At 43.5% G+C, this 72,089-nt stretch overlaps 1 protein-coding gene across 1 annotated transcript; it reads right to left on the minus strand.

The window, feature by feature from the left end:
- Positions 1-39,549: 39,549 nt before the first annotated feature.
- LOC119275097 lies at positions 39,550-54,399 on the minus strand. The gene is made up of 22 exons (XM_037555881.1): positions 53,329-54,399; positions 52,178-52,293; positions 51,463-51,671; positions 49,509-49,628; positions 49,300-49,428; positions 49,089-49,214; positions 48,502-48,557; positions 48,306-48,405; positions 48,102-48,219; positions 45,359-45,568; positions 44,964-45,273; positions 43,897-43,990; positions 43,482-43,590; positions 42,853-43,124; positions 42,603-42,730; positions 42,193-42,427; positions 41,500-41,688; positions 41,132-41,418; positions 40,862-41,042; positions 40,529-40,771; positions 40,316-40,398; positions 39,550-40,179 (listed from the first exon to the last, which is right to left on the minus strand). The coding sequence occupies exons 1-22, from the start codon at positions 54,171-54,173 to the stop codon at positions 40,032-40,034; spliced, it is 4,308 nt and encodes a 1,435-aa protein (XP_037411778.1). The 5' UTR covers positions 54,174-54,399; the 3' UTR covers positions 39,550-40,031.
- Positions 54,400-72,089: the final 17,690 nt, after the last annotated feature.

Genomic DNA, 72,089 nt, shown 5'->3' on the forward strand with positions numbered 1-72,089 from the left:
GTGGGAGATATTTGGTGGCGTGGAGATCATCACCACGGGCCATGTGGATATGAAGGAGATAGTCCTCGATCCAAACCGCGGGGTCTGTTGTACCATCATAAGATTCAATGTTCACGGGTTTAAACCCTTCGGGGATTTGATGATCCATTACTTCATCTGTGAAGCATACTGGGTGTGCGGCGCCTCTGTATTGGGCGATATCACAACGGAGTTCAAAAGAGCTTTGTATATTTTGTTCGGCCCGGCCGGACTTACTGTGTCCGGCGCGACGGTTGTCGTCGCGTATCATGGGGCGCCCACGCGATCCATAGATCGATCTTGATTGTCTTGCCTTATCCTCCAATATATCTTGCAAGTCCGGAGCATTCCCATGTGGCCTTGTGCTTTTAGAGCGGTGCCGGGGTACGGTTCTGGTGGAGGGCCTAGAGGCCTCTCTGTCGCGGCCACGGGGTGGTCGGTCAGCCGTATTGTTTGCTGGTGATGCAGGTTCATATGTCTCCTCCTCTAATCGGGGGAGCAGCTTGCGTTTAGGGTAGCTTTTGGAGGGGCAGTCGAGCTCATGCTCTTTGGCCGCAAGGACTTCAGTCCATCTGTCGGCTAGCAGATCTTGATCAGCTCTAAGCTGCTGCTGCTTTTTCTTGAGGCTGTTTGCCGTGGCCATAAGCCTGCGTTTAAAATGCTCTTGTTCAACGGGATCCTCAGGCACGACGAATTCGTCGTCGTCGAGGCTTGCCTCGTCTCCGGAGGGAGGCATGTAATCCTCTACTTCTTCGTTTGCTGCTTTCTCATGAGGGCTGGCGTCTCCGTCCTCCTGCGCTGAATCTTGCTGGAGGGGGTTGTCTTCGGCACTTTCTGGGGTGTTATTATCTCCGGTGTCGGAATCTCCATTCTTGCTGTGGCGGGTTTTAGAGCGGCGCCGCTGACGCTGGCGCTTGGGCTGTTTCTTGGAGGGGTCATCCTCTGCTCTTCCTTCGCCATTCCCATCCTTTGGGATATCCACCATGTATATGTCAAATGATGAGGTGGCTTTCCAGTGCCCAGTAGGTGCTGGTTCTTGGTCGTCTCCGGCATCGTCGTCCATACCGTCGATGTCTTCGGAGTCGAAGTCTAGCATGTCGGTTAGATCGTCGATAGTGGCTACTAAGTGGGTGGTGGGTGGGCTTTGAATTTCTTCGTCGTCCGCATCCCAACCGTCCTGACCGCAGTCCGGCCAGGGCTCTCCTGATAACGAGAGATACTTTAGCGAACTCAAGATGTCGCCAAAAGGTGAGTGTTGAAAGATGTCCGCAGCGGTGAACTCCATGACCGGCGCCCAATCGGATTCGATTGGAGGGGGCGCGGGAGGTTCGGAGTTCGGTGAGGAGTCCGGCACCTCGGAGTCACAAGCTTCATGAGGGACAAGGTCAGTGTTCGGCTCTATCATCGTAGGGGTTGCAGCCCCCGAGGCGGTGTCTAACCACCCGTCCTCGATCTGCGCAGCCAGCTCCGAATTGAAGATCGGAGAGGACTCGTGTGCGGCCTCCAGGTTACTGTCCGGCTGCAGAGCTAAGTCATGCCCATCGTGACAGTGCGGCGCGCTCGGCTGTGGCTCGAATCCATCGAAGATCAAGTCCCCGCGGATGTCAGCCGTGAAGTTCGAACTTCCAAATTTGACCTGATGGCCAGGGGCGTAGCTTTCGATCTGCTCCAGATGGCCAAGCGAATTGGCCCGCAGTGCAAAGCCACCGAATACGAAGATCTGTCCGGGGAGGAAAGTCTCACCCTGGACTGCATCGTTGTTGATGATCGAAGAAGCCATCAAGCCTATCGGTGACGACAGAGAGGAACTCTCAATGAAAGCACCAATGTCGGTGTCAAAACCGGCGGATCTCGGGTAGGGGGTCCCGAACTGTGCGTCTAGGCGGATGGTAACAGGAGACAAGGGACATGATGTTTTTCCCAGGTCTGGGCCCTCTTGATGGAGGTAAAACCCTACGTCCTGCTTGATTGATATTGATGATGTGGGTATTACAAGAGTAGATCTACCACGAGATCAAGGAGGCTAAACCCTAGAAGCTAGCCTATGGTATGATTGTTGTTCGTCCTACGGACTAAAGCCATCCGGTTTATATAGACACCGGAGAGGGCTAGGGTTACACGGAGTCGGTTACAATGGTAGGAGATCTACATATCCGTATCGCCAAGCTTGCCTTCCACGCCAAGGAAAGTCCCATCTGGACACGGGACGAAGTCTTCAATCTTGTATCTTCATAGTCTTGGAGTCCGGCCGATGATGATAGTTCGGCTATCCAGACACCCCCTAGTCCAGGACTCCCTCAATCACATATTCATACTACTTCTAGGTGCATTAAATCAACACATGCAAGTATCAAAAGGAGAGTCACGGAATGCATGCACGCATTGTAATTAATGCATCGGTAAATGCAAATTATTGAAATATATCGAGTGCAGTGCTTTGATGTGTCGCGTCAGCTCGTACAACAACGAGGAGTTTGATTATCCTCTCCCTCGCGGACTGAGTATCGGTGCCTAAACTGCACTTGCCTTTCGTTGTGTGACAGGTGGGCCACACACCTATTGGTCCCACCTGTCATACACGCAAAGGCAGGAGCACTAAGTCAATGAAGTTGCGTCCCTCCCTCGCCCATGAGCGTGGTAGCTGGCAGGACTAGGAGAAGTTTCGCTACACGCTCCCCCTCCTACACGTGGTGGACATGCAGCAGTTCAATCGGTGTCAGATGGCCAGAAGCATACTGTAGTACTCCTCCACTAAAGTAGTACTCCATCATTGTTTGACTTCCCGAAGAGGTGAAGAGCCAAGCGTAGCCCGGACGCTCGTGTGGCAGTTTCATGGGTAGAGTAGTCTAGCATAGCGGGTACCATGCTTGTAAGCTTAAATCGTTGGGGTTAGCTCCATGCTATGTGGTCATCTCAAAGTTTTTTTTTGATTAAAATAATCTTCTGGCCCTACCTGTCATCCTAGTGATTGTAGTTTGCACGCTCATCTGGTCAAGATAGGAATATATACTTTAATTTGTGGTGGGTAAATGTTAGAGGTTGCAGCAAATATATTGTACACTGCGGGTCTTTGAGCCAAGTTTAGAGGCAAGCATGTGGGGTGAGTACTATGATGTGTTAAGTCAACTCGTACAACGAGGAGAAGCTTGATTTTACTACTGCATGCCTTCTCCCTCGCCCATGCGCGCGGTGGCTCGCAGACAAGGACGGGCTTTTGCTTATAGTACTACAACAAGCTATCCCTCCCGCTCGCGGTGGACGCACATGCAGCAATGGATTCGATACTGTAGAAACAGTAGTAGTAACATCATTCTTCGTCTTCTCGAAGAGGCGAAGAGCCAAGCACAACCCGAACGTGGCAGTTGCGAACCATGGAGCATGCATATAGCCAGGCTCTTGCATGAGACAAAATTTCTATGTGAGCCCACTATTGTAGTACGTAATTGCTGGTATAGCCCTATAAACCAGAAAGGGTTATGCCTTTCTAGAGATTTCAACAAGTGACTAGACTACACCAAGACGGAGTACATATGGAGCAAAATGAGTGAATCTGCACCGTACATAAATACGTAGTTCTCTCGTTTTCCTCTCCGCCTTGGTCGTGGTGTACAATAATACTGACTAGTCTCTTTTTGACACGCATTTACGTTTTTTTTAACACAGTACAGACGCAAGCGCTCATATACACATGCATACACTCACCCCTATGAACGCACACATGCACACCCTACCCCTATGAGCACCTCCGAAAGACTGATCCGGCACTATCATCTTGAAATTTATGAAGTCACCACAGGCACCTCGTCGTCGACGGGAACGTCTCCTGACACGTGATAGACGCGAGCGGCAGTCGCCTCCATAGGTGCTTGAATGCCAAGGAGGGAGAGGGTAGCAGTTCCCGAGATGTTGAACGGTCAATGATGCATCCTCAATTACATGCAGAGGGAATTAATTGGAGAAGTAGAATAGAGCCAGCACAATGTGAATGCAACAGAGTTTGGACTCTCATATAAAGGCGCCCCACCACTCCAATCCATCTACCTGCGCAACACTGCTCACTCCAATCCAAGACCAAGTGACCATAAGCCACAAGCACCTATGGAGGTGATGGACGCGAGCGGCAGTCGGTTGCGCCAAATTATCCAAGGTGCCCGCCTGCGGCCCTGCACCGCGTAGCGTTTCCAGACGGTGTTGACGACCGCCGGCATCGTAGCCCTCACCGATGCCGGCTTCGCCTCTCGCATGGACGACATGTTGGTCAACTCCATCCGCAAGTTCACCATCGTCAAGAAGCATGCGGACGACCTTGTCGTACTGCTCTAGCCCGCGCACCCAGGCTCCTCATTACCTGCCACCCTCATCAGCCTCCATGGTGACGAACTCTTTCAAGCCCTGGTGGCCCTGCATGTGCCGGAGGTCGCGGCGAAGAATGTGCACCTCAAGGCCGCGCTCGCCGTGCAGCGCCTCGTTATGCAAGAAACCTTCGACATGCACATCCACGTCTATGAGGAAATCGTCTACATAGGCCACTACAAGGCAAGCGAGGACAGAAATACGTTGGCCTTCTTCCAGCGGCTGGAAACTTTGGACACCATTGTTCAGAAGCACGTCGACCTGGCCACGAAAGCCGCTCCTATTTAGCCGCCATTTGGTGCACCGGCGCCCTGAGTCGAGGAGGTGGACGTCATCCATGGATGCATCTCTTCTTCTTGCCTCCTGTAACCAGCACTGCATCGCCTCGTGGCCTTAATACTTTATTAGTATAGTACTCCCTCCATTCCCAAATATAAGTCTTTCTAGAGATTCCAACAAGTGACTACATACGGAGCAAAATGAGTGAATCTACACTCTAAAATATGTCTACATACATCCGTAAGTTGTATTCCATTTGAAATAGTATCTAAAAAGGCTTATATTTAGGAACGGAGGGAGTATATGGCATTTTTATTCCAGTCGTAACGTTTTCACTGTGAGGTGGGGCCGCAGTTGAGCAAACCCACCCCACCCACCGGGCGTCGGCCGAGTTTAGAATTAGATTAGAAGAGAGAAACGAGGGATAAGAGCTAGCTGTAGCATGAACGCAAATACCAGATGGGACTCGTGTTGATAGAATAGGAGTACTGAGCACCCGTACCTCTTTTTTTAGGGGAAAAATAGTCGTATGTCTAGTACCACTAGTTGGGTGCGTGCGACCTATAGCTGTCATCACTTTAGGTCTCCTTTTCGAACCGCAGCTATGCTTCACAATACATATTTTTTCATGCATTTATCCTCCTATATGTACTCCTAGGCTATTTCCACATGCTCCCTTCCGTAGACATGTGGGACATAGAGCATCTAGGTTGTAGTGCATGCACGACTCAAAGCATATGCCGGGGTACTTTATACATTTTAGACCTCACGAATTACATGCAAACCCCCCGCAGAAGAATAAATAAACAAATGAATTACTACATGAAACCAGATTATTTCATAGAAACCGGAGCACGTTCATTAAATTTTGGACATAACACATTTATAAAAAATGACCGGACCTAAACTAGTCTAAGGGTCCCTTTGATTTTTCCCGCAAAAAAGGGCCTCTTTGATTCGCTAAAACACAGAAATAGGGAAAGTATGATGGCGATGAACCGAGACGAGGAGAACTCTAACTCAGTTAGAGGTTAGAGTTAGATTCTAACCCTGAACTAACTCTGAACCAAAGAGGTGTATGGATGGCAGGGTTAGATTGACAATAAATGCTCTTTCTCAATGATTTGACTACTTGGACCCTATTTCCTGCCGGATTTGGTGTGGTCGGCTCTTGTGTGGCCTCCTCCCGCTCACAATTGACATAAACGAACCATCTTTACAAATCAAGCATGCAAAATATGATAAATTTTACTTTGTCCATACAAATGAGATATCCCACTTAAACATACAAGTCGTCAATCAAGCTTCACAAAAAATACACTCCATGAAACAAAGCATGAGCTAACTCATCACGGAAGTCATTCACGATAGGGAGGGAGCCGGGGCCCCTCACGCACCCAGGGAGGAGCTCGTCATCGTCGCTCTGGAGGAAGGCTCTGTAGAGCCCAAGCCCCGGGAACCCCTCCGACGTTGGCACTTGCGTGTTTAGGTCGACACCGGCATGGGTAGCAGGGCCGCTTGCCGATGACTGCGAACTTAATCTTTGGGCCTCTAGAAATAATGCAAGCGTGAAATAGAATTACCTAGAAAGGTGAACTGAATCCTCTAGAAATAATGCAAGCATGAAACTAGAATACCTAGAAAGGTGAACTGAATATTTGGGCCTCTAGAAATAATGCAAGCTTGAAACAGAATTACCTAGAAAGGTGAACTGAATCTTTGGGCCTCTAGAAATAATGCAAGCCTGAAACTAAAATACCTAGAAAGGTAACTGAATCTTTGGGCCTCTAGAAATAATGCAAGCCTGAAACTGAAATACCTAGAAAGGTGAACTGAATCTTTGGGCCTCTATAAAGATTTATTACCTCCTCAAGCAGCATCAAACAATTCCATGTGTGCACCACAAATTTATACCAAGTTTGACCATGATCTACTTTTCCAACTCATAATTAGTGCTAGAGCAAGCAAGATCAATGATATGGTTGTGAGACAGAGAAGGAACGAACAAACTCACCCTCTCGCAACCTCCTTGATAGATGCACCGCCGCCGCGCATGACAAAGGGAGAAAAATGACCGGTGAAGGGGGAGCGGGGCAACCTTCAAAGGCCGGAGGGAGAGGGCGGCCAGAGTAGGGCGCGGAGGCTGGAGGGAGAGGGCGGCCAAAGGAGAGAGAGGGAGAGCGGCAGAGCGGTGCTTGGGCGGGCGGCTGGATGGGGAACAGAGAGGAGTCGTGTGAGGGGGCGGAGGGAGCGATCTGGTGCGGGCAGGGGAGATTTTTTAAGTTCTCTTTTAGTGGGCCCGAGGATAACTAACCCAATTAGAACCTCTCCACTGGGATAGTTTTTTTAGCTGGATTAGAGCAAACTAGCTCAAACTAACCCCTCTTGTTTCAATAATTTGAGGCTATTTCAACCCAGAACTAGCTCTAACTCAGGGATCCAAACGAAGAGGAGTAGTACTATACATGCTACAGTCTGGACCGTAGCACATTGTTTTTTATGGCCATATCACCACATTGTTTTCTACTGTTGGTTCACAGGGCTGCCGTGGTTCGCACTCCTCCAACGTGAGTAATAGTAGTATATACCGCATCATTCTTTGCTCCTTCTTACTACGTACTTCGCCGACATGTGGGAGAGCCAGCATCTGGGTCGACGTGTAATGCACCAAATTAGAGTGTGGAACGGAAGGGGGGCATCACCCCGGTCATAGCGCCAGTAATTCATGACTATAGTGAGTAGTCATATCACAAGTCTTTCCAGCAGTAACGCACTGTCAAATCGCACAGCCCGACCTTTCCAGCAGTAAGTTTGAATCCGCCACTCCCTCACCCTCCTCGCCTCTCTGTCAAACCGCCTACCCGAAAACTACCGCGTGTACTGCCCGGGAAAAGCCCCACCCTCAACTTTTAACTACGCGAAAATAGTTCGAGCTTGTTTGTTCTATATAAATACTAGTATTGTATGTTTATTCACCCGGGGGTTGTTCAATGAATGGAGGGCCGGGGAGCACAAGTGAACAATAATATTACTACTAGTAGTAGTAAGTAGGAGTCGTACAATTAGTCACCATAAAGAGAGAGTTTCTTTTATTTAATGCCACGTACACAAATTGAAAGGCTTGTTGTGGAGAGAAAAAGATAATCACTCCACTATATATGTACGCAGGGGCCTGAGCGCTTGCTTTACTAGGGTTGCTCCCTTTATTCTCTCATCCTCTCCACATCTAAACAAGACAGCGGTAGCGACATTTTCTCTCTGCTCACCACTGGTCACAGATCCGGCCAGATCCCTTCGGTCGGTGTGTGTAGAGGACTAAAAGGTGCATCATTTACGCGGTCATCACCGCCGAGGGAGGAAACCCACAGCTGCCTACGGGGCCCGATTCTCTGCCCGTGTCGTTCTCTCCGACACAACGCCGGATCGGGAGGTCCTCCGACCCTTCTTCCTCCCTGCCATATTGTGTGCAGATCGGACCTGGCACCGCCGACATCCCGACGAACCTCAGGTACAAGTTCTTCGAAAGCGGCCTTGCTCTACTGCCTCAGCTCACCATGTGTCTGCATGTGCATCTTTTCCTACTTCCATTAGCTCTTCCAAATCCACCTAAATTTTTAGTATATTAGAGGTAAAGCTACTCCATGCATTCAAATCTAGGACTTGGTTCAAACAACGAAGAAATGGGGGAAATCATAGCATGAATCTAGGACTTGATTCAAAGAGAAATAACAGGGGGGAAGTAGTAGAGACCGGATACCCAACCGGTCTCTTGGTTGAAAAGGGAAATAATAGGAAAACTCAGTACAAACTGGATAAGGAACAGATCTATTATTGGTTGAAAAAAGGATAGAAAGTGGCAGCTGGTGGACAAGTCAACAGAGTATGTCCAGGATTAGATTTGATGCCCTCACATAGTAAAAGGTCACCAGGATTAGATTTGCTTCCCTCACATAGTAAAAGGTCTCTAGGATTAGATTTGCTTCCCTCACATAGTAAAAGTTCTCCAGGATTAGATCTGCTGCCCTCACAGAGCATGAACAAACTCAGCATCACCACTTTATGCCTCCTTGAAGGTATATTGTGTTGATGCATCCACTGTCGCGTGTCCTTATACCAACCTATTGTTGTTGTTAATGTAAGGGCGCATGTAAAATAAAGCGATCACACTATTTTTTTAGGGTTGGGACAGTAGGAAAGGCTCCTACTGCATATATATTAAGTATAAAGAAACTTGGTTACATGGTGATAATTACAAAGTGGGGGAGTAAGACATGACTAAGCTACAATCCCTCTAAGTTAATGAGAGTCCTGGGTTAGGGTTTGCAAAATGGAAGAGACAACATGCCTCTTGTGTTCTGGTAATCTATATTGAAGGTTATCAAAGTCAATCTTGAACCTAGTCCACCATGAGTCAACGGAAGGTACCACACGCCTAAAATAATTGTTGTTACGCTCTTTCCAGAGACTCCAAGCGGCAATCAGAAAGATTTCCATGATCATCTTGCGGGGGCGCTGAGTCTTCATTTGTTCAATAAGATCCAGCCAGTGGCCAACCGTTCCCCACACGATATTTAGGCGTTGCCAACAAACTTTGCTAAAGGTGCAATGGAAGAAAAGGTGCTCCACCGTTTCTTCAATGTGATGACCACACAGCAGGCAATCGAGGTTGGATCCAATGTTATAATGTCGTCGTTTCAGCATGTTGCGTGTGTTGAGACGATCAGAGAGCAAAAACCAACCGAAGACTTTGATCTTCGGGGTGCACTTTGTCCGCCAAAGCCACTGGTATGCCACATGAGCCACCATGTCCCGAAAGAAAAATTTGTAATATGCGGCAGTTTTGAAGACAGTGGCCCCCCAGCAGTAGGCCCAAACATCCTGACGGTCGTCAAGGGAAATTGCCGCTACATCAAGCTGCAGAAGCTTTAGCTCATCATGGGCTTGTGGGAGCTGAAAAGTTTCATGTAGGGTGGCCGTCGTCAGGAAATCCCGGACCGAAATATCTTCATGATGGACGTACGAGAATGCCCTAGGGTACTTGTCAACATAAACATCATTATTCCAGCTGTCTTTCCAAAACAGCGCAGATTTACCATTGTTGACTTGAACATGGGAGATACCACGGTACATTGGCATGAGATGAACGAGATCTCGCCACCAAAAGGAGCCACATACCTCAGCTGCATGCGGGATTGAGTCCATGTAGTACGTATCCCAAATCAACTATACCCAAGGAATGTCTAGTTTGTTGCAGAATTTATGGAGGAATTTCAGAAGCAAGCCATCATTTTGAACCCTCAAGTCAAGAATACCGAGGCCACCACGAGATTTGGGACGGCAGACCATGGGCCAAGCAGCAAGAGAGTTGTGTTTATCACCATCAGCTGTCTTTTTTAACAAGAGGCAATGCCTGCGAATTTTGTCTAGCTGGGCAATAATTTTCTGTGGTAGGCGCAAAGTGCCCATCGGATATATGGCCAGAGTGGTAATGAGTGAATTGATCAATGCTAACCTGCCAGCATGAGACATGAGAGACATGGCAGTAGTGATTTTTCTTTCTGCTTTGCACACAAAGGGCGTCAAATCTAGGACTGTTGGACTTGTGGTCCCTAGGGGCAGGCCCAGGTAAGTGAACGGCATAGATGCTTGGGTGCACCAAAGAGATTTGCCAGGGCATTGCATTTGTCGGCAGGGGTGTTGATAGGGACGATCGTGGATTTATGAAAATTGATTTTGAGCCCAATAGATGTGGCGTAGTCTTCAAGGATTTGTTTTAACTTGGCCGCTTGGAGAAGACATGTCTAACTAGTGTTATTGTTAATCTAATGCCTCCAATGATATGATGCAATTAAACTGTGTTAACAAATGGTACTCCTGCTATTTTCCCCAGCATGATAAGTAAGTTGCTTCTTTACGCTGCTGAGTGACCTGGTGTCCCCACGGTCCCATGCCCTTAAACCAACTCTTTAGCTGTTGTTGATTTACTGTATCTGGTAAACAAGCAATGCCACCATTAAAGTAATCCCATATTTGACGAATGTCATAGTTGATCATAATGCTTCCGGTAACATGAAGCATTGCTAACGTTTTAAAATTTCTACTGTCCTTGCGTGATTGCCATGAATGTAATTAAGATGCTTCTTTTCATTTCGTGTATGTTTTGTATATTCTTATTGACCAGCAACTGTTTACTTTCTATCTTTTTGCAGATAGGGATATCCATTTCACCTTGTTGCTATTGTGACCTTTTGGTGAACTGCACAAAACACTTTTTTGGAATGAGTGTCTTGTGCAATTCAACTAAAATGTCACGTGGGCAACATCTCTCAATTTTGGTGGAACTGCACAAAATGGTGACTGTAGTTCCCAAAATCTCCGTTAAATTATGTTGGTAATCTCGTGCAACATTTTATTAGCCTTTGCAAGATGAGTCATCACTGTCACCACAATGGTACTTTATTTCAGTGGAACTGCACAAAAGGATAAGCAAATTATAGTTGCACCTTACATGAGCAGGACAGCCAACCTTAACGTTGCTCAATTTTAGTGCAACTACTAAAGAAGAACCTGCTAGCTCGTGAGAGCAAGTACTTCTTGCTAGGTGAATGATGCAATCTTTGCTTCATTTCAGGTGAACTGCAGAAAAAGGAGCATGAATTGAATCATGGATCTGCAGGTTGACCTCATCCGAGTGGAGTTGCAGGTTCACCAGATCGAGTCGTGGCATCATAGGGCCCCTCACACCGGTCAGTACTGTCCTTTATCAACATGATTGTGCTTTGTCATGCTGTGCCAATGTTGTATTTTTTAAATAAAGCTATTTTATCACAATCTTTTCTCATTTTGGAAATAAAGTTTGCTTCAACTAGTGCCACTATTATAGTAATTTCAAGGGATGTGTCAAAGATTGACGCATCAGGAACATAGATAGTATTGGTGGCCAAAAGAAAAGGCCAATGTTTGTACAACCATCTCTATGGCTACTAGAGTCCTAAATCCATGCTCTTTCTTATCTGTGCAAACAGGAATACTCTACTACAAATGTTCTGATGGTCAAGAGCATTCGCCAAGTTCTTGGGTTGTATGACACGGCTAGCCAAGATGGACTTAATCCCGGTATTCACTTTATCAAAAAGTTCTAATGGGTTGGTTCTGAATCTTGCAAGCTGGGAATCAATGAGATGTGTAGGCATCTTTGTTGTACTTATTATTTGAATCTTATTTGTTGGTTCTGAATCTTGGAAGCTGGGAATCAATGAGATGTGTAGGCATCTTTGTTGTACTTATTATTTGAATCTTATTTGTTGGTTCTGAATCTTGCAAGCTGGGAAACACGGCATGATGATGCAGAGGACAGCAACCATAACAAACTATTCAAACTTGGTAGTATTATCTATGTGAAAGTGCGGCAAATGTGTTTATCATGTGCGTCCTGAGAATAATAATTCTAATTGTTGTGCCTGTTGATCCTGTGGCACTGATAGAATGAGCCAATGCATTGCTTGTTTTAAGAATACATTTTAATTAAAGCTAATTAAATTTAAGTAAAGTGACCACTAACACTTGTTATTACAGTACCAATATAGACCCGCTCGTGAACCGACGTGTGTGGCCGGAATAGGTTTCTTAATGAGGCATTTGAATGCGCCGAGGGTGCATATTCTGCCGGGCGTGCAGCGGGCGATGGAGGGGTAGTAACTGTTGTCGCCTATACACACTCAATTTACTGTTGAATCCAGTTCCCCAAGAGCTGAAAAACGAACTGCTGCTGTCGCCTACTCACTCGTTCACTTGAAGAGACTCCAATGGCGATCCGAGGGGTGAGCCTGCTGGATATGGACTTCAGCATGGAGTTCACCTTTGAGTTCTCCGTTCAGTCCCATGGCGGCACCAGGTTGAATGTGATGTACACCAACGATCCAGACTCGGTGAAGCTCTGCCTCGCCAAGTTCAAGCGGTACCTACAGGATGAGAAAGCACAAGGTCGTAGGACTAGACCTTGTGCCCATCCATCCGTCTCCTGACAGGGACCAGCGGATCATGGTCGCCCAGGTATGCGTGCGGGACGAGGTTCTCGTCTACCACTGTTGTAGGGCCATCAGAAGTTCTAGAGCATTCGCCTGTTTCATCGGCAGCGCCGACTACACCTTCGCTATGGTGGAGAGAAGGAAGAATGCAACGATTCGGCCATCTGGTGCAACAAGCTTGTCGACAGCCAGAAGCAATACAAGATCATCGGCAACGGGCAGGAGAAGGACTCCATGGTTGACCTCGCCGAGACCATCATCAACCCCTGCTACGCCAAGACAACGATATCAAGGAGCTCCACCGGCCACCCTGCACCCGAACAAGTTAACCCTCATACTCCCCTCCGCCTGCGTCTTCCCCCGCTCCGGTTCATTTGGTCTGCGGTCTCGACATCGTCCTCCACCTTGGTGATCTCACCACGGCGCCGCCGTCTGTCACTCCCAACATGGTCAGGAAAACAAGAGGAATCGGGAGACAATGTTCATCGAGAGGCTGTCCCGGGCCCATCGGGTCCATGGCCTAGGTTTTGTTGTTTAACATGGGCAGCCCACGACATGTTTCAACGTTTTTTGGATCAAGCAGCCTCTGGACCTCCCAACCTAGCTTGTCTATAACATCAGCAGCCCAAGTTATGTTTGTTTTTTCAAGACGACGCACAACTCAGTTCTATTTTTCTATAAGAATGCAAAACTGAACCTATGTTTTCCCTTCTATAATAGTGTGTGTGTGTAATAAAATAAGATATATATATATATATATATATTATATATATATCTTATTTTATTACACACACACACACATATATATATATATATAATAGAAACAACATAAGGTTCCGTTAAACCTGTCGTTCGTCCAACCATTTTATAGACCTCCCCACTTCCTTTATTTTTTGTTTTCATTAATTCTATATCTGAATTTATTCCACTTTCTTTTTCGATGTAAACTGAGTTTTCTCCCAGTACTTTTCCCTAGAATCAACTCAACTGCCCCATGTCTAGCCTAAAAATTAATAATACCCCACGTCCTATTAACTCACCAAATTAAAATGATATTTTATTTTGTAAATTGAAAGTTCTTACAGAATAATAATAACAATTGTTTATATATAACTTGGCAGGTTAACTCCTAGAGATTGCGTACATAAGCTTGCAAAGATTTTATTGACCAATGCAGTAATAGACGTGCAATCATGTGTTTATGTTTTTATAACATTTCTCCATCCAGCCCAACAGGATATTTTCACCCAGCCCAGCAAGTCTGCAGATTTCGAGAAAAATGCAAATGGCTTTAAATTCTACCATATATATAAACGGGCTACATAGATGCTACATCATTGTTTCACCCAGCCCACCAAATGGACTAAAAAACAAATGGACTTGCTGACATGTGGGCTAGTAGGTCGAAGCCTAAGCAAGGCGTTGGATTTACAACCAACGGCCGGCATTCTTCTTCCATCTCTCGTCTTCTTCCCCTAGCGTTGCCGGGACTGCCTGCTCCAGCCTCCGGCGTCCAGCGGTGTTGTTTTGCGCGCCTCGCAGCGAAACGCTACCCCGCCAACGGCCAGGCCATCCCTTCACTCCGCACCTCCTGTTATTCTCTGCCGAGTGTAGGCCCACCTTGCACCCGAACGAGTCAAGTTTCCCACTCCTCTCCGTCTGCGACTCCACTGCCGTGTCTTCCCCATCTCCGGGTCGTTCCAGTCTAAGGCCTCGCCGTCGTCCACCGCCTCGCTGCGCTTGGCGCGGCATGGTTAACAAACGAGATTCATCGGAAGAGGCCTGTACGTGAGAGCCTGACGGCTGGGACCCATGAGGTCCATAGTCGCACGCAAGGAAAGTTCCTCCTTATTAAGATGTTTCCTCCCACTGACAGCTGGGACCCATTGGCTGTATCTTCGCACGGAAGGAAGTGCCTCCTTATTATGCAAAAAAAACTATTCCTCCCGATGACAGCTGGGACCCGGCAGATTTGTTGGCTAACTTGTGGGCCTACTAAGCAGACGTGCACGCAGGGCATTGTCAACTTAATCAACAAATGATTCTAGCAGCTGGACCATTGGATGTTAATACAATAGTCGTGCTCCTTTTTCAACCTCTGTTCTTGCTCCTGTCTCCCATGGCGGCAGTGCTGCCGCGCACCCGAACTAGTCAAGTTTCCCACTCCTCTCCATCTGCGACTCCATTGCCGCGTCTTCCCCATCTCCGGGTCATTCCAGTCTGGGGCCTCACCTCATCCACTGGCCTTGGTGCACTCGGCACGGTGTGGTCAACATGGTCAACAAACTAGAGTCATCGGAAGATGACTGTATGTGAGAGGCTGACAGTGGGGACGCACCACGCCCATGGACGCATGCATGCAACTGCATCCTTTTTACCCTGAAAAATAATGTTTTCTCCCCCTGACTGGTGGGACCCACCAGTTACATCTTCACATGCAAGGAAGTGCATCCATATTACGGGCAAAAAAATAATTCTCCCCTGACTGCTGGGACCCACCAGCTACATCTTCGCACGCAAGGAAGTGTCTGACAGTCGGGACCCACCTGGTCGAAGCATACGTAGCGTTATCATTCTGGTCGCGAACGTGTACATACATACTGGTCGATGTAGAGGCGCGCCCGTGTCATAGTAGAGGCGCGCACGTAGCATGTACACGTACGTACAGCGACCGGGGTGCAAGAAATAAAATACGGCCACGTACGTATATACGGGCGAGGTCTTGAATGCCTACTCGCGCATATGTATGTGATGTCTACTACACAACCTTCTTCTTGTAGACGTTGTTGGGCCTTCAAGTGTAGAGGTTTGTAGGACAGTAGCAAATTTCCCTCAAGTGGATGACCTAAGGTTTATCAATCCGTGGGAGGCGTAGGATGAAGATGGTCTCTCTCAAACAACCCTGCAACCAAATAACAAAGAGTCTCTTGTGTCCCCAACACACCCAATACAATGGTGAATTGTATAGGTGCACTAGTTCGGCGAAGAGATGGTGATACAAGTGCAATATGGATGGTAGATATAGTTTTTTTAATCTGAAATTATAAAAACGGCAAGGTAACTAATGATAAAAGTGAGCAAAAACGGTATTGCAATGCTTCAAAACAAGGCCTAGGGTTCATACTTTCACTAGTGCAAGTTCTCTCAACAATAATAACATAATTGGATCATATAACTATCCCTCAACATGCAACAAAGAGTCACTCCAAAGTCACTAATAGCGGAGAACAAACAAAGGGATTATTGTAGGGTACGAAACCACCTCAAAGTTATCCTTTCTGATCAATCTATTCAAGAGTCCGTAGTAAAATAACACGAAGCTATTCTTTCCGTTCAATCTATCCTAGAGTTCGTACTAGAATAACACCTTAAGATACAAATCAACCAAAATCCTAATGTCACCTAGATACTCCAATGTCACCTCAAGTATCCGCGGGTATGATTATACGATATGCATCACACAATCTCAGATTCATCTATTCAACCAACACAAAGAACTTCAAAGAGTGCCCCAAAGATTCTACAGGAGAGTCAAGACGAAAATGTGTGCCAACCCCTATGCATAAGTTCACAAGGTCACTGAACCCGCAAGTTGATCACTAAAACATACATCAAGTAGATCAATAGAATACCCCATTATCACCACGGGTATCCCACGCAAGACATACATCAAGTGTTCTCAAATCCTTAAAGACTCAATCCGATAAGATAACTCTGAAAGGAAAACTCAATCCATTACAAGAGAGTAGAGGGGGAGAAACATCATAAGATCCAATTATAATAGCAAAGCTTGCGATACATCAAGATCATGCTGAATCAAGAACACGAGAGAAAGAGAGAGAGAGAGAGAGAGAGAGAGAGAGAGAGAGAGATCAAACACATAGCTACTGGTACATACCCTCAGCCCCAAGGGTGAACTACTCCCTCCTCGTCATGGAGAGCATCGGGATGATGAAGATGGCCACCGGTGATGGATCCCCCCTCTGGCAGGGTGGTGGGACAGGGTCCTGATTGGTTTTTGGTGGCTACAGAGGCTTGCGGTGGTGCAACTCCCGATCTATGGTGCTCCTAGATGTTTTCGGGGTATATGGGTATATATAGGAGGAAGAAGTAGGTCGGTGGAGCTACGAAGGGCCCACGAGGGTGGGGGCACGCCCAGGGGGGCAGGCGCCCTTCCCTGGCTTGTGGCCTCCTTGCTTCTTTCTTGACGTCCACTCCAAGTCCTATGGATCACGTTTGTTCCAAAACTCCCTCTCCTGAAGGTTTCATTCCGTTTCAATTCCGTTTGATATTCCTTTTCTGTGAAACACTAAAATAGGCAAAAAACAGCAATTTGTACTGGGCCTACGGTTAATAGGTTAGTCCCAAAAATAATATAAAAGTGCATAGTTGATGTCTACTACACAACCTTCTTCTTGTAGACGTTGTTGGGCCTGCAAGTGCATAGGTTTGTAGGACAGTAGCAAATTTCCCTCAAGTGGATGACCTAAGGTTTATCAATCCATAGGAGGCATAGGATGAAGATGGTCTCTCTCAAACAACCCTGCAACCAAATAACAAAGAGTCTCTTGTGTCCCTAACACACCCAATACAATAGTAAATTGTATAGGTGCACTAGTTCGGCGAAGAGATGGTGATACAAGTGCAATATGGATAGTAGATAAAGGTATTTCTAATCTGAAATTATAAAAACAGCAAAGTAACAAGTGGTAAAAGTGAGCGTAAATGGTATTGCAATGGTAGGAAACAAGGCCTAAGGTTCATACTTTCACTAGTGCAAGTTCTCTCAACAATAATAACATAATTGGATCATATAACAATCCCTCAACATGCAACAAAGAGTCACTCCAAAGCCACTAATAGCGGAGAACAAATGAAGAGATTATGGTAGGGTACGAAACCACCTCAAAGTTATTCTTTCGGATCAATCTATTCAGGAGTTCGTACTAGAATAACACCTTAAGACACAAATCAACCAAAACCCTAATGTCACCTAGATACTCCATTGTCACCTCAAGTATCTGTGGGCATGATTATATGATATGCATCACACAATCTCAGATTCATCTATTCAACCAACACAAAGTACTTCAAAGAGTGCCCCCAAAGTTTCTATCGGAGAGTAGTCAAGACGAAAACGTGTGCCAACCCCTACGCATAGATTCCCAAGGTCAGGGAACCCGCAAGTTGATCACCAAAACATACATCAAGTGGATCACGTGAATATCCCATTGTCACCACAGATAAGCATGGCAAGACATACATCAAGTGTTCTCAAATCCTTAAAGACTCAATCTGACAAGATAACTTCAAAGGGAAAACTCAATTCATCACAAGAGAGTAGAGGGGGAGAAACATCATAAGATCCAACTATAATAGCAAAGCTCGCGATACATCAAGATCATGCCATAGAGAGAACACGAGAGAGATAGATCAAAAACATAGCTACTGGTACATACCCTCAGCCTCGAGGGTGAACTACTCCCTCCTTGTCGTGGAGAGCATCGGGATGATGAAGATGGCCACCGGTGAGGGATCCCCCCTCTGGCAGGGTGCCGGAACGGGCTCCCGAGAGGTTTTTGGTGGCTACAAAGGCTTGCGGTGGCAGAACTCCCAATCTATATTCTCCTTCGATGTTTTTAGGGTACGTGGACTTATATAGGCAAAAGAAGTCGGTCGGGGAGCCTCGAGGGGCCCAGGAGACAGGGGGCTCCCAGGGGGGTGGGCGCGCCCTCCTATCTCCTGGCTTCCTCGAACCTTCCCTGGCTTCAACTCCAAGTCTCCCGGATCATATCCTTTCCAAAAATCACGCTCCCGAAGGTTTCATTCTGTTTGGACTCTGTTTTATATTCCTTTTCTTCGAAATACTGAAACAGGCAATAAAACAGCAATATGGGTTGGGCCTCCGGTTAGTAGGTTAGTCCCAAAAGTAATATAAAAGTGTATAATAAAGCTTGTAACCATTCAAAACAGATAATAAAATAGCATGAATGCTTCATAAATTATAGATACGTTGGAGACGTATCAGCATCCCCAAGCTTAATTCCTACTCGTCCTCGAGTAGGTAAATGATAAAAGAAAGAATTTATGAAGTGTGAATGCTAGAAGGTGCACAAGTTTGATCAATGATAATTTCAATCACCTTTTCTAGCATGATTATATGTCATAACAATAGTTCATCTCATAAAACTTCTCACGATCAAGTAACAAGCTATTCACATGTTAAAGCATAAACCAGAAACTAGCAAACTTCATTCTCAGTCATCAAACAATTACACTTCATCCTATTTTCAGGAAGGGTCTATGTCAGAGCTTTGATTTAGCAAACTCCACATACTCAACTATCATATAGTCTTCTACAATTGCTAACACTCACGCAATACTAATGGTTATGGAGTTTCAGTCAGACACTAAGAAAGGTAGGGGCTTATAGTGTTGCCTCCCAACGTATTCACCTTTGGGTGATGTCAACAATAATAGTTCATGCTAACTTACATCCAATTGGATATATATATCAGGATCTTTCCAACACGAGGTGCTTGCCAAAGGATAAAATGAAAAAGGGAAAGGTGAAGATCACCTTGACTCTTGCATAAAGTAAAAGACATAAAGTAAAAGCTAGGCCCTTCGCGGAGGGAAGCAGGGATTTGCAGAGGTGCTAGAGCTCAGTTTTGAAATAGAGATAAATAATTTTGAGAGGTATGATCTCATTGTCAACATAACAACCAAGAGTTCCCAATATCTTCCATACTACATACATTATAGGCGGTTCCCAAACAGAATGGTAAAAGTTTTTACTCCCCCTCCACCAACAATCATCAATCCATGGCTTGCCCGAAACAACGGGTGCCTCTAACTAACATCAAACCTGGGGGAGTTTTGTTTGCAATTATTTTTTATTTGATTTTGATTTTTTGATCATGGGACTGGGCATCCCGGTTACCAGCCATTTTTCTCGTGCATGATGAGCGGAGTCCACTCATCTTGAGAATAACCCGCCTAGCATGGAAGATACTGACAGCCCCTAGTCGCTACATGAGCGATTCGGGCATACAAAACAGATTATTATTTGATGGTTTAGAGTTTGGCACATGCAAATTTACTTGGAACGGTAGGTAAATACCGCATAAAGGTACGTATGGTGGACACTCATGGCAAAAATTGGGTTTAAGGATATTTGGAAGCACAAGTAGTATCTCTACTTGGTGCAAGAAATTTTGGCTAGCATGAGGGGGAAAGGCAAGCTCAACATGTTTGAATGATCCATGACAATATACTTTAACTGAGATGTGAGAAAACATAACCCATTATGTTGTCTTCCTTGTCCAACATCAACTCTTTAGCATATCATACTTAATGAGTTCTCACAATTATAAAAGATGTCTAGGATAGTATATTTATATGTGAAATCTCTCTTCCTTCAACATTGTTTCATGAATTGTTCAAATGACCAATACAATGCTTGCTAACCTTAAATAAACTTACTACCTCTACTTCTTAGATGTGAAGTCATTACTCCCCATGGGATAAGCAAATGAGACATATATAATTTCAGATTTATGACATTCAACTCATTCAACCTTTTACTCATAGGATATAAGTGAAGCACACGAGTAAATGACAAACTACTCCAAAAAGATATAAGTGAAGATCAATGAGTAGCTAAATAATTATGTAACTATGTGAAGACTCTCTCTCATTAAAGAATTTCAGATCTTGGTATTGTATTCAAACAGCAAGTAAAACAAAATAAAATGACATTGCAAGGATAGCACAACTCATGTGAAGAAGCAAAAAACTTAGGCTCAACCGATACTAACCGATAGTTGTTGAAGAAGAAAGGCGGGATGCCTACCGGGGCATCCCCAAGCTTAGATGCTTGAGACTTCTTGAAATATTATCTTGGGGTGCCTTGGGAATCCCCAAGCTTGAGTTTTTATGTCTCCTTAATTCCTCTCATATCATGGTTTCTCTTCTTTTTATCAAAAGCTTCATCCACAACAAACTCAACAAGAACTCGTGAGATAGGTTAGTATAAACCAATGCAAAACCTTATCATTTTCTACTATAAAAAATCACTAAAATTATTATTCAACATTGCATACTAAATTCCTCTGCATATTTAATACTCCTATTCTCAAATAGAATCATTAAACAAGCAAACATATGCAAACAATGCAAACATAACAGCAATCTGCCGAAACAGTACAGTCTGTAAATAATGCAAGATTCATCATATTTCCCTAACTTAAAAAATTATGAGAAAAGTCCTACGTTGTAGAAGATTTATCAGATCTCAATATGCAAAAATATTCAACCTTATATCCTTCTCTGACTTTTGTAGGGAATTTTTGCAACAGCGGTAAACTTTCTGTTTTCAAACAGCAACATGTATACTAGCAAAATAAGCATGGTAAAGGCTATCCTTGACATTTTTATTGAAAATAAAGATGCAAAACATTATTCTAAATAAAAGCAGGCAAATACTAACAAAAGAAAATGACACTCCAAGCAAAACACATATCATGTGGCGAATAAAAATATAGCTCCAAGTAAAGTTACCGATGAACGAAGACGAAAGAGGGGATGCCTTCCGGGGCATCCCCAAGCTTAGGCTCTTGGTTGTCCTTTAATATTACCTTGGGGTGCCTTGGGAATCCCCAAGCTTAGGCTCTTTCCACTCCTTATTCCATAGTCCATCGAATCCTTACCCAAAACTTGAAAACTTCAACCACACAAAACTCAACACAAAACTCGTAAGCTCCGTTAGTATAAGGAAATAAATCCACCACTTAGGTACTGTTATGAACTCATTCTAAATTCATATTGTTGTAATATCTACTGTATTCTAACTTCTCTATGGTTCATACCCTCCGATACTACTCATAGATTCATCAAAATAAGCAAACAACACAATGAAAACAGAATCTGTCAAAAACAGAACAGTCTGTAGTAATCTGTATCAAACGTATACTTGTGGAACTCAAAAAATTCTGAAATACATTTATGGACCTGAGGAATTTTTCCATTAATCATCTGCAAAAAGAATCAACCTAAAATCACTCTCCAGTAAAAAATGGTAGCTAATCTCGTGAGCACAAAAGTTTCTGTTTTTTACAGCAAGATCACATAAACTTCACCCAAGTCTTCTCAAAGGTTCTACTTGGCACAAACACTAATTAAAACATAAAACCACATCTAACCAGAGGCTATATGAATTATTTATTACTAAACAGGAACAAAAAGCAAGAAACAAAAATAAACTTGGGTTGCCTCCCAACAAGCGCTATCGTTTAACGCCCCTAGCTAGGCATGATGATGACAATGATGCTCACATAAAAGATAAGGATTGAAACATAATGGGAGCATCATGAAGAATATGACTAGCACATTTAAGTCTAACCCACTTCCTATGCATAGGGATTTTCTGAGCAAACAACTTGTGGGAACAATAATCAACTAGCATAGGAAGGCAAAACAAGCATAACTTCAAGATTTTAAGCACATAGAGAGGAAACTTGATATTATTGCCATTCCTACAAGCATATGTTACTCCCTCATAATGATTTTCAGTAGCATAATGAATGAATTCAACAATATAACCAGCACCTAAAGCATTATTTTCATGATCTACAAGCATAGAAAATTTACTACTCTCCACATAAGCAAATTTCTTCTCATGAATAGTAGTGGGAGCAAACTCAACAAAATAATTATCATGTGAGGCATAATCCAATTGAAAACTAAAATCGTGGTGACAAGTTTTATGGTTATCATTATTCTTAATAGCATACAAGTCATCACGATAATCATCATAGATAGCAACTTTGTTCTCATAATCAATTGGAACCTCTTCCGAAATAGTGGATTCATCACTAAATAAAGTCATGACCTCTCCAAATCCACTTTCATCAATATAATCATCATAAATAGGAGGCATGCTTTCAACATAATAAATTTTATCATCAAAACTTGGGGGACAAAAAATATCATCTTCATCAAACATAGCTTCCCCAAGCTTGTGGCTATGCATATCATTAGCATCATGGATATTCAAGGAATTCATACTAACAACATCGCAATCATGCTCATCATTCAAAGATTTAGTATCAAACATTCTATAGATTTCTTCTTCTAGCACTTGAGCACAATTTTCCTTTTCATCATACTCACGAAAGATATTAAAAAGGTGAAGCGTATGAGACAAACTCAAATCCATTTTTTTGTAGTTTTCTTTTATAGACTAAACTAGTGATAAAACAAGAAACAAAAAGATTAGATTGCAAGATCTAAAGATATACCTTCAAGCACTCACCTCCCCGGCAATGGCGCCAGAAAGGAGCTTGATGTCTACTATAGAACCTTCTTCTTGTAGAAGTTGTTGGGCCTACAAGCGCACAGGTTTGTAGGACAGTAGCAAATTTCCCTCAAGTGGATTACCTAAGGTTTATCAATCTGTAGGAGGCGTAGGATGAAGATGGTCTCTCTCAAACAACCCTGCAACCAAATAACAAAGAGTCTCTTGTGTCCCCAACACACCCAATACAATAGTAAATTGTATAGGTGCACTAGTTCGGCGAAGAGATGGTGATACAAGTGCAATATAGATAGTAGATAAAGGTATTTGTAATCTGAAATTATAAAAACAGCAAGGTAACAAGTGGTAAAAGTGAACGTAAACGGTATTGCAGTGGTAGGAAACAAGGCCTAAGGTTCATACTTTCACTAGTGCAAGTTCTCTCAACAACAATAACATAATTGGATCATATAACAATCCCTCAACATGCAACAAAGAGTCACTCCAAAGCCACTAATAGCGGAGAACAAACGAAGAGATTATGGTAGGGTACGAAACCACCTCAAAGTTATTCTTTCGGATCAATCTATTCAAGAGTTCATACTAGAATAACACCTTAAGACACAAATCAACCAAAACCCTAATGTCACCTAGATACTCCATTATCACCTCAAGTATCCGTGGGCATGATTATACGATATGCATCACACAATCTCAGATTCATCTATTCAACCAACACGAAGTACTTCAAAGAGTGCCCCAAAGTTTCTACCGGAGAGTCAAGACGAAAACGTGTGCCAACCCCTACGCATAGATTCCCAAGGTCACGGAACCCGCAAGTTGATCACCAAAACATACATCAAGTGGATCACGTGAATATGCCATTGTCACCATAGATAAGCATGGAAGACATACATCAAGTGTTCTCAAATCCTTAAAGACTCAATCCGACAAGATAACTTCAAAGGGAAAACTCAATTCATCACAAGAGAGTAGAGGGGTAGAAACATCATAAGATCCAACTATAATAGGAAAGCTCGCGATACATCAAGATCGTGCCATAGAGAGAACACAAGAGAGAGAACAGGAGAGAGAGAGAGAGATCAAACACATAGCTACTGGTACATACCCTCAGCCTCGAGGTGAACTACTCCCTCCTTGTCATGGAGAGCATCGGGATGATGAAGATGGCCACCGGTGAGGGATCCCCCCTCTGGCAGGGTGCCGGAACGGGCTCCCGAGAGGTTTTTGGTGGCTACAGAGACTTGCGGCGGCGGAACTCCCAATCTATCTTCTCCTTCGATGTTTTTAGGGTACGTGGACTTATATAGGTGAAAGAACTCGATCGGGGAGCCTCGAGGGGTCCAGGAGACAGGGGCGCGCCCAGGGGGGTGGGCGCGCCCTCCTATCTCCTTGCTTCCTCGAACCTTCCCTGGCTTGAACTCCAAGTCTCCCGGATCATATACTTTCCAAAAATCACGCTCCCGAAGGTTTCATTCCATTTGGACTCCGTTTAATATTCCTTTTCTTCGAAATACTGAAACAGGCAATAAAACAGCAATATGGGTTGGGCCTCCGGTTAGTAGGTTAGTCCCAAAAGTAATATAAAAGTGTATAATAAAGCATGTAATCATTCAAAATAGATAATAAAATAGCATGAATGCTTCATAAATTATAGATACGTTGGAGACGTATCAATAGTAAAGCCCATTAAACATCCAAAACAGATAATATAATAGCATGGAATAATCAAAAAGTATAGATACGTTGGAGACATATCAAGCATCCCCAAGCTTAATTCATGCTCGTCCTCGAGTAGGTAAATGATAAAAATAGAATTTTTGATGTGGAATGCTACCTAACATAATTTCCAATGTAATTCTCTTTATTGTGGCATGAATGTTCAGATCCAAAATATTCAAGATAAAAGTTTAATATTGACATAAAAATAGTAATACTTCAAGCATGCTAACCAAGCAGTTTATGTCTTATCAAAATAACATAGCCAAAGAAAGCTTATCCCTACAAAATCATATAGTTTGGCCATGCTTCATTTTCGTCACACAAAATGCTCCCATCATGCACAACCCTGGTTTCAGCCAAGCAATTGGTTCATACTTTTTGATGTGCTTCAGCCTTTTCAACCCTCATGCAATACATGAGCGTAAGCCATGGACATAGCACTATGGGTGGAGTAGAGTATGATGATAGGGATTATGTGAGAAAACAAAAAAGGAGAAAGTCTCATATTGGCGCGGCTAATCAATGGGTATGGAGATGCCCATCAATTGATGTCAATATGAGGAGTAGGCATTGCCATGCAACGGATGCACTAGAGCTATAAATGTATGAAAGCTCATCAAAAAGAAACTAAGTGGGTGTGCATCCAACTTGCCTGCTCACGAAGACCTAGGGCATTTTGAGGAAGCCCATCATTGGAATATACAAGCCAAGTTTTATAATGAAAAATTCCCACTAGTATATGAAAGTGACAACATAGGAGACTCTCTATCATGAAGATCGTGGTGCTACTTTGAAGCACAAGTGTGGTAAAAGGATAGTAGCATTGCCCCTTCTCTCTTTTTCTCTCTTTTTTTGTTTTTTTATTTGGGCCTTTCTCATTTTATTTTATTTTCGCCTCTTTTTTTCTTTTCTTTTTTTTCGTCCGGAGTCTCATCCCGACTTGTGGGGGAATCATAGTCTCCATCATCCTTTCCTCACTGGGACAATGCTCTAGTAATGAAGATCATCACACTTTTATTTACTTACAACTCAAGAATTACAACTCGATACTTAGAATAAAATATGACTCTGTATGAATGCCTCTGGCGGTGTACCGGGATGTGCAATGATACATGAGTGACATGTATGAAAGAATTATAAACGGTGGCTTTGCCAAAAATACAATGTCAACTACATGATCATGCAAAGCAATGTGACAATGATGGAGCGTGTCATAATAAACAGAACGGTGGAAAGTTTCATGGCAATATATCTCGGAATGGCTATGGAAATGCCATAATAGGTAGGTATGGTGGCTGTTTTGAGGAAGGTGTATGGTGGGTGTATGGTACCGGCGAAAGTTGTGCGGTACTAGAGAGGCTAGCAATGGTGGAAGGGTGCGAGTGCATATAATCCATGGACTCAACATTAGTCATAAAGAACTCGCATACTTATTGCAAAAATCTACAAGTCATCAAAACCAAGCACTACGCGCATGCTCCTAGGGGAAGGGTTGATAGGAGTTAACCATCGTGCGATCCCGACCTCCACACATAAGGAAGACAATCAAAAAATAAATCATGCTCCGACTTCATCACATGACCGTTCACCATACGTGCATGCTATGGGAATCACAAACTTTAACACAAGTATCTCTTAAATTCACAACTACTCCACTAGCACGACTCTAATATCACCATCTTCATATCTCAAAACAATCGTCAAGTATCAAACTTCTCATAGTATTTAATGCACTCTATATGAACGTTTTTATTATACCCATCTTGGATGCCCATCATATTAGGACTAATTTTATAACCAAAGAAAATTAGCATGCTGTTCTAAAAGACTCTCAAAATAATATAAGTGAAGCATGAGTGATAAACAATTTCTATAAAATATAACCACCACCGTGCTCTTAAAAAGATATAAGTGAAGCACTAGAGCAACTTGCAAACTACTCCAAAAGATATAAGTGAAGATCAATAAGTACTCCAATAATAATGTAACTATGTGAAGACTCTCTAACATTTAAGAATTTCAGATCTTGGGATATCATTCAAACATCAAGCAAAACAAAAGAAAATAAAATGACGGTCCAAGCAAAACACATATCATGTGGTGAATAAAAATATAGCTCCAAGTAACGTTACCGATGAATGAAGACGAAAGAGGGGATGCCTCCGGGGGCATCCCCAAGCTTAGGCTCTTGGTTGTCCTTGAATATTACCTTGGGGTGCCTTGGGCATCCCCAAGCTTAGGCACTTTCCACTCCTTATTCCATAGTTCATCGAATCTTTACCCAAAACTTGAAAACTTCACAACACAAAACTCGTAAGCTCCGTTAGTATAAGAAAATAAATCACCACTTAGGTACTGTTGTGAACTCATTCTAAATTCATACTAGTGTAATATCTACTGTATTCCAACTTCTCTATGGTTCATATCCTTCGATACTACTCATAGATTCATCAAGATAAGCAAACAACACATAGAAAACAGAATCTGTCAAAAACAGAACAGTCTGTAGTAATCTGTATCATTCGAATATTTCTGTAACTCCAAAAATTATGAAATAAATTGGTGTACTTGAGGAATTTTCCTATTAATAATATTAAAAAAGAATCAACCTAAAATCACTCTCCAGTAAAAAAATGGCAGCTAATCTCGTGAGCACAAAAGTTTCTGTTTTTTACAGCAAGATCGCATAGACTTCACCCAAGTCTTCCCAAAGGTTCTATTTGGCACAAACACTAATTAAAACATAAAAACACATATAAACATAGGCTATATGAATTATTTATTACTAAACAGGAGCAAAAAGCAAAGAATAAAAATAAAATTGGGTTGCCTCCCAACAAGCGCTAACGTTTAATGCCCCTAGCTAGGCATGATGATTTCAATGCTGCTCACATAAAAGATAAGAATTAAAACATAAAGAGAGCATCATGAAGAATATGACTAGCACATTTAAGTCTAACCCACTTCCTATGCATAGGGATTTTGTGAGCAAACCATTTATGGGAACAAGAATCAATTAGCATAGGAAAGCAAAACAAGCATAACTTCAAGATTTTCAACACATAGAGAGGAAACTTAATATTATTGCAATTCCTACAAACATATATTCCTCCCTCATAAACAAATTCAGTAGCATTATGAATGAATTCAACAATATAACCATCACATAAAGCATTATTTTCATGATCTACAAGCATAGAAAATTTACTACTGTCCACATATGCAAAATTCTTCATTCGGAATAGTGGGAGTATCATAAGAAACTCGAATACTATAAATTGTTTCCACATTAAAAGAGTAATGTTCAGAAAAAGGGTAATCATAATCATGACAAGTTTTATAAATATAATCATCACTACTTTTTATAGCATAAGTGTCATCACAATAATCATCATAAGTAGCAACTTTGTTCTCATCATAATCAATTGAAACCTCTTCCAAGATAGTGGAATCATCACTAAATAAAGTCATGACCTCTCCAAATACACTTTCATAATTGTCACAATAAGATTAAACACCCTCCAAAATAGTGGGATCATTACTTCCTAAAGTTGACACTCTTCCAAACCCACTTTCATCAATATAATCATCATAGGTAGGAGGCATGCTATCATCATAATAAATTTGCTCATCCAAACTTGGGGGACTAAAAATATCATCTTCATCAAACATAGCATACCCAAGCTTGTGGCTTTGCATAACATTAGCATCATGGATATTCAAGGAATTCATACTGACAACACTGCAATCATGCTCATCATTCAAAGATTTAGTGCCAAACATTTTAATGCATTCTTCTTCTAGCACTTGAGCACAATTATCGGAATCCTTACTTTCGCGAAAGACATTAAAGAGATGAATCATATGAGGCACCCTCAATTCCCTTTTTTGTAGTTTTTTTATATAAACTAAACTAGTGATAAAACAAGAAACAAAAAGATTCGATTGCAAGATCTAAAGATATACCTTCAAGCACTCACCTCCTCGGCAACGGCACCAGAAAAGAGCTTGATGTCTATTACACAACCTTCTTCTTGTAGACGTTGTTGGGCCTCCAAGTGCAGAGGTTTGTAGGACAGTAGCAAATTTCCCTCAAGTGGATGACATAAGGTTTATCAATCCGTGGGAGGCGTAGGATGAAGATGGTCTCTCTCAAACAACCCTGCAACCAAATAATAAAGAGTCTCTTGTGTCCCCAACACACCCAATACAATGGTGAATTATATAGGTGCACTAGTTCGGCGAAGAGATGGTGATACAAGTGCAATATGGATGCTACATATAGGTTTTTGTAATCTGAAATTATAAAAACAGCAAGGTAATTAATGATAAAAGTGAGCGAAAACGGTATTGCAATTCTTCAAAACAAGGCCTAGGGTTCATACTTTCACTAGTGCAAGTTCTCTCGACAATAATAACATAATTGGATCATATAACTATCCCTCAACATGCAACAAAGAGTCACTCTAAAGTCACTAATAGCAGAGAACAAACGAAGAGATTATTGTAGGGTATGAAACCACCTCAAAGTTATCCTTTCTGATCAATCTATTCAAGAGTCTGTAGTAAAATAACATGAAGCTATACTTTCTGTTCAATCTATCCTAGAGTTCGTACTAGAATAACACCTTAAGATACAAATCAACCAAAACCCTAATGTCACCTAGATACTCCAATGTCACCTCAAGTATCCGCGGGTATGATTATACGATATGCATCACACAATCTCAGATTCATCTATTCAACCAACACAAAGAACTTCAAAGAGTGCCCCAAAGATTCTACTGGAGAGTTAAGACGAAAATGTGTGCCAACCCCTATGCATAAGTTCACAAGGTCACTGAACCCGCAAGTTGATCACCAAAACATACATCAAGTAGATCATTAGAATACCCCATTATCACCATGGGTATCCCATGCAAGACATACATCAAGTGTTCTCTAATCCTTAAAGACTCAATCCGATAAGATAACTTCGAAGGAAAAACTCAATCCATTACAAGAGAGTAGAGGGGAAGAAACATCATAAGATCCAACTATAATAGCAAAGCTCGCGATACATCAAGATCGTGCCGAATCAAGAACACGAGAGAGAGAGAGAGAGATCAAACAGATAGCTACTAGTACATACCCTCAGTCCCGTGGGTGAACTACTCCCTCCTTGTCATGGAGAGCGCCGGGATGATGAAGATGCCACCGGTGATGGATCCCCCCTCCGGCAGGGTGCCGGGACAGGGTCCCGATTTGTTTTTGGTGGCTACAGAGGCTTGCGGCGGCGGAACTCCAGATCTTTGGTGCTCCTGGATGTTTTCGGGGTATATGGGTATATATAGGAGGAAGAAGTAGGTCGGTGGAGCTGCGAGGGGCCCACGAGGGTGGCGGCGCGCCCAGGGGGTCAAGCGCGCCTCCCTACCTCGTGGCCTCCTCGCTTCTTTCTTGACGTCCACTCCAAGTCCTATGGATCACGTTTGTTCCAAAAATCACTCTCCCGACGGTTTCATTCCGTTTGGATTCCGTTTGATATTCCTTTTCTGCGAAACACTGAAATAGGCAAAAAAACAGCAATTTGCACTGGGCCTCCGGTTAATAGGTTAGTCCCAAAAATAATATGAAAGTGCATAGTAAAGCCCATTAAACATCCAAAACAGATAATATAATAGCATGGAAAAATCAAAAATTATAGATTCGTTGGAGACGTATCAGTATGGCCAGGGCTCGTGTACATGGTTGGGTCGGAATGGAGAAATTGTGTCGTCGTCGTGTTCATAGGGAGCCAACCGGCTGGGTCAGAATGGAATGCATCGTCATGTTCATTGGGAGGGCTTGCACGGAATAGCCAATGGAAACGAGGCCTGGCATACCGCAGAACGGAGGAAACGGCCTTGTGTTCGGCCGGCCAAGGTCGAAATGGGATCCTGTTCATCAGGAGGGGTCTAACATATCGCAAAACGGAGGAAACGTACTTCTGTTGGACCTCCTATGGTCGAAACGGGGTACTATTGATCGGGAGGGGTGTGGTGTACCGCAAAACGGAGGAAACGGACTTGTGTTGGAGCGCTACGATCGAAACGGGGGTCATGTTCATCGGGAGGGGTGTGGCGTCCGCAAAACGGGACTCCACGAGATATTGTTCATCTCCACCGTCGACCTCCTTCAGCCTCCACGGGCTACTGTTCATCCACCGTCGACCTCCTCCAGCCTCCACCTGCGACTGTTCATCCACGGGGTCATGTTCATCCAGCCTCCACCGCGCGCTCCTCCACCGGCTACTGTTCAACCAGCCCTCTCCACAGGGTCCAGTTCAACCACCCCTCCACGGGCTACTGTTCATCCAGTCCTCCACCAGCTACTGTTAAACCAACCCTCCACCGGCTACTGTTCAACCTTCCCACCACAGGGTCCTGTTCATCCAGCCGTCCACGGGGTCCTGTTCATCCACGCCCAACCGGCTCGATCGATCGGGGTCCTGTTCATCCAGCGGCAACACCACAAGGTCCTGTTCATTCAACCTCCACCAGGAACTATTCATCCAACCCCCCCCCCCAACAACGCTCACTGTTCATCCAGAGGCAGCATCGATCGGCTTCAGTTAGCAGCAGTAGCGAAGGAATCGCTCGATCGCTCAGGCTCAGTAACGCGTAGCCTGCAGTGCAATCACTTGGGTTCAGTAGGCGAACACCTCGCTCGGGTTCAGTTAGAGCCCAACGCCTCGCACCCACGTGCGTACGTGTACGAGAGAAACGCGCATCGCTCAGCCTCCGACCACCCACCATAACCGGGAACTCCCCGAAATTTTCCTCGCCCTCGCTTCTACCACGGTTTTTTCCGTCATGGACGACCCAAAGAATGTCATGCAGTTGCGTCTCCGGCCCGCCCAGGACGAAAAGCCCATTTTCTGTCATGATTTTTTGTCATAGAAGTAGGAGCCCACCACATCTATGATGATACCGGGTTTTTTCACAATTATCGTGATAGAAGTGTCATAAGTATGTCAGAAAAAAATTCGTTCGGCCCAAAATGTCACGTATGTGTCTTTTTTTGTAGTGAATTCATTCACATTAAAATGAAACTTGTCTTTAAAACATCATTCACCTCGGCATACCGAGGGGGTCTACTCTAAAATAGTGTCCTTGTGACACTTGGCCTCAGATATTCGGGCACCCAGCATCACATCTTCAAAGTACTGCTCGGGCACCAAATTCTTGCCTAATGGTCCGCTCTTCGCCATGTCCTCTGGTTTTATCCTAGGATAATGCGTCTTCACATACACATATGCTTGCCGAGCACCCTCCAAACAAGTCGAACGCTTCCATTCTTGGACATGGGGGCTCGCGCTTTGACGCCTCTAGACTAAACCAAAGTAGTTGCTGGGCAGTGGTTCGGTAGGCCACATGGCAATGCAGAGGTCCTGGCAAGCCTGGCGACGCAGTGTAGCTCCATCAACTATTTCATCTGGTTCCCGAGGAGTGGCGGATGTGACAGCACTTGAAACTATGCCCGGAACGCCTTCTGATCGGTCGCGTCCTCGCGCCCGTTGAAGTGTTGGCATGCATCTACTACACTCCTCGGCAGGTCCACGAATGTACTTGATGCATGCCAGATTTGCGTCGGCTCGGTGAAGCGGCCACCACCGAAGACACACTGCATTAAAATGGCTTACCAGTGGCTATCTCCGATACTTGTCGGAGTTCTTTCCAGTCCACCCTCACCTCGACCTGGGCCTCTTTTTGCGCCAGCTCGGGCCTTTAAGCTCAGCAGCGTTCTTCTCTTTGTTAGCCTTGTGGGTGTCGTGCTCAGCGTACATACCCTTTAGGTCCTGCTCCATGTCTAATATCCGAGGTTGATCCTTCCTCCTAGCATTTTGCTCTTTGGCAAGCTCGATGCGGAGGGCCTCCATCTCGGTCGCGGCAGCTAACACAGCAAATTCATGTTAGCACTAGAGTTGTTTTAACAATAAATGAAGCCATGGTGTTGAGTTTGTTCTTTACATTGCACTTGGTCCATCTGCTTCTTCGGCAGATTGATGTCCTCTTCCAACCGCGCAAGCTTGTGGTTCAGCTCTTCCAACTCTTTTGAGTTGAACACCAAAGATGAGGGGGAAGCCTGCAAAAACCTTTGTTAGAGTCCGAAAATCAAAATCGATCCTCTCATCAGACATACTTGTCCGGCGAGGATCTCGTGGGCTACTGCATATTCACTTTGGATATAGCTTTTAAAACCAAAAAATCAACCCCCGAGTTAGCTTATTAAACTAACTCAGGGCTCAGGGACTACTGTATATGCGCTCTTAAAAGCACAAGATGAATCTTGTTAAGTAAGTCTTCGGGCAAGTTTCTTTGCAGAACCTGTCCTTAAAGGGATATTTGGTGTATAAAACACTAAACTTAAGCACAACACTTATACAAACTAACATACCTCAAAACCTTTTGAGAGTCTTATGAAGGCCTCCGCAATTTTGGCCTCTACGGACTAGAACTGGTTGTAGGTCATGCCCAAAAGGGCATGGTGCTCGGGAAGAATTAAGGAGTGCTTTAAAGTGTTCCTTGTCTCCTTATGCCACCCCAAAATGGGCAGCCTGCTATCCTCGGCCCCATCCCTCGCTAGAGGTGACAGCCGCCTTTGTACGGCTCGACGGCGCTGGAGCCATCGAGGCCAAGGGACTCTGGGAGGTCAAGCTCCGGTTCTTCTAGAGCCAAGTGAGTCCCCTCTCCTTGTTCCCCAGCACCCGAGGTATGGACCTCGGCCATGGACGCATCGGTACCACTCTCTGTGTTTAACACGGGAGGGTCCGGATGCGATGAAACCTCCCCAAGCTCTGCACGAACAAGGGAGGGAGGCATGTGCACACCCGACAAACTCTCTGCTAGCTTGAGAAAAGGGATGGTGTTATATGACCCCTCTTTAGGAAGGTGGCATTGCGGGCTGTAAAAGCAAATAGTGTGTCACAATCAGGAGCACGCCCGTTGAAACATATTATGGGCAAATGTGTCCAACATGGTACCTTCTTGGCTGCAGCTTCTCCCTTCGTGGTGGGGGGAGCACGTTCTTGAAGGATCCGGAGTGTGCGGCCTCAGCAGGGGCCAAGGACTAGCTTGGTTGGGCGGCGGAGGATTTTCGAAGCCTTTTATGAAACCAACAAGGGTCGTCCTCCTCTGCGTCTTCGGACACCGCCCTCCTCCTCTTAGGGGACGATTCCTCGTCCTCCTACTCCTTCTACTCCTCGTGGATGGAGGAGCCCTGGGTGTTTTTGGACATGGCTTCTGAAGGAGCTCCACAGATGTGCAGGCCCTCCTTCTTCGTCCCCCCCCCCTTCTCCTTGGCCGCAACCACATATGGCTCCTCGGCTAGGAGCACTGTGAGCTGGGGGGTCCTAGCCCCTTCGGGCAGCGGCACCGGAGACTTTATCTTCCGGGCCTTGTTGCACCAGTAATAGTAGTAGATGTGTTGGATTAATGGTCTACTTGTCATGAACATAATTCCTATGTAATAATTATGTCATGAATGATCACAATTATAAGTATGCTCAATTCTATCAACTGCCAAACAATAATTTGTTTACCCACCATTGCTATGCTTTCGAGAGAGATACCACTAGGCACTAGTGTACCTATGGCCCCGGGTACATCTTCTATCAATACTTAAGTATCCACAATTGCTATCCTATTTGTTCTTTTATTTTGTTTTGCTTTGCATATCACTGTTTGCTTTTAACCTTGTGGCTAGCAAGAACAAGGGGAGTGACGAACCCCTTGCCTTTGTTGGGTGCGAGCAATTATTTTGTTTGTGTGCAGGTGCTGCTAAAGTTGTTCGTGTGTTGCCTCCTACTGGTTTGATGAACCTTGGTTCTTAAGTGAGGGAAGTACTATTTGCTACGTTACTGCTTCACCCTTCCTCTTCGAGGAAATCCAACAACTCCATCACGAGTAGCACGCACATGCCATCATCTAATATGTTAGCATATAATGCATCCTCTACGCAATCGCAGAATTTCAGGAACACTCCCAAATCATTGCCAAAAGAATCTAAAAATATTATAGAGCAATGCTTTCCAAAAGCGGTTGTAGCTGCGTTAAAAAAGAGGTTAGCACAAAATGAGAGGATTAGTGCTCTTTGCATTGAACAACATGAAAATGGGTTGTTTTCTAATTATGATGCAATAAAAGCTAGAGTTTTGCAAGAAGATGAATCTTTGCCAACTTATAGACTTGGTGAGAAAAAATATGGCTCTACAACAATGGATATGCCTTCACCAAATACACAACATACTATACACCCCCTACACACTTGCAAAGTTTCAGCAAAACTCATGCTTCATTGTGGAAAGAGTCTACAAGCATTGGGGGGCAATCGTATCTGGAGTGGGCTGAAATTGAAAAAAGCTTAAAACCCACTTTGATGGTCGCCGCGAGGAACAAAGAAAAAAAGAGTTGGCTCAAATAAAAGAAGCATTGTCAATTGGTAGAATCAATAAAAACAAGGTTGATTCGGAGAGTGAAAGTGCTTTCGTTGAAAAATCCGAATCAAACACTATACATTCTGAATCCGTCAAATCCAAAGAGGCAAGCTTCATTAAGAAAGGGCATGACAATCATAGTAAAACAGATATGCTTGATTTTTCTGAAGTTAATGGAACCTACTTCCTGCCCTATGAGTTGCATGATGTAGAAATTGATAATCCTCAAGGATAAGAACAAATAGTCGAACAAAGTTATGTTGACAAAGGTCTACAAAGCAATGATGCATGGAATCAAGAAAAGGATGAGGACAAGGCATTGAGGAGTCATCCAAAAGTGGACAAAGATATTATTCAGGTCATCCAACCGTCATGCTCTCCCAACGTATTTGAAGAGGTATGTTTAGCCAATAATTTATCGATATTTCGATTTGGTCATAAGTTTGTTGTTGATGCATCTATAGAAAATCCTTATAAGCAATCTTGAGAGACCAATGAAGAAGTAAGCAACAAAAAAATTACAAAGCATATCTGTCAACACATTGTATCATTCAAACAGGCCGATAGTGACAACTTTTTGTAGCCAAAGCTTTCCCCATTGTTTTCTTTAAATTTTATATCTAATTGGATAGCTTTGCTTGTTTCATACTTGGCTTACGTTTGGTCTCACATGAGACATATATATGTTCTAATATTTTCGTTTCAGAAACATAAAGCCAAGTTTGGATTCTTTGGAGAAAACCGATGATAGTATATTATCTTAACCAATGACATCGGAAAAAGAATGTAAAAGAAAATTCATGGCTAAATGAGGAGATGTCAAATCTGAACCATTCGTTTGCTTCATTCCAAAGCCGTTCTCACAACAAGATTAGCTAGAGAATGAAAAATATACATTCAATCCAAACATGTGTGATCAAATCTTTGATTTCTTGTTGAGGAATGATTATGTTAGAATTCTTGATCACCGTGATGAGCCATCAATTTGAGGACGAATGTATTGCAATTGCATGATTCGTTCGATCATAATTTTGAAGATTGCAACATGTTTCATCAAATAGTACAATCGTCCATTGATAAAGGATGATTAAAATTTGTTGAAACACCAATGAATGACCAATCTACTCTAATTCATCAAGATGGCAAAAAACTATTGCATCGGCTACCTCAAGCTGATTCATTTAAAGATGAGGAGGTAAAAAATGTAGGTGACTAGATCAAGCTTTCAAGTAAAGAATATGTTCAATAGCACAATGAAGATAATTTTGAGGGCGAGAATTCCATCAAAGCTACAACGAAGACTCTAAGCACTGGGCGCAGCAAGCAAATCCAATGATCAATGAAAGCAAACCAAAAGAAAAACAAAGGCCAAACTAACAACAAGGGTAAGAGATAAAAAAATCACCTTCACTGAGCTATTAGATAAATATCAAAACAAGAGTGCAGAGGAATGCTTATCGGCCAAATCATGCAAAGAAACCAAGATCACCCCCTAGGCGCAAATTTGAGGATCGATATTGGTAAAGTGAGGATTTTTAATGCAACATATTCATATTCTTATTTTGGGCCGCCAATGCCAATGTCGTGGCTACCTCCCTATGCTCATGTAAATCCATATCCATCATGGGATAGGTACAATACAAGGGCGCATCCTCCATCTTTTTTAGACCATCTCACTAACATTATGCACCTCCGAGAAGATCAACATTTGATGAACAATCACATATCAAAGACCATTTCGATCATGAGGAATCGGTACGAAGCTCAAGGAAAAAGAAAGAGGTGGCCATGCGAATTTACCACGGTAAAAGAGATGGTCCTAAGAGTGCTACTTCAAATTTGATCTGAAATGAAAAGGAGCCAATTGAAGTGTTGACATTTGCTACAAAAGGCAAAGAAACAATTCTATCAAGTGGCAAATCCAAAGAGAAGAAGTTGAGAGTGCACAGGTAAAACAAGAATTGTCAGTACTTCAAACAAAATCACAGCGGAGGTGCCCACTCGGCTTATCATATTGGAAAAAGAAGAAATTGCAAAAGCTTAGTGCACAAAAACTTGAAAAGAGGAACATGGCATGAGTTCCCAAAGTAAGCACTCAAAACAAGAATGATATGCATGTTGCCAATGCAAGAAGTGTGGCAAAGGTGAAGAAAGAGAAGAGTAAATGCTATGAATAACCAAGCCAAAGGTTTCAACATCTTCAGTCCACACATTATCAACATTCTCCAACTATGCCAATGAATCCGATGCCATGGAATTCATCCTCGGGTATGATTAGTTACCCTCCATGGGCTTATTTTGATCCGTGGATGCAATATAATTTCTTACTTCATGAAAGGATATTACCACATCATCATACATTTGATTAGTTGCATTTTGTTGCTAATCCAAATGGTCGATCTAGAATTATTGACCAAAGCATAAACATGGCCAATATATACTTGTCGCCCTTAGCACATAAGAAATGGCCGATGGAGTGTTGACATCGTCCTTAGATCAAGCTCTATGCAAGTTATTTTTTGACACGCAAACTTCACCGAAAAACAAGGGAGCATGTGTTGACACCAGATATTGGCATGGCCAAAAATTTAATTAAGATGGCCTCATATAAAAAAGTCCTCAACATGAAAAGGTTATGTATCGTCAAAGTGAGCAACTTTGATGTTTGGGTCATCGTCATCCGATCACATCTCAGGGGTTGAAGTTGTGCTTGAAATACTGAGATATGATATTCGGGGTATTGTTTGGACGATTACGCATCCAAGAAGACCTCAGATGAAAAGGTGTTCTACATGGAATGTCTTCATCTCGTCGGGGCGATTGATTTTTATATTTGGATCATCTTCATCCGAGCCCATATGCATCCTCGATGGCCAAAATAGTTCTTGTAGTGGTAGAAGAGTTTCAGGACGGTCGTACGAAGGCCCAGATGGTTAGTCAGAGAAGAATTTCGTCCAAATCATCTGGCTAGGTACCCGGATGTTTGAGTAATTATGCGACCAATATTCCATACTTTCTCTACTGCAGATGTTGGAAAATAGGCCAAAACACCTTCAAGATGACCTTGAATCAAAATAAACGTTCAACATGAAAGTTGTTCGTCTCGTCGAAACGGTTAAATTTGCATTTAGGCGCATCTCCATCTGAGGTCGTATTTGGCCTGTAGAATCCAAAAACCAAATTGTTGTCTCGGGAATACCTAAATCCGAGTTCGGTTAATTTTGGAAGGATTTGGACAGGATTTTGGAGTCCTTTTTTTGTACAGGAAGTCCACACACCTGTTTTATAGACAATAGGTGACAGCCAATTGAACAATACACAATCGACTAACTCATCTACCACTTTTTACCTTTAACTATTTCATTGTTTTTCTTCCTCATTCTTCGTTCGTTCTTCTTGCTGCAGGGCGGCGAACCTCGAGGCTCTAGTGGCGATCAGACCGGCCTAGGGCAGCCCATAGTCGCCACGCGCCCTGACAGGGTTCCTCCCGCGCGTGTGGGGTTTTGGGTCCACAAAAGCTCCCGCCGGATTGCTTGCGTACCACGCTTCCGGCCGGGTCTCCTTCGACGTGAGTTGCGGTGCATCACCCCCGGCATCGAGGGTACACGGTGACAAGTTCGTGTGAGAACACATCCATGACCATTGATTGGCATCTTCATCTTCTTCCTCCATGAACGAACAGATCGAGCTGATGTCGTGACTGAACCATAACCATGTGGTGTCACTGGTGGGGTACTGCCCGAAGCGACAGGGGTGGCAGCTAGAGCATGGGAGTGCCTGGACGACCTCAACACGACATGGACCGGGAAATGCCCGTCGGCATGGCACTATGCGCGGCGAGGGGGCTCAAGTACCTCCACACGACGGCACCGCGCATCTTCCACCGGGACATCAGGTCCCACCAACATCCTACTCGACGAACGGTTTAGGGCTAGGATCATGGACTTGTTATGTCCAAGTGCCTGACAAATCACCATTTTCTAAAATTTCCTAAATGCTATTTACTAAAAAATTTGAAAAAATGGTAGTTTTCCAGAGGTCTAGCCCGAATTGTGCTAGTTTTACTGTCAGGAGGGAGAGTCGGCTCGTGAGGAGGATCACATTCTTTCCTCAAACTATGACCAACTACATAGGTCCACAATAGCTTCAGTGAACCAAACAATGTTCTACACACGAGATGTCACACTACATGCGATCACGCATCAGGTCCTTTTGTTTACAGGAAATCACCTATCATGTTCTGGTAAGCTACATGAGCAGCCAATTTGCAAGAACATGAACCATGAGAATCGTTGTACCGTGCATTCAAAATGATTATTCAGAATTCACAACTTCAATCCACCTGTCAAGGTCCACAACAGAAATCAGCTCATTTAAAAGAGATAGAACATACAACTTGATGATATGAACCTTGCTACTATTTGTTAATGAAAACCATGAGGCGTGTTAGTTCTTGTTTTATACAGTCAAGATACAACTCAAGTTACACACTGATGCCATGCCCAGCTCAACACAAGGGGCAAGGTCATAACAGTAACACAACAGCAACAACAAGCACAAACAACAAAATGACATCCCCCCCTCTCTTCAGTTAGCTTGGGTATTTGTTTTTAACTCTATGGTGTCTAAATCCTACAAAGAATGGATCGAGAACACCTTTATATATACAAACAGAACACAGGTTGTGTGCCTGCATATGATTAAACAAGGGGCGAGGAAGTATGCATATATAGCACTGTAGTTGCTTCTTTGGCCTGGTCAATAAAGAAAGGCCGAGCTGCCCCCACTCCTTTTCTTTTATCAACTCCCAAAAAATCGAGTTGTAAAAAGCTATCAAAAGCACCTCTGTTAAAACCGGATGTCACGACTGCCAGAATATGTTCGGGTCCTTGCTGTATACCGCTTGGTCTTGGATCTCTAGATTACCCACATGCCAATCAACAAGCCTTGCTTGGATGCATTTCAACAACATGAGTCCAGTCGGAAACAGCCACCAGCCGCTTTCATCCCTGCATAGGATTTCAAAATGTGCAATAAATGACAGGATAAAGAACATGCAAGCAAAAGATGAGGTCGCTCACCTAATATAATTGAGTTTACAAACATGCATATAAGTTTGTGCTTAGCAGAGAAAATTATTCTTACGTTCCAAGGTTCCATGGCTGTGTGCTTGGATGTCTCTTGGTTGATGACTTATAGTGTACGAATCCGCATATCAAAGCCACAACCTGAACATGCATGTCAAGCAAGTTATGGAAATATAACAGAAGTAAACTTTGGTATAGCCAAGCAAAATCATACTATTGCAGATATCAGTGACCAATACAAATAGAGTCCTAAAACATTCCGAGTACTTACAACATTAACCAGTGAAGTAATGTTCCACAATGCATATACACGAGCAAGGCCTGCTGATCGCCGTGGTCCATGACTAAAAAGAGCATTTATTCCAGCAGGGAAAGGCGACAGTATCGCAAGAGGAAGAACAAACAGAACTAAGAGAACGTCGGCCATTGAGTATGAGTATAGCTGGAGAAAAGTAAGCAACACTAAGCTGAAATCCGCCAGGAGCAATATTGAGATTACTAAGCCAACAAGATCCTGCAATTAAAAACGAATGAATGATAAGTGCAAAATTACATAATTCAGTCATAATCATTCTATTAAGCTGAAATGGTAGCATAGACAAACCTGATGCCCAACTGGTTTAGAGTTGTGCAAGATAAGAGAAAACGGGTACAGAAAATCTCTCCTGTCTTTAAGTGTCCGTAAGGTAGTACTATCTAGAATGCCACCAGTAATCCTTTTCCGCATAAGAGCATCCTTAATCCTTGAGCGGCTTAGTTGAGCATCAGCAAGCATGTCCTGCACTCTGCATGATGCAATAGAACATTATAAATAAATATAGCTTAGCAAGAAAAATGACAAATGCTGAGGACCAGCAGATAAATAATAACTCACGGCGAATGCTGCTCTATTTTAATTCTTGGGCTGCCATCAAGTTCAGCAGTCACTGGTTCTCCCTCGACAGTGTAAACAACAAGACCCAGTTGGCAATACCCTAATGCTGTAGCTTGGAACCACGCAAGATCGACACGGACACCATTCACGCCCAAAGCAGGATCCGCATGAGTTTCAAGCCAATTAAGGACAGGAAGAAATGTTGCTTTGAGATTTCCACGTCGAACCAAACGCAACTGAGCATTCAATCCAGCTACAAGACGGTGCCATATCCAAGGTTGCACAGCCTGTGAATTGGAAATAACATCAGGCTCTAAGAAAAACTCTGCAGCATGAACAACGCAGCTTGGAAGATCTTAAACTCATACCTGGCTCATAAGACTGGTCAGCACACTGTCACTATGAAGTGAAAATGGAGCCATGTAACTTCCATCACCACCAAAAATCAAGGACATCGGAAACCTTTGACGAAGTCTAGGAGGAAGATCAGGCCTTTTCTCATCTCCACCAAGGAAGAAATCTAAATATCCCAACATTAGATCTGGGGTTGCAGTCACCTGCAGATTAGATTAACAGGCATATCTTAGTTTCAATCGTGACTCAAAAGATATTGTTTCAGTCTAAAAAGAGTAAATGAAGAACGCTAAAGTTGTCTTACTTCACACCTGTCCAAAATATTCTCTCAAATGGTTTATCTGAAACTTGAATTTACTCCCTGTTGATATTCCTAAATTTATGCATGATGGTCCGTATTTATATTATTTTAAACATCAACAATCAAGCTAACAACATTTACTACTTGCCTATCTATCCATCATAAAAACTTTAAAAGTACAATTTTTATCTGCCCACCCTCAGAGGATATTTCATCAGTTACAAGATGAACAGTTAGTTTCAAAGTGCAACTGGAAGTCATCTCAATTTTCTGACAGGAAAACACAATGATGGGTACAATTAGTAAGACTAGCAAAAGAAAATATCAAAGACAAGTTTATACGATCATTCCACAACATCTAGTGATTGCTGTTTTTAGATACGAAGTGAAATGCAGAGTAACGGACCTTGAGACCTTCATAAAGCGCACGGGAACGGCAAGACCGTAAGCATGAATGATCATACTCAGAGCGAACAAATTCACGAAGTCTTTGTAATTTTTTTCTTCTACGCCACTGTTGCCATGACCAAGCCAAAGGGTATGCAAGTATACAAAGGATACTGTAAATTGATCCTTCCCACCACTGATAAGCTGCAAGTGTGTTTATCTCATCGACAAACCGATTAAATGCATCCTCATACCTGAAAATTCAGAGACAGCACAAATAAGCATGAATTGTATCATTTCAATAGAATATCCAACAGCCAAGGTATATTTGAATCATAGCAGTGAACCACCAAAGCACTGGGGACTGCTGAACAAAATGATCAGAAAGACTAAATCAAAGCGGCTAGGTTTGAAGACAAGCATGCATACACAATCTCTGTAATCTGTTCTGCTGGGGTGTGTGGGAGATGCCAAGGTTCACTGAAGGTGTTTGGGCCCATGAAATACATCCTGTGTACATGACCATGTGATTCTTCAGCTCTATTAGTTTCCAAGACCTGCAACAATAGCAAAACTTCAATTTTAATTCGGCATGTTCGTTTTCTCAACAACAACAAAAACAGCCTTCATATGGTATTTAAACCAAATATGAGCTGGAACGGCAGAATCTATACAGTACCTCATTTAGTGATTCTAGGAAAGGGAAGGAGTGATCAATCTGCGACCCTTGTTGAGTTGGTGCTGGCCCGGGTAACTCATCAGTGCCAGCAAATTTCATCCGAGCAACACTTAAAACAAGAGCTAACAAAATAAGAAGGCCTGAAAGAAGTAGACCAAATAACCAAGGTCCCCCAAAAGTGTATATTAACTCTTCAAGAGCAGTATAACAGTGAGGCATGCGATATCTGTCTGACACACATATGTACGGGCATGGAGTTTCAGCAGCCCCTCCTATCAAACATAAGCTCCAGTTAGAATATTCAAGAAAAAAATTAAGTGCCTCATACTTACAGAACCTGAAAGTGAGTTTTTTGTTCGAAGCAATCAATATAACACAAAGGAAACATAGGAGAAATAACTAGTAGCAAGAAAAAAGATTCTAGATTCGAATCTAATGCCTAGTTGCAGGGATATTTCGAAAGAAGTAAAACTGATTACTTAGGTTGCACTTATACAACCTCCGTCTGGAATTAACCGTCAGTGAAATGAGTGTATGTAGGCGCGTTTTCTAGATACACTATTTCAGCGACAGTTTCCAGACGGAGGGAGTACTATATATCACACCATAATTAATATAGAAAGAATTACCTCGGACACTTGTGTACACGGCACGGCGAGGAAGTTCGCCTGAAGGGCACGGAAAGCAGAGAGATTTTGAAGATCCAGTAACATTCTTGTATGTTCCCAAAGGGCATTCCTGCATTTTCCAAAGGAACACCTCCACATTAACAACATAATTACAGTTCACATATGCATATAGCCACCAATACACAATTAGAAATGGATTGCTCAGTGTTTTACTACTTTTGATAAATGTGGTGATGGACACATGGACTGATTTAAGCACTATCATGATAGTGAACTACAACCTCCGTCCCAAAATATAAGACGTTTTTGCAGTTCAAATTTGACCTGCAACAACGTCTTATATTTTGGGACAGATGTAGTAACAAGTTAATGCAAATAATACAAGACACAGGGGGTACACGTTTATGGCAAATACCTTGCAAAATGTACCATAAAGACCTTTTGGACAAGCTCTTCCTGTAACTGTTCCATTCTCACCAGGGAATCCTGGCCCTTTGCTGATTCCTCCGCTGCACAAGAATATACAATCAGCAACGTAACAATATATATAACAACTGCTGTTGATGGAAGGAAAATGTACAAAACTCAAGCATTGCATCATGCACATCACAAGTTCACACAACTCAGACCCAAATTATAGAATTTGATCATAGCATGCATAAAATAAACACAACTCAATTACACATCCACCTTGGATAAATCAAAATACTGCAAGACATGGATTTCCTTTAAATACATCCAAATTTGATCATAATTGAAATGTCCCGAAATTGATGGAATCACATATTATCTTATTTTAATTTTTAAGTAATGATGTTTCTGATATCTTACGGTGCCTTCAAACCAACAAGCATACTTTCCTTTTTGTGGTGGCAAAGGATGCATAAACATACAAACGCCATCACGCCCGCGCTCCCAGGTGAGTGGCCCCACTATAACACAAGCACAGAGGATCCACAAGTGTCACAAAGTTCACAGTGAAGCACACTCGAACGCATACACGAGTCTGAACCTAATTTCAATAGTTTATTTTCTGCAAATTCATCTGTACTACATATACAATGATACATAGACAAAATAAAAGCCTATGATACAAGAGCCATCTATACCACATACAGTTCGAACGCACATGATGCAGGGAGTTAAACTCCAAATGTTAAAAGGTACGAGAAGGGGGGGAAATAGCACACAACCTACAAACTTGAACTGTAATTCGGCTATTTCTTGGCCTCGTCATCACAATAACATCACCATAACAAAATTAAACTAGACATGAAGAGTAGCCAAATATAGATTTCAAGTATTGCAAGATTAGATTTGAACAACCAAAAATAATAAATTCCCTAATACCATCAACACCAGATGGTATGTCCTCAATTGCCAAACATACTGCAAATCCAGAGTAGCCTGTATATAGTTTTGCACATCCATCCAGGAAAACAGAACATTAGAAGTAATATTAGAGAAAAGATCAAATCAGACCTTGCAAGTATTGATCCTTTAATAGCTGCAACAGGAACATACTCATCTCCAGTAGGAATGTTAGACCAGTGAAAGTGAATCCTTCCCCCTCCACCCCCACCGCTGCCAGCTCTACCAAAGCCACCAACACTCGAAAGGACGGAACTCTCTGCTAGGGACAAAGTGCGCACAAATAGAAGAACAGTGCCCCCAGAACCACCACCAGGTCCAATGGAGGAATTAGTTACAGCATCAGTCAAACTACCACCATTTGATTCTATTGTACCGTAGAGCGTGAGACTTGGTAGAGAATACTCCCATGAGCCTAACACTGGAATACAGTCACAACAACCATAAGACACAAGTTTTTGAGACCTATTAAACTAAATATGGTCAACCATGGATATATGTGTTACCTATTATACCACCACCAGCTGTGGAAAGCCCTGTTGAGTCATTGCCACTTCCACTGCCAAGTTCACAAGGCAAATCGGCATTACCATATGTAGGTCCACCCTCAGCACGGCTTCCATTAACAAAACTGTTCCCCCCTTTACCACCGTGTCCACCACCACCGCTTAGGCCGCTACTTAATAATCTTCCTCGTCCTATTCCACTTTTGCAGCCTGAAGTCATAAGAAATGGAAATGAAGAAACTGAGACGAAATAGTTTGAAACATATGCTAATATAAAGCACCATGAAGTAAAATAGCATGGACAAAATACACGGTTCTCCTCATGCCCCGCAAAGGGGTTTACACCAGCTTATCAAGCTGAGACCAACAGAGAAATGATAAGCAATTCATGTGGCAAATAAGGGAAATCTGGGTGTCCATTCATTTCAGGATTTCCATCTATTTATCAACAACAACAACAACAACAAAGCCTTTAGTCCAAACAAGTTGGGGTAGGCTAGAGGTGAAACCCATAAGATCTCGCAACCAACTCATGGCTCTGGCACATGGATAGCAAGCTTCCACGCACCCCTGTCCATAGCTAGCTCTTTGTCGATACTCCAATCCTTCAGGTCTCTCTTAACGGACTCCTCCCATGTCAAAATCGGTCGACCCCGCCCTCTCTTGACATTCTCCGCACGCTTTAGCCGTCCGCTATGCACTGGAGCTTCTGGAGGCCTGCGCTGAATATGCCCAAACCATCTCAAACGATGTTGGACAAGCTTCTCCTCAATTGGTGCTACCCCAACTCTATCTCGTATATCATCATTCCGGACTCGATCCTTCCTCGTGTGGCCACACATCCATCTCAACATACGCATCTCCGCCACATCTAACTGTTGAACATGTCGCCTTTTAGTTGGCCAACACTCCGCGCCATACAACATTGCGGGTCGAACCGCCGTCCTGTAGAACTTGCCTTTTAGCTTTTGTGGCACTCTCTTGTCACAGAGAATGCCAGAAGCTTGGCGCCACTTCATCCATCCGGCTTTGATTCGATGGTTCACATCTTCATCAATACCCCCATCCTCCTGCAACATTGACCCCAAATACCGAAAGGTGTCCTTCCGAGGTACCACCTGGCCATCAAGGCTAACCTCCTCCTCCTCACAGCTAGTAGTACTGAAACCGCACATCATGTACTCGGTTTTAGTTCTACTAAGCCTAAACCCTTTCGATTCCAAGGTTTGTCTCCATAACTCTAACTTCCTATTTACCCCCGTCCGTCAACTAGCACCACATCATCCGCAAAGAGCATACACCATGGGATATCTCCTTGTATACCCCTTGTGACCTCATCCATCACCAATGCAAAAAGATAAGGGCTCAAAGCTGACCCCTGATGCAGTCCTATCTTAATCGGGAAGTCATCGGTGTCGACATCACTTGTTCGAACACTTGTCACAACATTATTGTACATGTCCTTGATGAGGGTAATGTACTTTGCTGGGACTTTGTGTTTCTCCAAGGCCCACCACATGACATTCCGCGGTATCTTATCATAGGCCTTCTCCAAGTCAATGAACACCATATGCAAGTCCTTCTTATGCTCCCTATATCTCTCCATAAGTTGTCGTACCAAGAAAATGGCTTCCATGGTCGACCTCCCAGGCATGAAACCAAACTGATTTTTGGTCACGCTTGTCATTCTTCTTAAGCGGTGCTCAATGACTCTCTCCCATAGCTTCATTGTATGGCTCATCAGCTTAATTCCACGGTAATTAGTACAACTCTGAACATCCCTTAAAAATGGTGAAGGTATGAACGCATTATTCAAAGACTGCTTCCTAAGGACAGAATAGAGAGGTTCATTGAAATATATGAGATATAAAAGAAGACAATAAAAATGGATGACGAAGCAAACAAGAGCTGTGCGTCTATTATTCCCATTGCAGCCAACAGAAAAAGCATGCGTCTAATATTTACACAAGGCAAACATTCCTGAAAGCAGAGAGAAATACTCCATTCTACAGCGTTCAATGTGCATGAGGTACAAAGAGGGGCTGTGTACTCATAATGAAATTTAGTGTACTTCCACATGAAGCTTATTTACTTTAAATGAGTAATCTTAGATAATCATGAATTAAAAATTGCAACTTCAAATGAATGGGAGGGTAACTAATTAATGTTACATTTATTTTTGTTAGTGGGTTCCACATGTAGTGTTCTTAGTTATTGAGGATGTACCGGCATTGCCTATCCATGGCCCACCTCACATGTATTGGCTGTATTTACCATATATTCAATCAAAATCAATACCTGATTTTCCCTATAAAGAAGTTGAACCATCTAAATGCAATTCTCTGCAGTATAGATAGAGGTTTCCGTACCAAAGCGCCAAAATCGGCATCGGGTATTATCAGCATTAGACTGCTTATTTTGTGCTCATATGGTTGGAATACAATATAACATATATTTGCTACTGAAAACAACAAAATAGACCACTAAATTTTGACAAACTGGCTGAATCTTAAAAATTAATGTTAGCATGTGTTGGAAGTTACATAGTCGTAATATTAGAGTGTTCTGAAAGACTTAATAAGCAAGCAGCTCTAGAATTTTCTACAGTATATTTTAATCGTATAGCTGATCAATACGGGCTGGTCTACTCACAGGATCCACAGGATAAATCAAGGTGCCCCTAAAAGTGAGGGCCAAAAGTCAACTGCATATTCTGGCAGACAAAAGGAAGATAGCACATTACCCAATCCTGTTGTGCTGATAGTCCCAGATGTGTGAACAGTAACACTTCTTGCCCTATTGAAATGAATTACAGTTCCTTGTATGAGACCCCAGACATCAATGTCTTCTACGCGGCATACCTAAAGGGAAGAGGGGTAGTAATGCTTATGTTACCAATAAAGTAGCCTAATATACATCACACCGGAAAGATAAAGAACCAGTGTACCTGGAGAGTAAATGACAGTGAAGAATTCAGATTGCAATCTTCTGGTGGATGAATTATTTCTACAGGGCAACTCTCATCTTCACAGTTCAGCTTTGGGGACCTAATAGATGTACAAAATTTACAGCTCATTAACGAGCAAAAAACTTTCCAGCACTGGAAATATGTCAATGCAATAGTTGAAGGTTGAAGTATTTACACATCGCCGTTACTTCCATTTACAAGTGGACCCCGTAAAATGGAGCCAGGTCCAACCTACAAAATATATAACATTATAGGTACTTCTTTCAGTAGTTACAGAAAGGCTGGTTACCTCATGAAGCAACTTACGCAACATCAAATCAGTATAGTTACTAGTAATAACTCAAAATCATAAGTACAGGAGAAAATAGACAGCAGAGAGGACTCATCAAGGAAATAGAATTAACTATCACACCAAAGTTGAAAATATGAGCCATCTTAATCAGGACATCTCTATAAATAACACCTATTTAAATACAGCATATTGGGTTGATTAAAGTGGGCAGACAAAAGAAAGGCTATATACAATAAACAAAAATGTAAACTGCATTGAGGAAAAGTTTTCATCTGCAGCTGAATAAGTATGACAAGGATATTTGACACGAGTAAAATATATAGAAAACAGGAAACAAGGTTGTTGCTTATAAATAGAATATGCAGTGATGGGCTAAAAAGTAAAAATGAATATGCAAAATAACATGTAGATACAAACAAATATTTGGATAAAGAAACAGAACATGTTATGCTGAAGGATATCTATCATACCCGTATGCTGTAGAACAGTGACAAAATAAGACGTGGTGCCTCGATTATGTCTCCATCTCCAGATAAGTTCAGCAGACCTTGACCGCGAACTCCAAGATTAGCGGTAGAATGTATCACAGATGATTCCTGACAAATATACAAGAAATCGATGTGCGTAAATAAAAGCAGCAAAAGGGAAAAAAGAGTCAATGACAGTGGGCCGATAATGGACCTTCAGGACTATCAAATTGCTAGCATCCAGTAAGGACGTCGCAACTACGGAATCTCCACCACCATTAATAAGCATTCTGGAGTTCCACATAAGGAGCATCTTAACAGACATTCTCAAAGCACCGAACACCTACAAAAGTTCAAAATAGTGTGACATATGTAAAACTGATGCACCAGAAAGACAGCAAATAACAAGAACAGCTAAATCACCTTGATTGTTGAGTCACTCATAAGAAGCTCCTCAGCCATCAGTTCAAACTCCGAGTATGGATAACCGGTCAATCCAAACGTCAGAACAGCACCAGATTTTAGGCTAAGTTGCCCTTGAACCTGAAAAATAAAAATAATTGGTACCATACTATTTTCAAATACTTTGAAGAAACATGGAGTTATTGCCTTATTATAAGGGAACTGCAACTTGCATCATATATATGAGTGAATTTCACAAAATCACAACGCTTCAGGAGAGCTCGTGTCAATTTACCACAACTTTTAGGTTTTCTGTCGCAAAACCACAAGTTCAGTGCTAATGATTCCAGTGTTTTCAAGGCGCACTCCAACCGTGAGGCGCCACGCCCTCCTTAGACAGCAGCTTAAGGCGTGGACTTTGAGGCACGTAGGGCGTCGCCTGGGCCAAGATGGACATCATAGCCAAAGCAGCAACGAGCGGGAATCAGAGCCCTCGAGCGGGAAATTGGTGTAAGGAGGAGAAAGAGAAGCAAACCATACTAAACGATTAAGAGCAGAGCTCTCTTGGTTTCTCCTCTCTGGATACGTAGGCGGCGGTTGGCAACTGCAACTTGAGCACCACCTTCCATGGCTCAGATCTGCGCGGGCGGCCTCATCCTCTCAAGTCTCCTCCTCTGGCACAGCCCAATGAGGTCACGGGGTCACCAAGTCGTCTTCAAGAGCGTGCTTAACCGCAGCCACTCTGGTAAAGGCTCCACTTCTTCTTTTCTCCTCCGCCTCTACTTCTCCTCATCTGCTGCTCCTTCTCCGCATATGATTCTCCACGGCTCCACCACAAGGCCATAGCCACACCACCTTGCTGCTCTCCTTACCCATGCATCTCTTCACTCCTCTGCTTTCTCCTCCTCTTCCCCTGCCTATACTGTTCCCATCTTCTCTGACCCATTTGGCCTTTGCCCATCTCTTTGTATTGCTACAGTGCCAAAGTGTCCCCTGCTCTGATGGAAGCTGCGGCTACGGCTGTTGATGCTTATGATATGTCCAATGATCCTAGGCAAAGACCTACATCCTACGATCCAGCTTTGCTGCCAGTTATCATGTTATGCAACCCATGGTACATTTTGTTAATGCTAGTCATTAAATCTCCTAGTTGGCTGCCATATATTATGTGTGTGTGTGTGTCTAAGGCGTCACCTCGCCTTACGGTTTAAGAGCTTAAAAGGTGAGGCAGTGCTACAGCGCCTCGCCTCGCCTTACCACCTTAAAAACATTGAATGATTCACACAAGACCAAAAATCCCCATTAATGTCAAAACTGGCCGTCACTTGCTACAGTGGCGACAATGGAGTTAACCCGTGTGTTACCCCCAAACCAGGCGTTAACAAAATAATACCCATTTTGGGAAAGATCCGTCTCGTTTGGATTTGCAGTTTGAGATAATCATCTTTCCGAAGTTCTCTGCCGTAATTTCCTTAACTTTGACTGAAAAATCAGAGTTTCCAGAAAAAACTTGTGTGAGTCAGCTCCAACACTACTTCAGCATGCATATCAAATGGGCATGGGAGCATGAAATCATGAAAAGGAAATATATTTGCAAGGAAGCGGGAGCACAAACCCCACAAGACACCTCAACAAATGTTGGAGTGCTTTGTTCACACGATATTAACGCAGAGGAGAATGCCAAATGTAAATCACAGTGCTTCCTTGGTTGTAAAGTAGCATATGTAGTGGCATAGCATTTGTGATAAATAGATAATACAACAGATGATTAAAAATAAAAATATCAAATATATATATATCCTGCTGCTTTTTTAGAGCATAGATAAATTAAAGACGAATTGAAGCACGATTCACCCAAACTGTCATGGTCAGAGCGCTAGAGCATTAAACAGACCCATGCCAGGGAAGTGGCATTACTGAAGACGCCATAACCGGTAGAGCATTAATCACTATAATACTGCAAAGCATTGTGTACCTGAACACGACTCCAGAGCAAGGGCACAACAACTTTGGCATGATTCCTGATGTTAACATTTGTCCATAGTGGCTGATTTGGGAAGTCCAACAGAAGAGTGTCAGTCTGTGTACTCATGTTATTGTTGTTAACATCAAGACTCTTAGGTACTGCATCATAAAGAGTTCCAGCAGCTCCTGCATTATCTGGGCAGCCCGAACTCATTCCACCTGGCAAATTAACACACTTTAAATGCAAACGCAAATAAAACATTAAATCAATAGGGTTATCTAGACACTGCATTCATCCCTAAATCAATAAGGAAGTTGCTCAAGAGTACTCAAAACTGGGAACTTCACTAGCACTTCATCTAATAAACATGTTAAAACCTAAGAGCAAGCATACAAAAGGAGTAGACGTGTAGTAGCATACCATGCTTCCATGGCTGAATAGTGAATATTATTGTATTTGAGACAAACAGTGCAGAGCATTCAGGTGATCATGTCTCTTGCAAATGCAGAGTTGCTAAGCTAAATTTAGGAATGCAAGAACATAGAAAAATGTGGTAAATATGGGTACACAACTATATATGAGTGTCAGCGAGTGCACCAGAGCAACAAGGTGTAATAGCATACAGTCAGCAAATTTGTACTACCAACTTGTCAGAGCCATAAGGGATGATGACTTGTGAACAAAAGATAAATCTGCATCAAATATTCAGATTTGAAAAAGTTACCATGAACAAATATCTGGGTGTCATCATGCCTACTGAAAACATTAATAGAAACCCGTCCTCCACCACCCCCAGCCAAACCGTTGCCTCCAGAAGCACTGATTTTGCCAGCACCATGCCTGTCGCCAACAAAAGATCAGAGGGGGAAAACCTGCACGTACTCACTAGAATACTGGCATACATAGTCAAAGGACTTGCAACAAAAGCAAAATAGCATTAGTCAAACTATAAGAGGAAAGGCACCGGAAATTTTTCAGTTCAAATGGCTCTGGTAATAAAAGTAGCTAGGCGCGCAGCTATAGATAGAAGAATTATTCCTCACTGGTCACACTGGTATAGCACTCAACCAATGATTGCAGTAGAATACCAATTTTAGTACTCCCTCCGTCCGGAAATACTTGTCGTGAAAATGAATGAATCTAGACGTATTTTAGTTATAAATACATCCAATTTTATCCATTTCTCCGACAAGTATTTTGGGACGGTGGGAGTATATATTTGTGTTACTTGAAACTTATTATCAGTAGAAAATCTTTGCTAAATCGACAAACTATTAACTGTATGCGTCATTTCGCTACCACTCATTATCCAGTGTGATCTTCGAGCGAAAGATAATCCCCAAATCCACTTGACAGAGTAACATAGTGACGACAGTGATTATTAATTACATGGTAAACCAAACTAAGTTTCCATTTATTAGCGCATCCCAACATGACAATTTTCAGCACTAGTTCGAACCAGACTACGCTCCTAGAATTCTGAGTACATATTTATGTTCTTTTAGTCATTAAAGTATAATCTACTGTATGAATAATGAATGCAATAATCAATGAAATATAAGCGAAAGGGAACATTTGTCTCTTATATTTTAATTCACTGACCCCGACCCTGAAAGCCCAACTAAGCTCAGTGTAGTTACAAATTTCATGCATCATTATATGACGCAATCACAACACGAACACTGTTATACTCCTAAATCCCAACTAGTTCCTAATCGACAGGACCTACCATCCATCATCGCAGTCTCCAATTTAGGAAACCATTTGCCGATCTTCAAGTTAATGAGTTAAATTAAATAGCTTAACTGCTAGTTGGTCAGCCCAATCGGTAGAAAGGAAGCACGATGGGTATTAAAGCATTTCACGAACACTCACATAGTCTCGGCCTTGATATAGATGCTCCCACCAGAACCACCCCCGCCCTTATCACTGCTATCACCACCATCTGCGAGCACTGTACCATTCATTAGCAGGTCATCCGCAAACAGCCACAAGATACCGCCGCCGACGCCGCCGTAGTCCTTCTCAACACTAGTAGAGCCCCCTTTGCTTCCATAGCTAAACGGGTGCTCGAGGTCTGACCATGCGTAGGCATCACCTCCCCATGAGTCCTCCTGCGACTGCCCATCCTTGACGTAGCAGCTGGCACCTCGGCCGCCGTGACCCCCTCCATCCCCGTGCGTCCCCGTGGGGACGCCGCTGGTGCGGTCAGGCGGATCGCCTGCTAGACCGCTAGTGTTCACAATGACCGTGTCGGCGATTGTGATGTTGGCGGCCGCGAGGGAGACCCACCCGGCGACGACCCGCACGCCGCGGCCGAGACGCACCTCGCCGGAGAGGTTGGCTGATATGACGCACCCGGGCTTCTCGCAGGTCAGGGCCGCACCGGAGTTGAGGACCAGACTGCCGTTGCCGGTGATGTAGACGTCGCCGTCCAGCTGGACCTCTTCGGATAGCTCACAGGTCGTGCTGAAGTCCCCCTTCCCATGGAGGTCCTCAGCGCAGGTCGCCGCCGGCGCCGCCGGCGGCGGCGGCGGCGGCGGCGGCGACGGGGGCGAGTAGTCGTGCCACGTCAGGATCGAGTACGGGTCCGGCTCGGCCCGATCTGACGCCTCCGGCCCGTGGCCCAGGCCGGGGGCGGCACTCCCGAGGCCGAGGGCGACAGCGAGCACCAGCGAGAGGAGGCGGGCCTGGGGGGCGAGACGGGGGTGGGGGGCCATGGGCTGGGACGCATCAGAGTCCAGGCGCTGAGGGGTTAGCGGCAGCCCTAGGGTTTGGGCGCCGCGGTGGTCGCCGCGGTCGCCGGAGATGGCGGGGGCGGCGGCGTGCGTTGCGGGTTGGGTTTGGTGCGCCTAGTCGGGTTTAGTTTTCTCTCTCCCCTTTCTGCTTTTTCTCGCCCTCGGCGTAATGGATGGGAGGGACTGTGGAAGGGGGGCGAGGAGAGTGGGGGGAGGAGGCGCCCGGGGCGTCGGATCCGCTTCACGATTCGCGACAGTGGTACGTGGTGGTTCGGTTTTGTATGTGGACTGCGGTAGAGACAAGTGGAGCAGAACACGCCGCTTTTTCACTTGTCCTTTTCCATGTTTTTACTTCTTTCCTTGTGGTTTGGATGGATAGAAAAAAGTTCATGTTTCTTTTTATAAGCGATTGGCTTCACTTTAGATTTTTTATCGTAATTTCTCTCTTACCGTGTAAGAAATGTATTCTAGTTATTTGGATGTTTTGAGTCATTATTATCTAAAAAAGTAACAAATATTGTCTTTCTCTACAACTAACTTACAAATGTATTCTAGACTAGAAGTGATTGCTTCTCGAATAATTGAAATTCCCAGGAGTAGGTCTAAATTTTTACCAACCAACTCTCTTTATGACGTGTGCTCAATTTGTAGAATTAGACGAGGCAGAAGCATGCAAGATGTGAGTGAATGGGTGACGAGGGTCGATAGTTAGGGTTTCAGGGCTTCACAAGACTGTTACGTTTAGAGATGAGGGGCACCTTCGTCCATATAAGAGAGAAAAATGTGTCCCTCGGTGTCGGAGTTCTGATAGGATATTCGGTGGTGATGGTTGGGCACAAGGCGACTAGTGAACATGTGATACGCACATTAGTATGTCATGTGACATGTGGGCCAAAAGGCAAATGTCATCGATGTTGCTAGATACGAGGAAGACATGTCGGTACGTGCGAACTAAGGCCCCGTTCGGAACTCATCTGGCTTCTTCAAATCCTCGATTCCAGCTTCTCGTACTCACTGCCAACTTCTCTCGCGGAGCTAGGTGTGTTCGGTTGCTGAAAATGCTTCTCAGATCCGTGGAAGTGAAGATGGGCTGCATGTGGTGAGCTTAAGGCCCATTTCTTTGGAAACGGCAGCAGCCCACGGCGTGGTTTGGCTGGGAGAACACGGGGTGAGACATCGTTGGACTTGTCTTTCTAATCCAGCTAACCGTTATTCACTTGGCGGTGGCAATCCTGTGGCCATTTTGTCAAACTTCTACTTCGCTGTTTCTGGGAGCTGCACTTCTGCTGCTCCGCGATTTTACACTAGAGAGGGCTCGTCTCCGCGGAGCTGGATTCCTGGAGCTGCAGCATTCGGGTTGGCTCCTCACGCGGAGCAGGAGAAGCGCGGAGACGGAGAGGATCCAAACGGGTCCTAAGGGTGTGTTTGGTTGAGGAACCAAGTCGGAAAGGAACGGTTTCGTTCGCCTGTTTAGTAGAGGCACGCGATAGAATGGAATGGTAAGTTGATGGTGTACAGAAATGGTGATGCTACCTCTAGCCCATGTAAATTTTCATATTAACTCAGTTGCATTTTCATTTGCAATTTTTTTAGTTGTATTCCATTTGTATAAAAACTGATCATCTTCAAGTTATACACCCGAGCAGTAAACTAATCAGTCAAGTGCGGAACGATGAGATCCTGATATAACGCCAAAGGTGTGGCCACCAAATCCGACTCCGCTCCCCGGCAAATCGTCGGCACCACCTGATGGTCGTGCTCAAGCTTCGGCCACAAATGCTATGTTATGTTATGCTTGTCGCTGACATGTCCTTGTTGCTTGGCGATGTTGCTTGACACCGCTGCTACACCCAGGATCCCATCCAAGCTGGAACGGGTTGTCGTTGCTTGTTGTCGGTGCCTCACGTTACTGCTACGCTCAGGATCCCCTCTATCGCGAGAAGTGTTTCGCCCCTAATGCTGCTAGCCCACCAGCGCACACCCGTTCGCATCTAGCTTGTCGTCAAGCTGCTACCATGCCATCGTCCGGGGGTATGGAGAGACGATATAGACAGGGGGGAGGGGTGGCGGCATTCGGGAGGATGAGGAGGACTGGAGCTAAAGGGAATTGTATAGAGAGGGGGAGAGAGCTGATGGAGTGGCGATGGGGGTTTGCAGGTTGGATAAGGTTTCATGGGGGAGTGCGTCAGGAGGGGAAGGCGAGAGCGCTGGGCAAGAGGCCATTCCACGTGATTCCTCTGTTTTGGAGGAACGCGTATGTTCAGCATGCTGAGAGAATATTCAGTTCCGGAGAACGAGTGGCTTTCGTTCCCCCAAACCATCCAAACACGATGACGAGGCCCATGTGCAAAATGGGCCCGTTCCATTTCAGCCTATGAGTCGGCCCCCTAATGAGATGATAACATGATCAGGGAAGTACTAATTAAGCGAAAGGATTATGGATTGTGGGAAGGAGATCCAAGTGACTGGGATTTCTAATGCTTCTGATGAACCTGAAATATCAGAAAAAGTTTGAGTATTTTTTTTCGTTCAAATGTATTGAGTTGCATGCACCAACCAATTCATCTTAAAACACAAGCAATGCACTATACTTCAATGCTCCCCTCATGCGTGGCTCTCTTGGCCTAAACACGGACCAAACATTTTTCCCTAAAGAGGGGAAATGCCCTCTGCCTCTGCATCGAATGAGGCACGCATCTTTTTACGAGTATTTCAAAGTTCATCGTCCAAGCACAGAAAAATACAATAAAATACCACCACACGTGACTATCCCAAAGCAAATTAAAAGAAGAAAACATAGGGGAAATGAGCCTTATGCATCACAAATCCTATTAGTAGGTTGCCGATCAAATCAATTAACAAATCCCAAGAGACCATGTCCCACCGGTTGCACCCAAAGACCGTGGGCGCCCTATCCTCCTCTTTGCGTAGTAATGACCATGAATGGATCCAACCGATGGCCTTGAAGGTAACCTAAAAATGAAACTTTCGTTCTATCAATAATACAGTCATTTCGAGTGTTCCAAATGCCCAAAGTAAAGCACAAATTCTCAGGCGGATCTAAGACTTCAGCCTGTGATGTACCTCGACTAACCATCTTCTGAACATATCCATACTACTCGTGGGTGGAGGTAGATTAAAAGTATGGGTAGGTCTCCCTAATAGTTTGGCAAGCAGGTAGTGAAGGACTAGATGCTGAATCGACTCCTCATTACGACAAAAGCAACACTTACTCCATCGTTGCCAATTCCTTTTTTTACAGATTATCTTATGTCGGGATGACCTGGCGATCTAAATACCACATGAAGATTTTTATTTTCAGCGGTACTTTTATGTTTCCAAATATATTTGTGGTGGAAAGGTTGCCCATCATTGATGATGTTTGAATACAAGGATTCGATCGTGAAGGCACCTGAAGTAACCAGCTTCCAACGAAATGTATTTGATTCCTGTGGAAGATCGATCGTCATCAATATTTCAACAAGATAGAACATATTGCCTCTAATACCATGATGAGTCGCATGCACATCAATCAAAAACTTAAATTAACAGAGAAATAAAATCGATGCGCTCATACTTTGATAAAACTAGATGATCCCCCGCGCGTTGCTGCGGGAATTTAAAGTATTGTATATAAAGATGATTATGGAGTGAAAAATAATAAATAAAGAAAATAAATATAAATATGTTTATTGGAATAATTGATGGTATGATATAAATAAGCATCGCCTTTTTGCAGAGAAATATAAATACATGGCTAGCATGAAAACCTGAAACATGAAGTTTGATGGGAATTCCAATAAAAACATGCCCAATCCCAGCCAGAAGCCCAATATTTCAGGAAAATAAAGACGAATCAAGGACCAACACATAAGCCCGAAGCCTAGCGCGAGGCCCCACAAAAACAACTATCACGAATGCTTGTTCAGTTATCTGTAACAGGATTAGGGATAGTGAAAATCATTTGGTGAAAAATATGAAAACTTATACTTTGGAGCGTTAGATGATTAGTGGTGGGCTCAGATAGAAGCGGACGTTTCCCATGTACTTTGTTGTGCTATACAGGCCATGATTTCTTGTCCGATATGATCCAACGTGAGAAGCCAATCTGACGATACATGACAGTGTCGGGTGGATATCGGGCACAGAACGTCATGTGGGGAGCAATTTCGTTTTCAAAGAAGCCATCTTAACAACACTTCTCCGTGGTAGGGTTCTTATCCATCGTAGAACTCAAGCTTCAACCAGATTTTCCAAGGCGGAGAGCCGGATAGTGGTGGAGGAAGCCAGGAAGATCAGCATGCTCAAGTGTGAGGAGTCGATATATGCACGTGAAGGGCAGCAGCCGAATGACCACCCTTGATGCTCTAGCCATCATGCTGCGCCACCTAAATGGGACATCCATGGCCATCGATAGTTGCGCCACCACTGGCCACTAACCCCGAGGATAGGGCGCGCACAACATCGTGCAGCGGCTGTCGCTGGAGGTGTAACCCAGCGTCTTCTTCCTCTTCTCTCCCCATCTTCCCCTTCCAGCTGCAGGCGCTGTTCCTAGCAAATATACATGACCACCAGCAAGATAGCACTCCCTAAAAAATGGAAAAAAAAGAACGTGCATATACGACAACACACATCAGGCGAACACATATGCATCTCTTCCATACAAAAAAAGCACACATGCATGCCTTCAGCGGAACAACGACACAGAGCATGGAGATCTGGACAAATAAACAGCCGGAGCGACCTCATCTTCGTGCTGCTACCGGGCCACCGACGTACATCGGGGCCGGCACCCGATTCAGAATCAAAGCTTCCACCCAAGCTAACTAAAAAAGGTTTAGATCCGAGGAGATAAACGCACAAAAGAACACCCGACCTCTTACGGATGAGATGTTTTTGGAGGACGCCGACGGTGGCCCGCATGGTTCGTCGAGACCTCAGGTCGGTGTCAAAGCGTATGGCTTGGGCCAACAACGCCCCCGCTGGCAGCAGTCAATAGGCTCCACACCAGTGTTAGGACGCATGTCTCTCTAGCGGCGATAGCCTAGCAAGGCTTGGCCGAGGATGCCGCAGTATGGAGAGTGGCACAAATAAATAGGGGAGGAGAAGAAGCAGGTAGACCAAGGGGCAGATTTATTGATGGAAAGGAGACGAGCAGACCATCCAACGAAGAAGCAATAAGACGAAGGGGCAGCAGAGATTCGTTGCATCGTTCGCATGGAAAGATTAATTTGTGATGCATGCAAGAGAGCAAACTACCGAGGGGTAGCAGAATTATCTCTTTCCACTCTTTGTCCCCGAATTGTTATTATCTATGCTGTCCCTTCCTCTTATCTCGGTCTTGAAAACGAAACGATGATGTGGCGTCATGCATGTGTAGAATTGGTGATTTGGCTAGATTGATGAGGTGGATAGCTTGCATGTCAAGAGAAATAAGATAGTGGGGATGAACTATTTAGGTATTATAGATAAGTAATAATTAAATTAGCTCGCCATCAGGAAGCAATTAATCTGGTAGATAGTGACGGCTAAAACATTATTATTACCCGTTTGTAACTTCGAACACAAACAACACATTTTAGATCGTTTAAATAAGTATGTTGGGACAAAGATAGTAATTTTGGCATTTTTTTGCAGATGTAACTCATATTCTCTCTACTCGTGTTTTCGCTGTTAGAGTTTGTAAATTTTGTGTAATAATTCATGGGTATAAGTCATGATGTATAATGTGCATTTGCGGAAACTCATAAAAAACATATGACTTCTTGTGCCCCATGCAAAGAAGATAAGCTTATATCATGTGCATGCCATTTAACTCAAGCATCATTCAATTGAAAATTTACTTGTGTTACAAATGATCGTATCTAGAAACCGGTAATTGATGGCTCAAGGATTTGTGACTTTTTATAAATTGTTTTGGCGAGGTTTTCACCGAGTTTTCATTATTTCTCGATTATTCCTAACATTAATCCTTCAAAAGAGAAGAAAACTTGTATTTCCATTGTTTGGCAGGGAAATTATTTATGGAAGGGAACCTACCAGGATTACACCAAATCAAGCCATTTGAAGCAACTTTCCACATTGGAATATCCTTCACCAGGCGCACCAGAACACAATACGGCCACCAGGCGCCGCTAGCTCCCCCTCATCTATAGGAGCAACTATCGTGAAGGCAAATGGGGCATCAGACATTCCTAGCTGCTGCCACATCATCTAAAACAGAGGGAGAGGAGATCCGGAGAAGAAGAACCACTAGGAATCATTTTTGTCTCGTTTACCATCTTCATTCTGTTCCATTTCATCATCGTTTGTGGAGGAATTACAAATTGTAAGATCAGGGTGTAAACTCTATCCATACTCGTCTCAAAATTGAGACATGTTAAATCATTCATACTATTGTGGATTGATACGTCTCCGACGTATCTATAATTTTTGATTGTTCCATATTATTATATTATCTGTTTTGGATGTTTTATATGTATTAATATACTATTTTATATCATTTTTTGGGACTAACCTATTAACCTAGTGCCCAGTGTCAGTTGTTGTTTTTTCCTTGTTTTTGGCTTTTTTAGAAAGGAATATCAAACAGAGTCTAAACAGAATAAAACTTCCGCTATGATTTTTCATGGACCTGAAGACACCTACGTGACTTGGAGAAAGGGCCAGAAGAGTCCCGAGGAGACCACAAGCCCTCAGGGGCGCGCCCCCTAGCTTGTGGGCCCCTCGGGAGTCCCCCAACCCTAATCTTTGCATTATAAATTCCAAAGTATTCCCCAAACATCAGAAGCGTCCACAAAAAATACTTTTCCGCCGTTGCAAGTCTCTGTTCCCGTGAGATCCCATCTTGGGGCCTTTTTTAGTGATCTGTCGGAGGGTGATTCGATCACGGAGGGCCTCTACATCAACCTTGCTGCTTTACCGGTGATGTGTGAGTAGTTTACCACAGACCTACAGGTCCATAGCTAGTAGCTAGATGGCTTCTTCTCTCTCTTTGATCTTCAATACCATGTTCTCCTCGATGTTCTTGGCGTTCTATCCAATGTAATCTTTTTTTGCGGTGTGTTTGTTGAGATCCGATGAATTTTGGATTTATGATTAGATTATCTATGAATATTATTTGAGTCTCCTCTGAATTCTTATATGCGTGATTTGATAGCTTTGTATTTGTCTCCGGTTTATTGATTTGGTTTGGCCAACTCGATTGATCTATCTTGCAATGGAGAGGTGCTTTGTGATGGGTTCAATCTTGCAGTGTCCTCTCCTAGTGACAGAAGGGGCAGCGAGGCACGTATTGTATTGTTGCCGTTAAGGGTAAAAAGATGGGATTTACATCATATTGCCTGAGTTTATCCCTCTACATCATGTCATCTTGCTTAAAGTGTTACTCTGTTCTTTTGAACCTAATACTCTAGATGCAGGCAATAGTCAGTCGATTTGTGTAGTAATAATAGCACATGCAGGCAGGAGTCGGTCTACTTGTCACGGACGTGGTGCCTATATTCATGATCATTGACTTAAATATCGTCATAACTATGCGCTTTTCTATCAATTGCTCAACAATAATTTGTTTACCCACCGTATGCTTTATTCAAGAGAGAAGCCTCTAGTGAAACCTATGGCCCCCGGGTCTATTTTCCATTATATATTTTCAGATCTATAAAACCAAAAACCCAAAAATACCTCGCTGAGTTTTATTTACTTTTATTTATTTTATATCTATCTCTATCAGATCTCATCCTTGCAAGTGACCATAGAGGGATTGATGATACGTCTCCAACGTATCTATAATTTTTTATTGTTCCATGTTGTTATCATTCTTGGATGTTTTACAATCATTTTATATTATTATTTTTGGTACTAACCTATCCTATATACTTAAGAAGTTCATCCCGACTAACATATTTATCTAAACATGCAGTCTATCCACATCAGCAGCCAACCACATTAGCGTTTCTTTATCGCCTTACATGAGGGACTCACCAGAGTACACATCATCCACGTCAACCTTCGGTTACGAGCATTAGGTCCCATCATAGGTGATCACGAACCCCTTTTCCCTGATTCATTTGAAACGACCTCTCCCCATGTCCAGTTCCACCACAAAGAAATTGTCCATTCGATTCCCCTTCCACCTTCTGTAACCGAGGAGTCAATCTAATATCCACCACCACCCCATGTGCATCCAGTTTTCCAACCCTCCTCGAGAATGATCCGGCGAGGTGCGGTGGCACTTCCTAGCGACCCATGGAGAACCAGGCACGCTATCCGGTGTGACCCCGGTGACCCGTCCCACGATCCCGCGGACATCGCCATGACCCCACTACCCTGTGTCCTCATTGGCCCGGCACATGTGACCTCGCCAAGCCACCCCGCGACCCCTGTGAGCCATGCGGCTTCGGCAACCCCGCCTACTAACCGTGTGTCTGTTCTTCAACCTATCACTCCAGTTGATGTTCAGTGGAGGGCACTCCCGTGGGCGTCAGGTGGACGGTAGAGGTCTCCATGGACTAGATCTGCCGCCAACTAATTCCACAAAGGAATTTTCTGTCACTTCAATCCGACCTATGTAGCCCTTGTGGAGGAGTACCGAGGAAGGAGGTGGAATTGGCTGCTGATTGTGCCTCTACATGTGCATCTATCCATTTGAGGCTGACCACAATTGGTTGATTATGCCCTACTGTATTAGGTTTCGTCCAGATCCTCCTCATCCCAATACTTCTATATGTTGTCTAGCTGCTTTACTGCCACAGTATCTACTCCCTCCGTCCCATAATACAAGAACGTTTTTGACACTAGTGTAGTGTTAAAACGCTCTTATATTTTGGGACAGAGGGAGTAGCAATTAATTAAGTTGTAGATTATTTTTGTGAGCTAATGTAACTTTACTAATATTGATGTTCCAGGTATATCTAATTGACAATTATGCTCTGCATTCAGACGCTATCTGGATTATGACGCAAGTTTTGTTTTCTCGCATTCAGCAAAAAGTGCATGGTTTAAACCATGTTTATCTTGATTGCAGTTTATCCAACATATTACAGGTTTAAACCATGAGATTTTCCAGGTTATCCAAAGGCATGACAGCACAACAGGTGATCCTACACATGGCTCACATAGTATCATACTTTGCATTTGTTCAGGGCGTTTTCATCTTTATCGCTTTTGGATTTAGTAAGAAAAGAAAAAATAAGTTGGGATTCAACCATCTAGATACTACAAAAAAATACACTTCCGTGATGATACGTGTTTGTCACAGTAGGTCGCATTTTTTGTCATGCATGTACATCCATGACGATTTTATGACAGAATCAAGAATTCAAGATAGTCATACCTGTGCTGTCGTAGAAGTGTTCCATGGCATTACCAAAATTATCATCACGGAAGTGTCCACTTCCATGACGATAAATCACGCTCCACAGAAGTGCTTTCGTCAAGGGTGACCGACACGTGGAATCCACCGTAACGGAACACCGTTAAGCTATCGGGTCAGGTTTTGGATCTGATAACCCGTTAACAGCCCTGACCAATGGGGATTTTCCACGTGTAAAATCATCATTGGCTGGAGGAAACATGTGTCGGCTCATCGTTGGGACAAATGTCATCCACTCATTGGACGGAAGGCGCCTATGATACGTCGACACGTGGCACGGCCCAACAGAGGCCCATTCCTGTGAAAAGGCCGACCCGTTTGACTTGGTCAAAAGGTGGCGGGCCGGCCCATGGAAAGCCTGTTAACGGCTTGTTTGCATATAGCCCATTTACAGCCCGCTAACTCAAGGCCTGTTACGCCCTATCCGAATTAGGCCCAGTAGCGTCATCTGGGCCGTCCAATATGATTCCAGCCCGTTTTCACTTCTGGCGCATGTATGGCCCATGACGTCTTTCGGCCCATATGAGGCCCTATGTAACTCTTGGCCTATTAACGGCCCGTGGTGAAACTAGCCCGAAATGAACAGTGTATCACTTTACACCCATTAACGGCCCGTGGTGAAACTGGCCCGTAATGAACAGTGTATCACTTTACCCATTAACGGCCCGTTATTCTGTTGGGCCGTTTCCAGCCCATGTTATCTTTCGGCCTTCTCAGAGCCCATTTATTCTTGGGCTCATTTCCAGTATTCGTTTACTTACGGCCCGTTACTGTCATTTTCTGCTTGTGGGACAAATTCAGCCCGTGGTTACAGTCGGCCCGTTTGTGGTCCGTTAATACGTCGTTTTCATAGCGTCATCAAATACGGCCTATTAACGATGGCCCATTATGGTCGGCCCATGAACAGACGATTCCAACTCTAACCCGTTGACGACCATAATGCGGTCTGTTTGGCCCATGTTTGGCCAATCGATCATACGGCCTGTATAAGGGCCATTGATAATATGGCCCGCAGAAGGCCCATTGTTTCTACGACCCGTAGAAGGCCCATTGTTTCTATGGCCCGTAGAAGGCCCACTGTTTCTACGGCCCATAGAAGGCCCACTGTTTCTACGGCCAGTAGGAGGCCCAGTGTCACTACAGTAAATATTAGCCCATGGTTATTGTGGCCTAGTTTTAAAAAATAGGTTATTGCAGCCACTAGCAAACCGCGGAAAAAGAACTGCAATGACTACAAGCAAACAAATAAACAAGACAACAAGGAAATAAATAAGCAAGCAACTAATGCTAGGCTATCACGGCTATTACACATATTACATCCACTGGGCATCAAAGTTCGCCACCAGTGCAAATATAGGGAACAAAGTAGCATATCATATACACTGGTTATCAAAGTTGGCGACCGGCACAAATAAACGCCGCAGCAAAACAAATCCAGAACTGAAACCACTTCAGAAGATGTCAAGAAACAATATCCTGGGTACCCATAATGCTGGCAAGATGCTTAGCAAGCTTATTAACTTTCTCTTGTTTAGCGCTTAAATCCTCCAACGCTTGTTGTTGCACCAGAAAATATGCATCTGAATTCTGCAGGGACTTCCTTAGTCCTTCAGCTTCCTGTCGCAGCACATCTGATCGATGTCTTTCAACTTGAAGTTGAGACTCAAGAAGACGAACTGATTTAGGCAGCGAGTTCGAAGAGCTTGTGCCAGTAGTAGTGGCCAGTAACTCGAACACTACATCAAGACATGACTTTTGGGTTCCCTCACTATCGTCAAGATAGTTTTTATCGACTTTCTTGGAGACCAACAGGGATGTCTCACTATCTTGAACCTTATTTGCATTACTTCCTTTACCATTGGATAACGCAGTACTGTTCTCCAATATTTTGTCCGCATTCTAAAAGAGAAACAAGCAGACACATCACACATCACATGTTTACCATGTTGTATATGAAACTCATTTTGGTAAATGAGTTCAGTAGTAAAGTGGACATGATAACAACATGAAACAAACATATATCTATGTACCATGGTCACTTTATGGTCTATATCGTTCTAGTTTTTGTTGCCAAATCAAGATAGAGACACAGTTCAAATAATATTTGTTCAAGACAAAGCAGAATAGACAGAATATAAGTGTGGGTAACTATAGAGTAATAACAACACTTGTAATGTGCATGACATGAGAACATAACTGTTTATTCAATTGAAACTGAAATCAACACAGAGCAGGTTACAACAGCAAACCAGTTAAAGAAACAGGTTTAAAATATACCTGTTGCGCCATTGGAGTTTCAATTCCATCCTTCAAATTTGAAAATAGTTGGTATGAGTAAATACAGCAATGCAAGGGCAAAGGAGTACGAACCATAGCTACAGAACCTGACCTGATAACAAATCTTCTTCTCCTTTAAGCGTTGAGTTGGGATTCGAAGTGGTGGTCCTCGTGCTGTGGGCACTGCAGTTCCCTTACTAACTGCTCGTGTTTGGGTGCTCTGTGGTGGAGACGGTGCTGTGTCAACTGGAACTGGGTTACTATCTGCCGGGGTTGGGGTTAGAAGGGGTGTAGCTGGTTCTCTATCCAACTAGGTAGGGGTACAATCTGCGAGAGTCTGGGTTATGTGTGGTGGATCTGGTCCTTGGGCAAGTACAACCGTGGTTCCATCTGCATCAACTGGTAGCACTATCTTTTCTGAAGACCGTGTTGTTACTCCCTTAGATATTGCCATCACGCTCTCCAATTCAAATGGCTGATAAACAAGAAAAGTAATTGAAAGTATAGACATTGTATGATAGACAGGTGCAATGGATAGTGGGGAATAAAAGAGGGCATGAAATAATTCATATTTATGTTGTCTAACCAAACATGATAGCATGATACAATTTCACATATATGATGGCTAACTAAACAGGATAGCATGACACAATTTCACATTATGATGGCTAACTAAAAAAGATGAAAAGACATAGTTCAAAATATGAGACTATGTAAACAGGATGACATGACATAACTATATAATGTATTTATTAAATAGGTTGGCATGCCATAATTCACATACATTCACGGATAGAAGCCATAATTCAAAATATGATGACTGTAAACACTAAACAGGATGAGATGATATAACTATATGATGTCTTTATTAAATGGGTTGCCATGCCATAATTCAGATAGATGATGTGTATGTAGTTATGTACTATGTAAACATGATGGCATGATATAATTCAAATATATGATTTATATAGTAAGCAAGTAAGCAGATGGCAATCCATATATGATGTAAAAACTAAGCAATGCAAGACAACATGCATGACATGGGTAATATAACCCTGCCAAGTTTGAGCATATACCTCAAGGGAGAAATAGGACTGGTCATCAGTCTCTGAATCCTCCTTTGAGGAGCTCTCTATAACCAGCAAGATGTCTGCTTCAGCAGGTAGCATTGTCTGCTCTGAATACCTTGTTTTCACTCCAGATACTTCCATCACCGCTTCAAATGGCTGATGCACAGGAAGAGTAGTTGAATATACAAACGTTTTCGACAAATGGAACACGTAATACAAAAAAAATGATAGCATGATATAATTCACATACATGATGATTGGCTAAACAGCATGGCATTGCATAATTCACATATATAATGCCTTTGCAACAAGATAGCATTGTATAATTCACATATATAATGTCTTGCAACAAGATGGCAATGCATAATTCACATATATGGTAATTAGACATTGAACATGTGGCATTCACACAAAGCATGTCTAAACTAATCAAATGACATAGCAATGAGAGACACCATACGCACGATATGAGCAACATAACCCTGCCAAGTTAGAGCATACACCTCGGGGGGGGGGGGGAATAGGACTGGTCATCTGTCTCTGAATCCTCCTCTGAGGAGCTATCCATAACCAGCGAGATATGCGCTTCGTCAGATAGCATAGTCTGCTCAGAAGACCTTGTTTTCACTCCAGAATTTGCCATCACCGTGTCAAATGGCTGATGCACACAAAGAGCAGTTGAATGTACTAACATTGTTGACAAATGTAATATGTAACGGAAAAAAAGGATGGCCTGATATAATTTACATATAAGATGACTGGCTAAGCAGGATGGCATTGCAAAGTTCACATATATGATGCCTGGCTAAACAAGATGGCCTTGCATAATTCACATAAATGATGAATAAACTAAACAGATGGCATTCGCACAAAGGATGTCTAAACTAAGCATATGACATATTTGATGTAAAAGTAAGCAATGCAAGACACCATATGCATGATATAACCAACATCAGCATGCCAAGTTAGAGCAAATACCTCAGGGGGTAAATAGGAGTTGTCTTCTCCTTCTGAATCCCCTTCAGAACAGATATCTTCCTCTTGATTACAATCCGAAATGCGTGGAGGGGGTCTGCCTTTGCGCCTACCATGGAGCGACGTCTGCATGAAATTTTATTGCCACGCAAGGCTCGTCTCTTTTGCTCTACATGTTCAGTTCCGCTGTTTACAATAGTTGTCATGCATAGGAATAAAACATAGTGAGATTATGTAAGGAGTGCATGCAGAAATCCAGAGTGATGGTAGCAACCTGTGGATAGACCCAAAACTAATAATATCAGGCGGATAATGGCTTTAGTTAAAAAATATAGATACTGGCTTCTTTACTGTTTGTTTCCCACCCAACATGAAACTCATAGTAGACACCGGAGATTAACCAGATAGTGGATAGATACTATTGATAGCGGCCCCGATATGTACCCCACAACCATTTAAAAACTCAAGTTTGACCATTAGTTTGGAGCTGACTCAGAGTCTAATCGGTGAACATGACGATAAAGTAGCATGTAATATTAAGCGATGCATAACATAAGCAGACACGAAAGAGTGCGACCTCTCTTGCGGACCCGTGTAGTCCTCGAGGTCATCTGCTTGGTTGATGATGGTAATGCAGTTTTCATGGCTGCCAGCAGTGGGGAAGAAGATCTGAGGCGGCGAAAGACAGTCTGGATGCCGGATCCCTGCTGTGCTGGACCCTTCTGTCATTGGAGCAGCTGAGCTGGGGTGGACGACGGCGCAGCAGGAGCGGGACAAACCACACAAGGTTTTCTTTGACAACTATCTGTAAGGGAAGTAATTCTGCAAGGGCTCGTTTGAATTGGAGGATTCCAACAATGCAGGGATAGGAAATAGACATGAATAGGATAGGAATGCACGTGCAAAACAGAGAATTTAAAAACACAGGATTTCTGCCAATTTGGGTGTTTGATTCACAACAATTGGAAGATCACAGGATGCAAAGAAGCATGGTGAGATTAAGTCAGACCACAAAAAAATGTACGGTTATAATGCTATTATGCTACTATCTCTTAGTCTTGTGCTTCATGAATAGGAATTTGAAAAGGAGGACAAGTGAAAATTAAAATTCCTACGTTTTTTCTTTCAAGGAGACACTAAAGGAACAAATCCGTGTGCTCAGTGGACAATATATATAACATGTAGAGTAAAAAAGAGATGCAACAAGTGTACAACCTCTTTGGCGAAGCCATGTCGATCTCAGTGTGATTGGGTTGGCCGGTGAGGATGCTCCGGCTGACTTGGCTGTCGGAGGAGGGGAAGAAGATCTTAGGCGTCTGGAGATGGAGCCCGAGGTACTGCTCCGCTGTGATGGAGGGTTTCGTTGTTAGAGCAGCTCCGTTGAGTTGTACGACGCCGAGGCTGAAGCAGGACAAGAGAGACAACAAACAACGTTAACCTGAGTGGAATTCTAATAGCATCTCCAATACATGACGTAAAATACATAACCACAAAGTGCTAGATGTAAAATACATCAGCCACTCATCTCTGAACTTAACTGTCGAAATTGAATTTAACTGTCGAAACTGAACTTAACTGTTGAAACTGAACTTAACTGTTGAAACTGAATTTTGCTGTCGAAACAGAATTTTGCTGTCAAAACTGAACGCACTAGTAAGGTGAGGCTACATGTCGGTCGGCTGACTTTTTCATCTCTGGTCAGTCGATTTTGCAGCCGTTGGATACGAAATCAAGGGCCTGCAGTTCATCTTCAACCTCCACCCCCCTGAGCCGCCAGCCACCACCGGCCAAACAGCAGCCCCCGCTGCCCGCGGCCGGCAGTGCGCCGCCCCACCCGCCCTGAAAACACTCCCCACCGTCGGTCCGCCATTGCCTAGGCCATCCCTCTAGGCCCCTCATGCCGAGCTTTTTCTCTGGTGATCCCCACGCCACCGTCCCGCCAACGCCCCGCCACCGCCGGCGACCACCGCCCCCAGCGTGAACCCTAAGATAGATAGTGGGGTACCTCTCCGGCGAGCCCCCCTCCCCGTTGCGGCTGGTTCTTCCTTCACCCCGGCGAGTGATACGTCTCCGTCGTATCTATAATTTTTGACTGTTCCATGCTAATATTATTCAACTTTTATATACTTTTGGCAACTTTTTATACTATTTTCTGGGACTAACATATATTGATCCAGTGCCCAGTGCCAGTTCCTGTCTGTTGCATGTTTTTTGTTTCGCAGAAACCCAATATCAAACGGAGTCCAAACGGGAGATAAACGGACGGATATTTTTTTGGAATATTTATGATTTTTGGGAAGTAAAATCAACGCGAAACGGTGTCCGGGGTGGCCACGAGACAGGGGGCGCGCCCTCCCCCCTGGGCGCGGCCTGGGCTCTTGTGGGCCACCTGTAAGGCGGTTATGCTCTTCTTTTGGCGCAAGAAAGCTAATTTTATGAAAAAGATCTGGGCGAAAGATTCACCCCAATCGGAGTTACGGATCTCCAGATATAAAGGAAACGGTGAAGGGGTAGAATGGGAGAACGCAGAAACAGAGAGATAGATCCAATATCGGAGGGGCTCTCGCCCCTCCCACGCCATGGGAGCCAAGGACCAGAGGGGAAACCCTTCTCCCATCTAGGGAGGAGGTCAAGGAAGAAGAAGAAGAAGGGGGGCTCTCTCCCCCTTGCTTCCGGTGGCGCCGGAGCACTGCCGGGGGCCATCATCATCACCGCGATCTTCACCAACACCGCCATCATCTTCACCAACATCTCCATCACCTTCCCCCTTCTATATTCAGCGGTCCACTCTCCCGCAACCCGCTGTACCCTCTACTTGAACATGGTGCTTTATGCTTCATATTATTTTCCAATGATGTGTTGCCATCCTATGATGTCTGAGTAGATTTTCATTGTCCTATTGGTGGTTGATGAATTGCTATGATTGATTTAATTTGCTTGTGGTTATGTTGCTGTCCTATTGTGCCCTCCGTGTCGCGCAAGCGTGAGGGGTTCCCGCTGTAGGGTGTTGCAATACGTTCATGATTCTTTTATAGTGGGTTGCGTGAGTGACTGAAACACAAACCCGAGTAAGGGGATTGTTGCGTATGGGAAAAAAGGGGACTTGATGCTTTAATTCTTTGGTTGGGTTTTACCTTAATGAATCTTTAGTAGTTGCGGATGCTTGCTAGAGTTCCAATCATAGGTGCATATGATCCAAGTAGAGAAAGTATGTTAGCTTATGCCTCTCCCACATAAAACTTGCTATTGGTCTAGTAACGTAGTCAATTGCTTAGGGACAATTTCACAACTCCTACCACCACTTTTCCACACTCTCTATATTTACTTTCTTGCTTCTTTATTTAAACAGCCACTACTTTTTAATTACGTGTTCTTTATTATCTTGCAAACCTATCCTTTCACACCTACAAAGTACTTCTAGTTTCATACTTGTTCTAGGTAAAGCGAACGTCAAGCGTGCGTAGAATTGTATCGGTGGTCGATAGAACTTGAGGGAATATTTATTCTACCTTTAGCTCCTCGTTGGGTTCGACACTCTTACTTATCGAAAACTGTTGCAATCCCCTACACTTGTGGGCTATCAAGACCTTTTTCTGGCGCCGTTGCCGGGGAGTCATAGCATGGGGTGAATATTCTCGTGTGTGCTTGCTTGCTTATCACTAAGTAATTTTTATTTGCGGTTCTTAGTTGTTTTCTATCTTTAGCTATGGGTAGGAAACGCAAAATACCAAAAAAATAGTTGTACCTACTGCTCCAATGGTTGAAGAACCACTCAAAAATCTATCACACTACCGAAGCTTTTTACTTGGATCATCTTCGATCCCTATGTGCTCGTGCTAAAACCCCAACTAGCTTAGTTGGGGTTAAATCTTTAGATGAGCATGCTTGTTATGTGCGACACCGTATATCTGAAAAAGGGAAACTATTATGGGATCAAATTCAACGTTTGCAATGTTATGCTTGGAATTTGTGTGAAATATATGATGTTACTTGTTGTTCTGAAAACCCTAAGAAACACCTTCCCTACCAATGTGAGTTTATTGATAATGGAATCGTATTTTCGTATGCTAAGGGTGTTTATAATTACTATGATGTTCAACAAATTGAAGAATTTGTTGCTTTTAAGGGTGCTTTTGAAATTGCTTCTTTGATTGAAAAGTATGATGCTACTCTTTACAAATCTAAAAGTTTTGCCATACTTGA

This window comes from Triticum dicoccoides, chromosome 3B, assembly GCF_002162155.2.
Source record: "Triticum dicoccoides isolate Atlit2015 ecotype Zavitan chromosome 3B, WEW_v2.0, whole genome shotgun sequence".
Taxonomy (NCBI): Eukaryota; Viridiplantae; Streptophyta; class Magnoliopsida; order Poales; family Poaceae; genus Triticum; species Triticum dicoccoides.

Coding starts and splice junctions, on each gene's coding strand:
- LOC119275097 (XM_037555881.1), bottom strand. CDS start 54,173: ATGGCCCCCCACCCCCGTCTCGCCCCCCAGGCCCGCCTCCTCTCGCTG. Junction 51,672..52,177: donor CACCCAGATATTTGTTCATG/GTAACTTTTTCA, acceptor TTAATTTGCCAG/GTGGAATGAGTTCGGGCTGC. Junction 43,991..44,963: donor AAAGGATCAATACTTGCAAG/GTCTGATTTGAT, acceptor ATTCTTGTGCAG/CGGAGGAATCAGCAAAGGGC.